Source organism: Lactuca serriola, chromosome 1, assembly GCF_051521515.1.
Source record: "Lactuca serriola cultivar US96UC23 chromosome 1, Lser_US96UC23_V15, whole genome shotgun sequence".
Classification (NCBI taxonomy): domain Eukaryota; kingdom Viridiplantae; phylum Streptophyta; class Magnoliopsida; order Asterales; family Asteraceae; genus Lactuca; species Lactuca serriola.
Window position 1 is genome coordinate 83,440,803 of NC_136408.1, and position 72,089 is coordinate 83,512,891.

At 36.9% G+C, this 72,089-nt stretch overlaps 1 protein-coding gene across 1 annotated transcript; it reads left to right on the forward strand.

Annotated features, from left to right (window-relative positions):
• The first annotated feature begins 24,649 nt into the window (after positions 1 to 24,649).
• On the forward strand, positions 24,650 to 25,514 carry LOC145069733 (agamous-like MADS-box protein AGL29). Its single transcript, XM_079016685.1, has one exon. It carries the CDS (start codon positions 24,703 to 24,705, stop codon positions 25,375 to 25,377), a length of 675 nt encoding a protein of 224 aa, XP_078872811.1. The 5' UTR covers positions 24,650 to 24,702; the 3' UTR covers positions 25,378 to 25,514.
• Positions 25,515 to 72,089: the final 46,575 nt, after the last annotated feature.

Below are 72,089 nucleotides of genomic sequence, written 5' to 3' on the forward strand. Positions count from 1 at the left end.
ATTAAAATGAAGACTCTTCATTTTTTTTATGTAACCTCTTATTCTTTAATAACAGTTTTAAAGAAGTGACTCTTAAACATCTATAACTTGAGGACAAGTTATGGAGTCATAATACTATTTAATGAAAAAGACTCTTCATTTTTTATGTAACCTATGACACTTTTATGAGTTTTAAGATTTATAAATGTGACCTTTTATGTAACTTGAGGATAAGTTACAAAAACACATTTTATGAACTACCTCTAGATTAATTAGGATTGAAAACAACTAAAACACAATTTTTTCATTAATCTAAACTAACTCATAAATCAAGGAAACATAAAACTTTTGGTAATCCATAACTTATGGAGTTAAATGCTTTTTTTATGATGAAACTTTTCATGTTCCATAACTTAAGAATAAGTTATGAAATTCTTTAAAACATTAACACCAAATTTCGTAACTCCATAAAAACTTTGAATCAATTTTTTTTTTAAAACCTTTAAATATCCATAACTTATGGAGGTTTCAAAAAAAACTCTTTAGATCAAACTTTTAAAACTAATAAAATAATCATATCATTTTACCTTTTACTAAATTTGACCTAATTCAACTCATATAGCAAATGATTTAAATTTTACAAATAATTAGTTTTTCACAAAAACAAGTAATTATCTTAAAATTTGACAAACGTCATGTTTTTTTCCCTTTTTTTTCAACGTTGAAAATAAAACATTTGCATCAATATAACATAAAACAACCCATGGCTCTGATACCACTGTTGGGTTTTGAGCATTCTAACACTCCTATGGTGTACATGCAACCCTATAAACCTTGGATCTATGTTTTCTCTATTATACATGCAAATATTAAATATTCCAAGGTTTCATCCTAACTAGCATATTATGAAGCACCTATACTACAAAGTTCTATTTAGATGACATACGTTTTGATGTAGCTTGATGTCTTCAAGCTTCAAGAGCTTAGCCCCAATAGTGTGGAAGCCTCTAGTGGAATCACAAATCACCAAAACACCTTGGAAGAACTTGAGAGAATATGTATGCACACTAAAATTGGCCCACTCTTATGTCCTCACACACTAGTGTCATTTCTTGTGCCAAAGATGTCTTGATATAGTGTGGAGGATTAGGGTTACATTCATGTAAACCCTAATACCCATGACCTTTCATTTCATAGGATCCATGGGTTAAAACTCCATGGACTATCCATGATAGCTTAGCCTAACCTAAATGAACTTGGCCCATTCCATATATATATATATATATATATATATATATATATATATATATATATATATATATATATATAAATAAATATATATATATATATATATATATATATATATATATATATATATATATATATAAGAGTCCATATTTAATTAGTTCCTTTTGATCACTTAATTAACTCTAAATTAATTCTTGATCAATACTAATTATATAATATGATTCCATATTAATATATTAGAACTAATAATATATTAATATAATCATAAATATACTATTCTCAAAAAACTATCCATATAAATTGTGTCGGTGAAGTGCAACCTAAATGGACCATGCCGAGTCGGGTCAAGTACATACCAAATATAGTTGTAGACTTAGATATTAATCCAACAGTTAAGTAGGTTACTTAAAACTCGCATCACTTCTGGTCTCTACTCGACGATTTTGTGGCTCCCAACTCATCGAGTTGCTCTACAGAAATGAATAAATTATAATTTAAATGCATACCAGGAACCAGGCAATACAATTCTCCCCCACTTGTCTTAGACTTCGTCCTCGAAGTCTGCTTCATCGGGCTCCCAAGTCCACTCCGATCCCATACGGTACTGCCACTGCGTCTTCACCAGCTCCACCCTCTTATTCCTCAGCTCCTTCGGTGTAGTTCAGATTGTCGTCAACCTGAATATCCTCTAAAGGCACAATCGTGAACTCATCCACTAAGCACTTCTGCAGCTAGGAGACATGAAAAGTGTTGTGGATCTGGTTGAGCTCTACTAGAAGTTCCAAAAGGTAAGCAACCCGGCCCACCCGAGACAAAACCCTAAACAGACCAATGTACCTGGGGCCCAGCTTGCCCCGCTTCCTGAACAGGATGACACCTTTACAAGGTGACACCTTCAGGAGAACCATGTCACCCACCTGAAACTCCAAGTCTGAACATCGCTTGTCATCATAGCTTTTCTGCCGACTTTGAGTAGTCTGGAGCATGCTCCGGACCTGCTAGATCCTCTCTGTGGTCTTTAGTACTACCTCAATACTCCCCATGACCCTCTGTCCGACCTCTCCCCAACAGATTGGGGTCCTACACTTCTTCCCATAGAGCATCTCAAAGGGAGGTCGGTATATGTTGGCGTGGTAACTGTTGTTATATGAAAATTCCGCTAACGGAAGATACGTATCCCAACTGCCATCGAAATCCAAAACACATGCACGCACCATGTCCTTGAGATTCTGGATCATCCGCCCATCCGTCTGATGGTGGAAAGCGGTGCTAAAGTGGAGTCGAGTACCTATCTCGTCGTTAAACCGCTTCCATAACCTGGAAGTGAAACAAACATCCCGGTCTGACACCACCGAGACAGGCACTCCATGTCGTGCCACTACCTCACGTACGTAGATCTCGGCTAGCTACTCAGCCGATATACTCTCCAGGATTGGGATGAAATGAACACTCTTGGTCAGCCGATCTACAATGACCCGTATCAAATCTACTCCACGAGCGGTCCTGGGAAGCTTCATGATGAAATCCATAGTGATATCTGTTGGATTAGTGTCTAAGTCCATAACTATTTTGGTATGTACTTGACCCGATGGTGCATGGTCCTTTTGGGTTGCCTTCACCAAAACAACTTGATTGGAGAAATAAATAAAGAGAGAGGTTATTATGATTTATTAATATGTTATAAGAATAATATATTAAAGGAGAAATCATATTTGTTTAATTAATATTGGTCAATAATTAATTAAGAGTTAATTTTGTGATCAAATGTAATTAATTAAACTAGAGGGGCTGAATTGTAATTATGTGATAGTTACAAAATATGGTAATGGTTATAATAAATATGGTTTGAACGAATTCAAGGAGATAAGGATCCTTGAAATCGTCCAAAGGATAGAAGATAAGGGTTTTCAAGGCTTATCTTATGGTTGCTTGGTGGGCAAGCAACTAGATAAGGATAAGGACTGAAACCTAATCTCTACACCTATATAAATAACCCTAAGGCCATAAGAATTCGTCGATGCCTTGTCTAGGGTTCCTAGAAATGAATTTTATACCTCTTCCCTCTCTCTCTTGCTTCTCCATTTGCTCTTGGTGTTTGTGAACCATTAGAGGAGTGACACTTGTGACTCTAAGCCTTCCAAAGTCAATACAAGGAGATTTGGGATTGTTATTGCTACATAACAATCAAGGTAATATTATAAACCTATTCTTATGTTAATATGATTACTTATATGCTAGAATTAGGGTTTCTTTATGTGTTCATAATGTTGTGTATCTAATAGTGAAAACATAGATCCAATTCTAGGGTTGCATGCACACATAGGATTGTTTGTACAAATCCCATCAGTGGTATCAGAGCCTTTGGTTAACTTGTTTTCAATTAGTATTATACAATTGTATGAACTTGACATATTAGGGTTTATAGCCAATAAACCCTAGGAGGCTAGAAATTTCGAGATTAGGGTTTCTATACCCTAATTTGCGAAAATTTGAAAGGGTTTCAAATCCTTACTCAAGCCTCAAGATTTCGAATTCTAGGGTTTGAAAAACCCCATGATTTTTGAAATTAGCCACCTCCCCAAGATAAGATCCTAAATTTTAGGGATTTGAATTATCCCATATCTTGTAATTATCCTCTAGTTGTTATATATGGTAATTATAGATTTTGCATTATCCTAACCATAATTTCGAAATCTAGAGAGATAATTAAGGGATTAGGATATCTTAAATGTATAAATGGTAATTATCCTCATGATTTAGATAATCCCTTATGATTTAATAATTAAATTAATAGTCTAATTCAAGATAATTATTAAATCAAGAGTTTTAATATTTAAAATATTAATTTATATGGCATAAATTCAAAAATTTTAAGAGAGATTAAAACTAAATTGTTTTGAAAAGTTTCAAAACTTGCCCTCAAGTTTTGGAATTTAAAAGTTGATTAAAAGTTTAATTAGGATGTTAAATTCTAAAACCCTAGTATTGTTTTGAAAAGGTTCAAATTACACCCTTATGGTTTTATTAATTAATTAAGGTGTATAATTAAAAGAAGTTTAGTAAATCCATAAAAGTTTTGGTTTACAATTAAAAATATAGTTGTTATACTTGACCACCTAGTATTTTAAAGTGTAAAACACACCCTATACTATATATAACATTAAAAGTCTAACATTATATATATGAATGAGTAAAAGTCAGTCTTACTGTTAGTAGGCCTCATTCACGAAGCTGGTCTATAAGGGGTGTTTAAGGAAATTGCCTATAAAATGGCGATTGAATGGGTATCCACTCTTACCCACCGCACCCTTGACTAGTGGAGGGTCGTTAGCCGAATGGGTAGGATAGGACGAAACCTTCCATTATAAGTATAATGAATTATTAAAGTAACTAAATGTTTTCATAAAATTCCCAATCTTAGTTACTTAGGCAAAAGTGAATTTATGCAATTCCATGAAATTACACTTTGTACCCTTGCGAAGACGTTAGTGGAGCGTGTGTGGTTTACCGGCACACTAAATGGTTCTAAGTGAAGGTAGCAAAGGGTGACTCAATGTTTGTCATAGTTCGGTGGAGCGTGTGTGGTTTACTGGCACATAGAATAGATGACTGTAACATGTGAGGGCACCATGTAAGTTTGCATGGTTATTCACACCCGCTTTGTGATCCTCGGCATCCCAGTCACAAACAAGAGGGGCATATCGAGATTTAAACATGCCATTAAAAGTTCAATGAATCTCAAAGGATCTAGGAGTTTTCATAGATTTAAAACTTATATTCTTTTTCGTTTTTCGTGGTGGAAATTAGTGAATCGTCATTCACTTACCTTCACATATTCTGCAATTAGGGTTACGGCATCCCTCTCCCGAGTTGTAGAATATTGTGTTGGGTCCTAGCCTTAGTAACTCATTTGGGTGATTTACTAAGGACTCAATCAATCAACTAACTTGAATTCGTTTTCTCCCGTTTTGTAGATGTCAAAGTTCGACAACTATGGTTTTCCCAAATCCCGTGGAACAAGCATTCCACATGAAGATGATATTCCACGATTCGATCGAGGAATCATGCTTTGCTTCCTCCTCCTCCTCAAATTATTCTCCCTAACCCACAAGTTCGAAGGCCTGAAAAGTTCAAGATCACTCAATCCATTTTGGCAAGTAAACATAAAGAAGGAAAGTCAGTGTGTGCACACGTCATAGGGATGAAGTCACACATTGATAGGTTAAGAATGTTGGGATGCGTTGTCTGTGAGGAAATGGCTGTTGATTGGGTTCTTCAGTCACTTCCTAACTCGTATAGTGAGTTCGTAAGAGAGTACTATATGATGAACCACGACGTGACCCTTATAGATCTCACATATATGCTTATTGCTGCTGAATCAGCAATGGTTTGGCGCAATAGAAAAGCAAAGTTGATTGGTGAATCTGCCTTCAAGACCTCTATGGATATAGATAATGGCAACGAAAGACATGCTATGATCAAAAAGTTTGATCATAAGAGAAAGGCAATGTCAGAAGTAGTTCCATGACATGTTCCAAAAGAGTCAACTTGCTGTTATTGCCAAGAGAAAGGGCATTGGAGACGAAGCTGCCCTATTTACCTAAGAGATCTAAGTGATGGGAGAGTTGAAATGTATGGCTTTGCTTTAGGTAAAATCCATTGACTAACTCTTTTAAGCTTCTATTCTAGATTCTTAATACATAATGTGATAAGATTACAATTGATGTTTTGTAGGATCGAAGAAAAGAAAGGAAGCTTAAGGGAAGAAGTGAGCAAAATCTAACCGTGAAGGAATGGATTTCGATCGCATTTCTCGAAGATTAGATTCTTGAGCTACTACTTAGAGTTAGAATTAGATTGCTTTTCTATGAATTGCATTGTAAGGACAAATTTTTTTCCGCAATAAAATAAATTTTGATTTTATATTATTTATTTATCCTTGCAATGGCGTATATGAAAAATCGATGTTTGGATGTTTCTATTATTAGCAATAATGGATTTGGTTCTTATTATGTTATTTATGGAAAGTCGAGAATTTACCAAGTAGGGAGAGTTTCTCATCGCCCAAGTTTCAATTGGACAGAAACTTGGAATCATGCAACTTGGTTGCACGATGAATGAGAAATTTCACATTTGGAAATTAGACTAATTCATTGACAAAGTGTCAAGTGAAGGACTAGGAGATCGAGCACACAAAGTTGCGTGTTGATCAAGTCCACCATAAGAGTAAATGTGATTATACTTACAAGATTAAGTGTAATTCTAGATTGATTGAAAAAAGGTTTAAATCAATAGTAGAAAGAATAAGAAGAATCAAGTAGGCAGAAAGATAAAAGTTTCTCCATTCTAAGAAGAGCGGAGAGTACCTTTTATGCTTTATGATGGGTCTTAATGATTAAGAACCATATCTCAATTGATCCTCTAGGTGAGTCTTAGTACAATTGTATGTCTAAGAAGAGGAATCAAGAATTGAAGAAATGGTTAAATCAAGAAGTCAATCATACTTCGTTCCAAAAAACAAGTCTTAGAGTTAAGATTGTGAGATTGAGTGATAAGTATTAAGAAGGTTTATAACATTCATCAAATGTGGAAAGTTGTGATGTCTTGGATAAGACAAAGACCAACTAGGACCAATTTATGAAGTGTTTGATAAAAGCTACACTAACTCTTGAATATTTGTTTGTCAAGAAATGGTTGTTGACAAGAGAATCTTATATGTCAAGGAGTCAGTGGGAGTCTTAATGGTCTTGAAAGGTTTCAAGAACAAATAAAATAAACCTTATCGATCATCACTAGCACACGAGTTGAGGTTTACAACCTATCGTGTTGACATTATTTTGTTTCTGTGCCAATCCAATCGAGTTAATTATGCATGTGAATCCTATGAGTTCTCATTTGAATGCATAAAAGGCAAGGACCTTGATCAATGGAAAGTACATTGATAAGAAAAGGTGAGCTGCTTAACGACTTGGAAGACATGGTGGGCAGGTGTGCTACCATAAGGCAAGAAATCGAGATTAAGAAAGTTCGATCCATATGAGTTTGAATTTGTCGTAAACTTTGTTTTTAACAAATTCACATGGATAGGAACAAATACACCGTTTAAATCTAAGTGTCATAAGATTTCCTCCTTCATGAAAATGATTGTAAGGAAATGCTTTCACTAAGAAAGATTTAAGAAGATAGTGATTGTAAAATTGCATTCTCGAATTCGATTATGGTTACGGTATCCCTTTCCATAATTTGAATTGTGAGGTTTGGCAATTAGTCTTAAGTGTTTAGACACACATATGAACTATCGAAGGCAAAGGTGTATAAGTTCAAGAAGCCTTGATAAAAGATTATCAAAGCACTAAGTATGAGAAACATGAACTTAAGAAATTCAATAAGCATTGTTTTTCTGAAAGTTAAGCTGTTTCTGAATACGTGTCGAAGCTAATGGGAGCATAAGTGTTATGTTTATAATAATCATCATGATAGTGGGAGCATAAAAGTTATGATTATATGATTATTAAGGCACCTATTGCAATTTGGCAATATTAATTATAGAAAACAAGAGTTATACCTTGCAAAGTCGTAAGGGTTGTAATGTTGTTTTGCTATAATTAAGGGAGAGAATATTATGCTTCATTTCAAATCTAAAGGATTAGGTTGAGAAATGTTAATAAATTTAGTCAAAGGTAAATAGTGTGTTATTAAATTTTCGATTATGATTACAGCATTCCTCTTCACAATTCGAATTTTGAGAACATAGCAAATAAAACATTATGCGTCGTGTCCCATACGCTTCGAGTATAGGATCGATTGCAAATGCTTTAATGTTTGACCATTCTAAAATTTTCCAAATGTCTAGCGCATTTACAGGGAAAAGGACTAGAATCGGTTTAGACTAAAATAATTAAACAACTATCAAAGGACAATCCAAGTTCGACGAGGATTGGTTGCTTGTGAACAGTTGGAAGTATAGTATTGGAAGATATGGAAATGTTTTCATATTGGATGGACCATATCGACATTATTAGGAATAGATAAGATTCTATTAAGAATGAGTTGTCATATGGAAAATATGGAAATGTATCCACATTGGGAATTGAATATTGATAATCTATGACTAGATTAGAAACTTTTATGCAAAAGGATGTTCAAAGGGATGTACTTTGAGTGAGAGACATCATATCTAAAGAATTGTCTTGTAACAATTTCCGATAAAAGACTTTGTAATATCATTGGCAATAGTCTTTGTGACTTTTATGCAGTGACATCACGAAAGTATATGTTGCATAGAATGTTAGAATCTAGCATATTCTATAAGTAGCAAGAATTTTATATTCTTTCACTTATGAAAAGGATTTGGAGTTGTGAAATGAGAATGATTGGAAATGTGTTCAATGTGATCTATTTCACAAAGTAAGAACCATAGGTAAACATTGTGTGCATGCTAGGAGCATGGGACAAGTGTTGTAATTCAAGTAAGAAGTGGATTACCCGAAACGACAAATATGAGTAATCAATATGGTGATAAATAAAAGGTGTTTTATTTATACTCAAAGGTTTGAGGCCATATGGGATTAGTATTATTCTTGTGTTTCACATTTGCATGTTTTGACTTCCAGAATAATTGAGTTTATTAAGAATAATCGAATTATTCGAACGAGCCACAGTCATTCATATGTTGGAAGTAGATATGAATGAAGACTGTCGTGAATTGGTGTGTGGATTGTCTAAAGAGCATTAGACATAAGCAAATGTTTGCTGCAACGTTCATGAGTGCTTATGAATATGAATTTGAGCATTGGATTAAACCCACGCTCACTTGGATCACTCCATGAATTGTATCACGAGTGATTGGTGAGACGATAACATCTTATATTCTTGAAACCGAGATGTGTGAGTTGTATCTTGCGAATCGGTTGCACATTGATAATATGTAAACGCACTAGTAACTTGGTGTTATAAAACATATTGTTGTGTGTGATTTGGTGAGTGAGTGCAAGCGAGCATTGTATCAAAGTTTATCCGTTCCTTTTATCCAAAGAAGGATAAAAGCGATATCTTTGGGCCCCTCGATGATTTTGTGATGACAAACGTAAATGCTCGGCCGGGCTAGGGCTAATTTGATTTGTTCAATTAGTCAGTCGTCATAAATCGGAAATCGAGATATAGTACAAAGAGAATGATTTGAAATCATATCTCATATGATATCTAGAATGGAGGAATATATGATCCCTTATCTAAGGACACACGTATCTGATAGGATCAGAGTTGACAGCGGCTTTGGAAAGCTACGATTGCAGACCAGGAGCTGAATTCATACGCATAATAGTTATTAGACTTATCCAAGTGGGAAACTGTTGGATTAGTGTCTAAGTCCATAACTATTTTGGTATGTACTTGACCGGATGGTGCATGGTCCTTTTGGGTTGTCTTCACCAAAGCAACTTGATTGGAGAAATAAATAAAGAGAGAGGTTATTATGATTTATTAATATGTTAGAAGAATAATATATTAAAGGAGAAATCATATTTGTGTAATTAATATTGGTCAATAATTAATTAAGAGTTAATTTTGTGATCAAATGTAATTAATTAAACTAGAGGGGCTGAATTGTAATTATGTGATAGTTACAAAATATGGTAATGGTTATAATAAATATGGTTTGAACGAATTCAAGGAGATAAGGATCCTTGAAATCGTCCAAAGGATAAAAGATAAGGGTTTTCAAGGTTTATCTTATGGTTGCTTGGTGGGCAAGCAACTAGATAAGGATAAGGACTGAAACCTAATCTCTACACCTATATAAATAACCCTAAGGCCATAAGAATTCGTCGATGCCTTGTCTAGGGTTCCTAGAAACGAATTTTATACCTCTCCCCTCTCTCTCTTGCTTCTCCATTTGCACTTGGTGTTTGTGAACCATTAGAGGAGTGACACTTGTGACTCTAAGCCTTCCAAAGTCAATACAAGGAGATTTGGGATTGTTATTGCTACATAACAATCAAGGTAATATTATAAACCTATTCTTATGTTAATATGATTACTTATATGCTAGAATTAGGGTTTCTTTATGTGTTCATAATGTTGTGTATCTAATAGTGAAAACATAGACCCAATTCTAGGGTTGCATGCACACATAGGATTGTTTGTACAAATCCCATCAATATCTTCCCATTTCCACACAGGAATGTCTAACAGCTGTCTTTCCGTGTGATCACTGGTGTTCGAACTTGACTTTCCTACAAGTCAAGCACCACTCCACGTACCAAGCTACATCTTGCTTCATACAGAGCCACCAATAATCAGGCCGAAGATCCCAATACATCTTCGTCGCCCCGGGATGAATGGAGAACCTCGACTTGTGGGCCTCATCCATCAAAACCTAACCTTCTCTGCCCTAGTACGGGACCCAGACCCTCCCATGCAGGGTCAGCAATCAACGACTGTCATAATCAAATGAGGCCACCTAGACTATGATCCGCTCACACTTCCCGTGCTCCTCCTTCATACCCTCGACCTGAGCCTCTTGGATCTGCTCTAGCAACGGATTAATCACTGTCATCCTCAGACATATTCTCGAGTCGGAGCCACCACTGCCTTGTGGCTAAGACCATCAACCACCACATTGGCCTTGACAGGGTAGTAAAGGATCTGACTATCGTAATTCTTCACCACATCTAACCACTGATGCTGCCTCATGTTGAGATTTGGCTGATCCATGAGGTACCTTAAACTCTTGTGGTCTGTGTAAATGGTACAATGGACCCCATAAAGGTAATGTTGCCAAATCTTGAGGGCGAAAACTACAGACCCTAGCTCCAAATCATGCGTCGGATAGTTCACCTAGTGAGGCTTCAATTGCCTCGATGCGTACGCTATCACGTGACCCCGCTACATCACTACCGCACCCATGCTCGTGATTGAAACGTCACATTAAACTAAAAATTTGTCGACGTCCTCTGCAAAGTCAGAATCGGTTCCTCGCATAGCCGCTATCTGAGTGTCTCGAAGGCTGCCTGCTGCTCAGGCCCCCAACATAATATCACCGACTTCTTGGTTAGTCGGGTCAAAGGAATAGCAGTCTTGGAGTGTTAGGTCTAAATTTATGGCTTATACTTTGCTTTTCTAGGCATTCCTAGTTTTCGGTATAGGGCCGAAAACAGTCTTGGGTTTTGTTGTAGTTTGGACCGAAATCACATGTGATTTCGGTCTAGCTATTGGATTTTGGTCTTGGGTTTTGTCCATAAATATATATATATATATATATATATATATATATATATATATATATATATATATATATAATGTCAAAAAGGGTGTGTAAAGGAGTGTCTAAGAAGTATAAAACGTGAAAGGGGCTGCCATTGTTATACTTGGTGTTCTAGAGAGAGAAACAAGGAGAGAACATGTGAGTGTGTGTGAATTTTATATACCGGATCATCATTCAATATCATTGTGTGCATTAAGGATTCTTCTTCTTCTTCTTCTTCTTCTTCTTCTCCATTCCATCTTGCATCATCCACTTGATTGGGATTTCGCACCATCAAGTGGATCGGATTGATACATCAAAGCGATTTAGGGACTTACAAGTGGTATCAGAGCTTGGATCGTATCAATTAATTTGGCAATATATAGATCGTTTTTGGACTTTTTCTTGAAGGTTTTGGCTTTTTTGATTTGTTTTGGAAGAAATATTGGATGTTTGTTCTTTGTGTTCTTCGTAAATTTGACTTTTTGATCGAGTTTCGCACTAAAAAGTTGGAAAAATTGTGTTTTTGGTCATAAATTGCGAGACTCCGGTGGCTAATCTCGGCCAGGATTTAGGGTTTCCAAGGAGTTTGTGGCAGAAAATGAGCTTGCAGTCAGCGATTGCGGTCAGCGTTCTCGGTGGAGCGGGGTGCGAAGGTTCTCAGTCTTGCTGATTTTGGTTCCCAGTTCTCGGCCTCAATTTTTGATTTCATTTTCGGTTAGTAGGCTTCTCGGTGCGAGACTTCTCAGTCAGCTTGAGAGGCCTCACGATTTCAGCCTGAAAATCAAAATTTTCGATTTTTAAACCTAGTTTTCAACCTTAATCTTGGTTTTCGATAAAATAACCTCGTTTTCGATATTAAAGCTTCGTATTCAGTCAAAAAGCCACATATTCCGTCAAATACTTTTTGTTTTTTATCTTAAAATTTTCGTTTTCTGCCTAAATTATGACTTTCAGTTTTTGACTTTCAAGCTTGACTTTTGACTTTTAGCTGTGACCTTTGACTTTCGAAGTTGACTTTTGACTTTTTAATTCTAACTTTTTAGTTTGACTTTCAAGTTCAACTTTTTAAGTTTGACTTTTTAAGTTTGACTTTCGAGGTTTCAAGCAAAGGGTATTTTTGGTAAACAATGAGTTCCTCAATCACCAAGGGTAATGAAACTTCATGTTCTCAGTCTTGTGAAGCAACGATTAAACTTCTTCGTGATCAAATTAATATATTATGTAGAGACAATGAGGACCTTAGGTATGAAGTCTATAATCTTAGGAAGGCCCAAAAACCCTTAAAAGAACAACTAGAGGCCAAGACAAAGGACTTTAGATAACTTCAAGAATAATATAGTAAGAAATGTGAAAACTATGACTATGTTAAGAGACAACTTGCCAGCTTGACTGCCGAGCTTGACACATTGAAGAATAAATTTGAAAATGCAGATTTTAACTTTAAAAAGTTTGATGTGTCAAGTAAGAAAGTTGAGACTATGATTGAAAAACAACTATAATTTAAGGATAATCAAAACAAGGGTCTAGGGTATCATAGTGTTTCACCTCCCTTCAAATACCACTATACCCCACCCCTTGAAATCAATGAGGAAGAGACACCTGCTTAGTTTGGTCCGCCCCTGTTCCAGCTTCAGTTAAGACTGAACAATCAGGCCCAACTGAGAATATTGAGGTGAATGATACTAATGATGCTTCTACTTCGTGTGCATGTAAAGTAGTGGAAGATGAGGACAAGTAGAACATAATTAATTCTAGTTCTGTTAATTATACTGATTATTAAACCAATGTCTCCTTTAACTCTGAATCTGTTGCTTCTAATGCAGTTACTTTTAATAAACATGTTGTTGGTAAATACAGGCCACCAAAACAAGCGACATAGACTGCTAGCTGAAAGTGTGCATGTGGGAACAATCAGAAACAAGGCATGGCAATGTCACCAGGGGCAGGCAGAAACAACTCCTACGTGAAGAGACATACATGTTTTCACTGTGGAACACCTGGACACATTGTTAGAAATTATCCGAATCATGCATATGTTCCCTACTATGCACAAGGTTGGCAGAAGGTGCCAAGAGGGAGATCTTTCAAAAGAAACCCTTTGAGGCCACATTTAAACAATGGTGACTAGAATACCAAGAAGGGCAAGAATCAAACTCTCATGGTCAAGAAGGAAGTGCCAGCCAAAAAGCCAAATTCAAGAGATGGTCCAGTTAAACCAAAATCAATTATGTCAAAGTCATCTCGGCATTTGGTTTCGAGTTCTAAAGCAAGTGATAAGGCACCCATCCGGTCAAATAAGAAATGGGTTAAACCCGACTACAAATGGGTACCAAAGGTTCATACTCCTGAATCACCTAATGACTCTAACATTTCTTCATCTTTTGTGTGTGATAAATAGGATATGTCATGGGAGAGAGTATCTTGCATAGATGATAAAGGTCAACCCAGTTTCAAAATGGACTGGGTTGCAATGACCAACTAATCTCGCACTCTGCACTGGAGCAACTATGGAGGAATATCATCAGACTTCAGTTTGTTGATAGTGGGTGTTCCAAGCACATGATAACGGACATCTCTCAACTATAACCATTCAGAAATTCAATTGAGAGTATGTATCCTTTGTGGGAAAGGAAGAAAGAAGAGGATCACAAATGGGGATTATACTTAATGATGTCAAGAATTTTTGGATCTGTTCCGAAATTAAGACACAACTAAGAATGAATGTGTTGTTGCATGTGCGTGTTGTTCTTAGATCATCTGGATGCAACTTCAATTGGTGAATTATGGTTTGTGTTTTCTCAATTCTCTTGAGTTTGTCTTAAAATGATTCGTTTTGAAGACAATTTTTTAAAATTTGTGGTTTAATTTTCTTTCTTCCCCATTCACAAATTTAGGGAGAGAAATCAAAATACAAAATACAAGATAAAATTATTAGACAAAAATACAAAAATATGTCTGTATGGTTTTTCGTTTGTAGGTGATTATTTAGGAAGTGATATTAAGAATGAGTGATAACGGGCGGTTTAAACAAGTGTAAGGTACTAAAGCTTAATTGTCTAGACTTTGTGCTCAATGTGTTAGTAGGCACAAACGATTCAAAAGGACTAGACATATCTGACAGTGAAAGGACTTGATAGTGTGGACTTACATAGTTTCATTCAGACTGAAAATACGACGCTCTGGTAGATTGAGCAGTGAAATAAACATGGGAAACTGCGGGATACATTAAAGTCATACAAATCAAGAACTGTGGCTCAACATTTCCTCGATGTATGGACTCATGTCCTTAATTCCGGTACTGATAGGATGACTGGAGGTTCTGATAAAGTAAGTCTGTACGAAATTATTTTCTTGTTTTTTATCTGTCATTCATACGTTGCCTCCTCTGCATGATTGGAACATATCTGATCTGGAATGCAACATATACAACTCTATCTCTATGCGTCTCCTTTTCTATGCAATTCTTTTTATCTTTTAGCCATATGATGTCCCCTCTGTGTGATCAGAAGATCTGACCTGGGACACAACATATGCACCCTACTATCTCTCTAACCCTCTATGTATGTTAGTCATATGTTGTTCCCTCTGCATGATTAGAGGACATCTGACCTGGGATACAACATATGCATTTCTATATCTATCTTCTCTATAAATGATTGAATACTCACCTAAAGTAAGGAATTCTTTAGAATTAGAAGTTCTTGATTATGGGGGTATGTTGGGAAGTGGGGAACACATTCTAGTACATCTAAAACCGAACCATTTAAAGGTTTTCTGTAGATCTTGTTGTTGAATTTAAGTGGACAACAATATCCTTGGTCGTTGTCATCTAAATGGTCTATTTAGGAATATAGGTACAATGTCTTGTCACTTTTAATCGGTCCAACTTATTAATATCCTTTGTGTTTAAGTGGATCATAATACCGGTGATTGACCAGAGCTAGACATGCAGGTGTGTGCTGATAAACGATATCGAATTGCTTGATAACTTTGATCCCAAAAGTCTTTGTTTTTTTTTAAATTGTTCATAATTTTCCTCTATGCACAAATTTAGGGGGAGAATTAAAAAAATCAAACAAAAATCATAAAATTAAAAAAAATATTTTTTTATTTCTTTTTCAGAAAAAATTTGAAAATTCCAAAAATATTGTTTTTGAGTATTTTACTTTTATTTTTATTTCTTAGTTATTTCTTTTACGTGCTAAGTTTTTTTTTAGTTTTATTTTTATCTTAAAGTTTTGGTTGCCTTAAAATGAGAACTTAAAGGAAGAAGAGACTCAAGGAGAATTCAAAGGAAGAAGAGACTCAAGGAGGCTGTATTTTCACACAGATACTGCAAGAAGTCTCCATCTAAGCCAAGGCTGGGTCCTTGAACAACTATGGTGAGAAGGGCTTTTATAACTTTGTGATCCACATGGACTTTTTAGTCATGATTACTTTTCAAGGCCCAACGGTGATCGCTGAAGAACGTTCATTCAAAGGAACATGAAGTGAAGATTATTCTTTCAACATACAATCTTTCAACCCCAAAAGCAAGGTGAATTTGTACATGAAGATTAAGTGACAAATTGCATTGAAGCCTCCTCAATCAATTTTCTGCTATCTTTGAACTTGCTTAAGTGATTAAGAAGAATCGGTCTCTCTGTTATTCTCTCTGAAGATTTTTAAGCTGAAGGTGTTGATTTTTAAGAATCTTTACAAGAAGCCTCCTCACCCAACGTGCGTTCAGAGTCAAATTTTTGAAGAAAAGCCCAACTGTTCAAGATGAAGTCATTCATATTAAAGATTCATGTGTTCATCTTGAAGTTGTGAAGAAATCGAAGATAAACATTAAAGCCAAGCTCAAACGAATGATTAAAAAGAAAAGCAAGCTACAAACCCAGTGGGAGTTTGTTGGGTTATAAAAAAAGCTATAAACCAAAGGGGATATTGTTAGGTCTAAATTTATGGTTTGTACTTTGCTTTTTTAGGCATTTATAGTTTTCGGTCTAGGGCCGAATACAGTCTTGGGTTTTGTTGTAGTTTGGACCGAAATCACATGTGATTTCGGTCTAGCTATTGGGTTTTGGGTTTGGGTTTTGTCCATACATATATATAGTGTCAAAAAGGGTATGTAAAGGAGTGTACAAGGAGAGTAGAAAACGTGAAAGGGGTTGCCATTATTATACATGGTGTTCTAGAGAGAGAAACAAGGAGAGAACGTGTGAGTGTGTGCGAATATTATGTATCGGATCATCATTCAATATCAATGTGTGTATTGAAGATTCATCACTATCTTCTTTTTCTTCTTCTTCTCCATTCTATCTTGCATCATCCACTTGATTGGGATTCCGCACAATCAAGTGGATCGGATTGATACATCAAAGAGATTTAGGGACTTACAGACTTTAACTCCTTTACCCGCCTCCTTCATCACCCTATCACGTCCAGAGAGAAACCCTAGTGAGCTAGCCCATATTTTGAGTGTGTGAAGCCAAAAGTGTGCATTCCTGGAGGAAGCTTGAAGAGTGAAGAGCTTGGAACAGGAAGGATTCTTTAGATCCAACATTCATATAGTTGTAGCATCTATTTGGAGGTGAAAAGTCCTTACCTTGGCTTTCCATTTCTGAGATCTCTTCTTGTGTGAGATTATGGGTATTTTGGTGCAAAATGAGGGCCATTTTCGGGTTGAGCTTGTCCATGAGGAGTAGTTGCATATCTGGAATCCTCTAAGCCCTCATGTACATAAAGTCTCAAGCTTTATGAAGCTTTGACCCATCTTCATGTCCTAAACCCTTTTTGAGCTTAGTTTTTGGTGTTTTAGCCTTGTGAGGCATTACATGATCGTAAAGTTAGCAACTTTATGTGCTAACTTCATCCTAGGAAGTTGGATCTGGAGTTTAGAGCATTGTAATCGACTGGAATGTGTTTATTATGTAATAGCTGAAGAACTCGACGAGTTGGGCATCCAACTCGACGAGTTGAGTTGAGATTTCCCGTTTTTGGAGTCATAGTAAACTTGACGATTTGGTGGAGCAACTCGACGAGTGCGTAGGGTTTTCCCTGATCTTCTGGACATTGCATGGACTCGATGAATTGGCTAGCAACTCGGCGAGTTTACTTGGGTTTTCGGGATTTATTGAGTACTAAGGAAATCGACGAGTTCATGAGTTGCACTCAACGAGTTGGGTCAACTTTGACAATTGACTTTCGTTGACTTTAGGGTTTTGGTCAAGCTGTGGATTTTGCAAGCCATGAAGGAGTGGATTCTAGACCAGCAGTTCGAGTGTGGGATATATATATTGCTTTACTAGGCGAGGTGAGTCTTCTCACTACACTTACCTGAGTAGTAATACTGTGTGACCGGAGGGTCTTATTTGAGTTATTGAACCAGGGGGGGGGTCCTATGTGTTTATATTGAGTTATGTGATATTATGCATTTTGTCTTTGTGATATTTGTCTATGATTTACTGAGTTAGGAACAGAGGGTCCATCCGAGTTGTGAGACCAGAGGGTCTTCACTGAGATAAAGGACCGGAGGGTCCTAACCGAGTTGTGAGACCGGAGGGTCTTCACTGAGACACATGACCGGAGGGTCCAACCCGAGCTATGCGACCGACGCGTCTTCACTGAGACACATGACTGGAGGGTCCACATCAAGTCGTGAGACTGGAGGGTCCTCACTGAGACGCATGACCGGATGGTCCATGCCGAGCTATAGCCATGTGAGGCTTATTATTTATGTATGTGATATTTTGGGGAACTCACTAAGCTTCGTGCTTACCGTGTTGTGTGGTATGTGTTTCAGGTACTTCTCATGATCGCGGTAAGGTGTCGGCATGATTGTACACACCAGCTTGAGTTATGTTTTGAGGATCCTGGGATATTATAAAACATTTTTTGTTCTTGTGTTTTAAACAACTTATACATTTGTGATTTGAGAAATGTGAGATTGTGTTTTCATGTGGTTTTTAAAAATGAAAATTTTGTTTGAATATTTAGAGCGTTACACCTTTAATGACACGTGGACGATGACACACATTGATTTATGATACACATTTTTTGTGTGTCCTAAAAATAATGTCAGCTTTTCAAAATTTGAAGGATAGAGGACACACATTTGTGCGCTCTCTGTGCGCTCTCTAAAATTAGTGTCCAAAAGAAAAATTACAAACATGGAGGGAACTTTATCTTAAATGTGTGTCCTCTACAAATGTCGCTTTATATTTTTTACTAGACGTGTGTTTCTTATCACAAAATTACAAGGACTATTTCTAGGGATTTTTTGAAGAACAATCAAAACACCTCATCATTCAAGATCATTTTCCATTTCTCCATGGTTTTCTATTTCTCCTAGTTCAAAATACGATTTAGGATTCGAATTAAGGAAAAAGGGTGGACGATTTTAAGGGCCAACTTTTCATCAGTAGACTCACAATATTTGTGTTACGTATGCTCTTATTTTTACATCCGATTCAACATTTTGGCGATTTTAATCATCGCAAAATTCAAATTTACCAGATGAGTTGATTTTGGAGATCTTCCGCAACTTCGATTCGATGTCGATCAGGGATGAGTGTTCTCTCTTCTGTCGGCATTGGTTGATGCTCGATCCCTTCAGCAGCGACACGATATAGATCGGTGTCTCAGGTAGCCCTAATGTACTCATTGACCCTCTATCTCTCTCTTTCACTCTCTCTCTCTCTATCTATCTCTCTATCATTGTTTTCATAATTTCACCAACGTTTACATCTCTCCATATTGATTTCGTGAGTTTTATTTACCCACATCATTCTATAGAACAAAGTAAAAAACAGATCCATGTTATGAAAACAAAGTATTAAACTCGTTTTATTTGATCTGAGTATGATGTAGATCCAATATGGTTCATTAATTGAGTTCGAGAGATACGTCTCAGATCACAATAACAATACAATTTTTCATACCCACCAAGTGTTTGATGTAATTCCTCAACTAAAATTTTATTTTCCTTTTAACAAATGATCACTTGCTTCTCAATCTAATCAACTGAAGTTGCTTTATGAAATGATAAATTGTCATGCTAAATCAACAAGGAAGCATATTATTACCATATTTTAGATTCTTGAACTCTATATCGACATGAGTCATGAGATATCTTCATTAATGATGTTTCTAGGTCAGCATCATTTTTTTCTTATGAATTATGTATAAGCATTTTAACCACCTCTAAAAAAAATTATATAACAAACTCATCAAATATTGTTTTATTTTTTTGTAGTTATTGTCAAATTAAGAATGGTCATTTTACATTATGGCAGATCATGTGTTCTGAAGCAAGTTACTGATGAAAATGGTATCTAGTTATCTATACTAATTTCTCACAAATAATATAAAAGAACATAAGGTTATAGAATATATGGTTTGTAGAGAAGGAAAGCATGACAATTTTTTGATAATTTCTAGAAATTAGTTGAAAAAAGTAAAAAATTATTTTCTTTTTTGTGATTGTCCAGTGAAATTGCAATCTTCCCTAATATATGTTAGAAGTATTGGATGATATGAGGAGCATGAAGGTTCAGAGATATTCTCATCAATTATTCAAGGAAACTAAACCACATATTTGATTTATTTCAATAACTTACATGATGACTCAGTTATGGAGAGCAATCCTCTAGATGGTGTTCTTAAGTTGATGAGGGGCATGAAGTCTCTTTTTCATTTCTCTTTAATGTTCAATATGTTTGATGTTACTTTAGATCCTGAAGACTAAAGCACTTTTTCAGTTATGATCTTTTTAGTATCATTCTTGTCTCATTTTTTTATATAATTATAACAGGTGGTGATATCAACAAAAAGTCCAAAGTATGATAAGAAATATGTTTTGGGAAGGAGAAGAAAATTCTACATTTTTTATTAAAAACAAAACTAGCTATTAATGACTAACTGCAACATTATCCATCATTTGTAGGATGCAATTTTAGCTTTGAATGATGAAGTTATAGATTCTGATCAAGTAGAAAACTGTCTCAAATTCTGTCCCACCAAGGTATCATGTATACATCACATTAGTGGTTATTCAAATGTATGAAATGCATTTATTTTGAGAAGTGGTTCACTTTTCAATATTGAGCAAAATTAGTGGAATTTGTTAACCTTGATCAACAAGGTTTAGGCTTTGTGACAAGTACAAACCAACAGGGGACAAAAATAGGAAGAAAGATAACAGTGAATAAGAATCGGGCTGATGATTATAGCTTGTTCACTAAGGTATATTTAAGATAATCAAACTAAAATCACAGCAAGAATAGGAACATAGCAACAGGTACAAAATGTGATACAGAGGAACAGGGGAAGAACAAAACATGGGAAAAATATCTTATATAAAATTTCCTTAATTATTAAGCTTTTATTAATACATAGAAATACAAACTTCATAAAATACTAATACATAACCACCCTATATATACAAAACAAATTAGACTCCTAAACTAACTAAAAAACTTTTAAAAAGAAAGAATTTTGAAAATACCCTTAAGACTAATTTTATCCCAGATTTCTAGATTATTCCATGAAATACATATGTAATTTTGTTTTTCTTTTCTACCATTGCAGGTTGTTGCAAGTCTGGTGATGTAAGTCTACTGAAAGGAGTTTTCTGTAATGGGTGGTTACTTTACTGATTCAGGTGGGGTATGTAATATGTTACATTTATATAAGTTTGTCATATTCAGTTTTTAGAGTTTTCATATGTATCCCGCTTATATTTCATAGATTAGAACCATATGTTTTTTTATGTATATACAAACACCTGACTTTCAGGTCTTTTTAGAGAGATGAGCAGTTTATTCAAGCAATTTTAGAGCATGTGGCTCCATTAGTAAATAAGGTATCTCATGGTAGTTTGTCTGATTCGGGTGATGTGTTGTCACTATTGGAGTTAATAGCATGTAATATGGTATGTACTTTTTGTTGGATTGGGTGTCGAATCCCATAACTATAATTGATATGTACTTGAATTGATAGCAACACAGTCCTTTTGGGTTGCCCTCAAACCTAGCAATTGGACAAGGAAATTATGAAAGGAGAGAAATTAATTTATTATAAGATTAATAAATTAATATAAATGATTTATTAATGTGTTAGGAAAATGTTATATAAATTAGAAATCACAATATTTAATTAATAGTTAACGAGACGTTAATTGGAGTTAATTTTAGGGTTAATTGTATTAATTATAAAGTATAGGGACTAGTTTGTAATTGTTAAATAGTTGGAAGAAACATTCCAGAACCTCCTTGGTGGAGGTGGACGAAATTCTTAGTGGAAACCCTAATGATTTCGCCCAAGGGCCTTGAATAAGGCTTCTGGATTAGCTTGGGCCTTAAGCAAAGGAACATTATGGCTATTCCTTAAACCCTAGCTACCTCAACTATTTAAGGAGCCTCTTAGCTCCAAAATTTCGACCACCACTCCTTGTTGAATAAACCCTAGGCCGAAATTGCATACTCCTCCTCTTCCTCCTCCTCATCTCTCTCTTTCTCTCTCTCTCTCTCTAATGGAATCACACTCAAGAGCTAGCAAGAAGGAAACTATATATATATATATATATATATATATATATATATATATATATATATAGTTTCCTTCTTGCTAGCTCTTGAGTGTGATTCCATTAGAGGCATTACCATTGTGGTGCTAGGCTTCCAAAAAGATCAAGATCAAAAGGATTATCAATTTTTTACTTTAACAATTGAAAGGTATGTGATTCTAAACCCTAATTTGTTATTTTCGAAAATAGTCTCTTCCATTAGGGTTCTTGTTTTGCAATTCAAAGTTATATGTTCAATAGTCAAAACATAGATCCAAAGTAGGTTGCATGTGAACTTAGTTTTTTCTAGTTTATTTGTTTTACAGAAAACCCATCACTTTTAACTTTTTCCTTTAAATAATTTATCTTAGTTAAATTTATATTAACATTTCTTTATTTGTGACACATACAAGTGGGGTTGGGTTTTATTTCTTTATTGTATTTTTATTTTGGAACTAACTCACACGTAAACATTTCTACAGGTAGTGGAAAAAGTTTTGGTTGGAGCTATAATTAGAGAAATGGCATTAAAAGAGTTCTGCACTAGACAAAGCACTAATATTATGCAGCTTAATTGTATGACAATGTATTACCAGATTATATAGTTAGAGAAATGCCCTTAATATAAATAAATTACATTTATTTAGAGTAGAATGATTATTTATATTTGACATATTATATATTGTTAAATAGGTTGTTTATTTTGTATGATATGTTATTTTATATTATGATACCTTAAGTGTTATTTAATTTGAAAATTAATAAACCTATTAATTTATTTTAAAACACTTAAAATTATGACAAGCAAAAATGTATGTCGTCTTCCTTTATGACAAGGGTTTCTTTGACACGCAATGAGTGTCGTGAGTGCGAGTCGTAAGGTTACGACACACAAATGTATGTCATCTTCCTGTAAAATATTCATATTACAGTGTTATTAAACTTTCAGGATATTTTCTATGTTAAATTTTCATGTTATTCCATGAATATACTCATGGGCTAATTTAGCCAATTTTTATCAACCGATAATTAAGAAAAAAACCTAATAAAATTTTCTATTTTCAATGAATTGATTTGTTTTTGACTTATTTCGACTAATTAGAATATTATTTAATAATATAACAAAGTAACAACTAACAACTTTCCTTTAAAAAAAATCTAGAAAAAATTACTAAATTAACCAGTTTCTGAATGACTTGTCTATTGTTAGCCAAACAATGATTGTTCTTTAAAAGCTCCATTGACAAAGATTTTTTAATCTTCAAAATCCAAAAATGACCACAAATAAAAATTAAAACTTTATATAATAAAAGTTTATAGGCTTAAAACAGTAAACAACCCATGAGACAATAGCCCCTTACCCGAAAATTTAGCCAACACAACATTAACCCGTAGTGAGCCATGCATTGACCGTGGGAATGCTTAATCACCACCTACGGTTTTATAAGCTACTAGTTTATAACCCGTGAGAACCACAGTTACAAAATTAATTAAATTTTCATATTAAAAATTCAAAATTATAAATCAATTATTTAAATAAATTATTAATTAAGAGATATTTTTTAGTTATATAAAATTATAATCATTAATTTAAATAAATGCGTGACCTTGTAATATGTATTAATTTGATTTTAATTTTAATTTTAGTGTTATTAATTTAATGTAATTAGAATTAGGGGTGAAATTTGTATGGTACCAATTCGTTTTTCCTTAAACCGTGTACCGTACCAATTATACTTGGTATAAAAAAATTGCTACCAGTACCATACCAAATATATTTGGTACCAAATATATTTGGTACCAATATATTTGGCTGTCAACAAGTTTAGTTGGTACAAATTGGTAATTGTATATATCGACTTATTTTATTTTTCTATTGTAAGATTTTAAAATAAGCAAATACATCGGGTAATTTTGATATTTAGTAAAGAAATTGGTTATGTAGTTCTTTTAATTTACAAAATAATTCTATTGAAGTAATGTTAAAGTAACATTTTAGTTTTATGTTTTAACGTGTTAATAGCTATCGACTAATGCAACCAACTAACTTATATAACGTTCTTAAAACTCTAAACACTAATACAACTAACAATTGAAAATTTGAAATATACGATTTTGTTTATATATATATATATATATATATATATATATATATATATATATATATATATATATGAATTGGTTGGTACCGAATTACCATGGTATTCAAAATTTTATACCATTATCGTACCAAGATTGTTCAATTGGTACGGTACTACCAACTAAACATGTTGGCTACTAACTTTCTTGGTTCGGTTGGTAGCATGTTGGTTGGTTTTCCGTGGTATAATTTTGACAGCCCTAATTAGAATGAGAAAATTTAAAATTTGAATTTTGAAATGGAGAATCAATAGGTTGACAAATAGTATTATATTAATTAGGATGCCTCATAAAATGACACATGACAAAAGAAAAATAAACCTATACTGAATAAAAATTTTGAAAAAAATACTAGTTCTTGGCTAAAATAGATAAATCATTAAGAAAAGTAGCTATTTTTGGAATTTTCTTAAAAATATATCATAATCTTTTTATCTTGATCTTTATTTGGACATTATTTTGTTATAAATATATGTTTTCCCTAAACTTATTGACCACGAACCATCCCACTGCCTTCCGCCTTCCTCACCACCAGTCCACCATGGATATAACCAATGTCGCCGGCGGTTCTAACATGAACAAGAAAACGACTAAACGTAGAAGAAAGATCGATTCGAAGAAGATAGAAGATATCAAGAGCCGCCAAGTCACCTTCACTAAACGCCGCACCGGACTTTTCAAGAAAGCGGCTGAGATCTGCGTCTTGACCGGAGCCCAAATCTCCATCCTGGTTACTTCCCCCTGTGGTCGGCACTTTACGTTTCGCCACCTCAACTCCGACGTCATGCTTGACAATTATCTGAATAATAACAACACCACCACCGGAGAGGATACGGGAACCACCACGAACTCTCCACCACCGCTGCCCATGAAGGAGTTCAATCAACGTTACATGGAGGTTTCAAGGGAGTTGGACGCTGAGAAGAAGCGGAGGGAGACGATTCCGGTGATCGGTGGCGGATTACGATGGTACGATGAGGCTGTTGATGGGCTGGATGTGGAGGAGTTGCAACGGTATCTTTGTTCATTGGAAGAGTTGAAGAAGAAGGTTTTGACGAGAGCTGTTGAACTGATGATGATCAACAAGTCTTCTGATGCATTATTTGGTTCGAACAACGGCAATGATCAACCGCCGGTGGATATTCCTGCAAGCGCAGTAGTCGACGACGGTGGTTTTAACTTCGAGTACGATGGGGGTTTTGGAATTTTTAGTTAATTACGTAGATGAAGTTCTTAATGTCGTAAATATTCAGCGTAGATTTGAATTAGATTTCTGCATTCTTACATTAGATACTTTACTAAAGTAAATTTTGGTTTAATAGAAACTTTTATTAAGTATCATTTAAGATCTTATTGGGTTTGTTTTTGTGTTTTCAATTTTGTTGAAATATCTCTTTTAATTTAACATTTCATCTTCGTTCTACAAAACTTACTTTTACAACAAAAATGATTTTTAAAGACATCAAAACAAAAACTGAATAAAAATTGTGATTATCATATAACAATATAAATAGTTTTGCTATGAAAAACAATTTTGCAATAGACAAAAAAATAAAAATAAATACCGCAATAGATTATTTTCTCTAGTTATTTATTATTTGTATTAATTTGACCGTACAAAAAGTAATTTTCACAATAAATAATGAAATTTACAGTGAACCTTTACGAAATAAATAGTTATTTTTTATCAAAAATTTTAAAATAACTGATATGTGACAATTATAATTCATAGCTATATAGTTTTTTTTTCCTTCTGTTTTAGAAAATATGCATGTTCAAAGTAAGATAAGAAATACATGAAGCCATTGTATCATCGGGCGTCTATGATTGTAGGATTGTTTTCATGAAATTTGGAATCTATAAATCGATTTTGGAGTTTGAAGGATTTCTATTTTAAAGAATATGAATCTATCATGATCTGTGATATAATTTGTAATGGGATTTCTTTTCATTTTTTTTAAATCTTTTTTGCTTTTTAGATATGTCCAAATGCCCTTCTAGGATCAAATGAATTCACATCCACGGATAAAGAATGATTTTTTTTTTTGAAACGGCAAACTAACTAATTTAGTCTTAAATAACCACTTATCTTTCGACCGAGACTTGAACCCCCGACCTCTTAAATGAGATGGTCACTCCATACTGCTAGGAATTTACTTGACTGATTAGAGACGGAGGAATTTACTTCTGACTTCTTATTTCTATTAATAAGAACAAGTACAATTTATGTTATTTAGAAGGAAAAACTGCAATAAAGTCCTTATATATTGACCTTATAATCGATTTAGCCTATATATATATATATATATATATATATATATATATATATATATATATATATATATATATATATATATATATATATATATATATTTTATTCATTAAGTCCCAAATACCGGTAATTGTATTCAATTTAACCATTTGACCCGGTCAACAGGTCATCAAACTTTCAAAAATTTCATTTTTGGCCCAGATTTCAAAATTTATTACAAATTCGGTCCAAAATTTACACTTTTGGCCCAGATTTTAAATTTTGTTACAAATTTGGTCCAAACTTTACCCTTTTTGCCCAAATTTTAGAATTTTGATATGAATTCATCCTAACGTTAATTTTATTACAACTTTTTTTCTCAAAAAATATTTCTAATATGTTTTTTTCTTTATAAAATTATATTTATTAAAAAAACGTATTTTCACATAAAAATTTTATATTTTCTATATAAAAACTTTTTTAAAAAAGTTTTTGTTTATGAAATATCTAGTAATAAAAATAGGTATTTATTAAGTATATAAAGATATACAAATCCATTTTTATAAAAAATATATACAAAAACATATTTCACAAAAAAAATATACAAACACCTATTTTATCTACATTTTTTTATAAAATTGATTTTGTTTACATTTTTTTTATAAAAACATGTTTGAACAATTTTTTATATAATACATGTTTTTATACATTTTATAAAATATATACAAACACGATTTTCTAAAATATATACAAACATGTATTATATAAAAAATTATTCAGACACGTTTTTATCAAATGTATACAAACACGATTTTATAAAATGTATACAAACACGTATTATATAAAAAATTATTCAAACACGTTTTTATAAAAAAAATATAGATACACACCTATTTGTGCATACACACACACACACACACACACACATATATATATATATATATATATATATATATATATATATATATATATATATAAAGGTGATAGGTGTTTGTATATATATATATATATATTTGTAAAATACGTTTTTGGATACATTTTTTATAAAAACGGATTTGTATATATATATATATATATATATATATATATATATATATATATATATTTACATACTTAATGAATACATATTTTTATAACTAGATATTTCATATACAAAAAACTTTTAAAAAAAAGTTTTTATATAGAAAATATAAGATTTTTATGTGAAAATGTGTTTTTTTTTTTTTATAAATATGATTTTATAAAGAAAAAGCATATTAGAAACAATTTTTTGAGAAAAAAAAGTTGGAAAAAAACTAAAGTTAGGATGAATTCATAATAAAATTCTAAAATTTGGGCAAAAAGGATAGAGTTTTGACCAAATTTGTAACAAAATTTAAAATATGGGCCAAAAGTGTAAATTTTGGACCAAATTTGTAATAAATTTTGAAATTTGGGCCAAAAATGTAATTTTTGAAAGTTGGGTGACCTGTTGACCGGGTCAAAGGGTTAAATTGAATACGATTACCGGTATTTGGGACTTAATAGAATAAAAAAAACTATAGGGACTAAATTGATTATAAGGCTAATATGTAGGGACTTTATTGCAATTTTCCCTATTTAGAATACCAAAAAAAAAAACAAACTAACTAACTAAGCTAAAAACTAGCATATGTATGTGATCTGATAGAGGTGGTCTCTAAGCCAATTTATTCTCCTTCAAACCTAGTCAAACTAAGGACCAAATCATAATTATTCAACAATTTCCCCCTAATCCTAGACTGTGTCCTAAACCCTTTCAATTCCCAAAAGTTTTCTCATCTCAACGAACTTAATTCTGGGGCAATGCTTTTTTAAGGGATCAACTCTTTATTCGTATCCACTGATGTACCTTACTTCAATTTGTTTATTCTCAATGCGTTCACGTATGAAGTGGAATTTCGTGTCATTATGTTTGCTTCTTCCATGGAATACAAGGTTCTGGATGAGGGCTATTGTTGGCTCGTTATCCACATATAGCATCACACTTTCGTCCTTTCAATTGGTCAATTCTCTCAGCAAGCTTCTAGCCATAATGATTAGCACATAATCATAGTTGTTGGCATGAATTCGATCTCACCAGAGGACAACGACATGGTGTGTTGTTTCTGAGATGACCATGTGATCAGCTTACCAAAAAAGTAAAACATTGTCCCTGTTGTGCACTTTCAACCATCTAGGTCCATACCAACTTATTTTAGCCCAAAAAAGGCAGCCCAAAATCAATCGGGGGCCGGGGCGGAGGTAATAAAGGGGATTTGGGGGCGGGGGCGGGGGTAGGAAGGCTGGACATTTCGAGGACAGGGTGGAGATGGGGGGAACGGTGAAATTTTGGGGGTGGGGTGGGGGATGCACTTTCCTTCCTGTTTTCCCCTGTTGACATACCTAACTTAAACCCTAATTGTCGAAAATTAGTAGGGCTTTGGATAAGGATTAAATTTGAATTATATTACTAATTGTTTAATTTAAATAATTGTTTAATATCAAAATGATTTAAATTAATTTAATTAAAAGATAAAGACTAAATCATAATTGATTTAAATGAATTTAATTAATAATTTAACTAAAAGATAAAGAATAAATTATAATTGATTTAAATTAATTTAATTAATAGTTTGATTAAAAGATAAAGACTAAATCATAATTGATTTAAATTAATTTAATTAATAGTTTAATTAAAAGATAAATATTACATAATAATTTGTTTAATATTAATCAATTAAAAGTTTAATCTGGATAATTAATATTTAAACCTTGTATTTTGAAAAGTTTTAAAATACACCTTATATATATATATATATATATATATATATATATATATATATATATATATATATAAGGTGTATTATATAATTTAAATTACTATATGTGTAAGAGAAATCAGTCAAATCAATAATAAGCCTCATTCACGACACTATGCTACAAAGCTGGTATAAGGAAACGACCTATAAAATGATTGTTGAATGAGTTTCCTTTTCACCCACCACTCTCCTGTATGGTGGAGAGTCATTAGCCAAACAGATTTGATAGGACATAACCTCATCCAAAGTATAATTATATAAAGTACTAGAATTTTCTTTAAACCCCACTCTAATTACTTTAGGTAAAAATATGAAATTGTATCCTAATCCATGAAAACGCACATCATTTTTTATATGTCATTAGTGGAGCGTGCGTGGTAATCAACACACTAATTTGGGACTATAAAGTTGAATGATGGTGTAAATCGTAAATTATTATTGTTAATAGAGAGTGTGTGGTTAACCAACACATCAATTAGAGAGGATAAAAGACATCAATATTGTCAAGTGGGTTTGCATGGTTATTCACATTTCGTTTGTGATCCTCGGCATCATAGTTACAAAAGTGAGAGCATAATCTGAGATTAAATATGTCATTGATAAGATTCAATAAATCATAAAAAATTTAGGAGTTCCATAAGATTGAAATTGGTAAAAGGCTTACCTACCCAAAATAGATTCGAATTTTATTACAACATCACACTTAAAAGTTCAAATCGAAAATATGGATCCTACCCTTAATTTAAATTTTGGGTTAATAATTAAGGATTAAAATCAACTAACTTGAATTCTCTCTTTTTCCATTTACAGATGTCTTGTGAAGATAGAAATCGTCTTCCTCAATCTTATGAAAATGGTTTTCCACAATCTTCTAAAGTTGGTCTTTCATAATATGATCAAGGTGAAAAAGTCTTCTCTTCTTCAAGAAATGGTGGAACTAGACATCATGCTTCTTCAACTCTTCATCTTCCTCCTCTTGTGACTCTCCCAAAGTCAACTTTTCCCTAAGTTGATAAATATGAGACTACTCAAGCCTTATTTACAAGTAGACATCAAAGTGGAAATTATGTATGTGCACATGTTCTGAAAATGAAGCCGTACATTGACAAGTTAGACATAATGGGTGTTATTTGTTGGATTTGGTGTCTAAGCCCATGACTATAACTGTGATGTACTTGAATCGATAGTAGCATGGTGCTTTTGGGTTGCCTTCACCATTGCAATTTGATAGGATGGACTTTTTAGAATAAGGTTATTTATGATTTATCAATATATTAAAAGTATAATATATTAATATATGAAATCATATTATTTAATTAATATTGATCAAGAATTAATTTGGAATTAATTTTGTGGTCAAAAGAACTAATTAAATATATGAGGATTGATTATGTAAATCAATGATTCTTATAGTGTGGGCTAATGATCCATGATTATGTAGATGGGCTAAACCAATGAAATAATCCATGGATAGTCCATGGAGGTTAAACCCATGGAGCATAAGAATGTGAAAAGTCATGGAGCATTAGGGTTTACAAAGTGTAACCCTAGCATTTGCCACACTATAAATAGAACCCTCATTAGCCAAAATCGGTTACACCATTTTTTTGAGATAAGTAACTTATTCTCTTAAGCCTCCTATTGAATATTGGTGTTTGTGAACCATTAGAGGCATCACACTTGAGGTGCTCAAGCTTTCAAAGGTCAAGAACTCTACCCTACTCAAGAGGTAAGCATCCAAAGTAAGTTTTTATTATATAGCTTCAATTGTATGCTAGCTAGGGTGAATGCTTTGGAAAAACAAAATGTATGTATAATTAGAGAAAAAATAGATCCAAAGCATTTAGGGTTGCATGTACACTATAGGAGTGTTATAGTGCTCAAAACCCAACAGTGGTATCAGAGCCAGGTTTGTTTTCTATTATATTTGATGCTTACTAGTTTTTCAAAGCTGAAAAAGTCAAAATTTTAGCCTCTGACTGGCGAACTCGTTGAGTCCTTGAACAGACTTGATGAGTCCACTCAGTAACAGAGCAACTCGCCGAGTCCAGTTCATGCACTCTATGAGTTGAAGGCTCTGTTTGCAGAATTTCGAGTTTCTTGGCCTGGTTTGGATTGGGAACACTAACACAAACTGTTTTGGATCATTGGAAATGTTTTTTATGATTTGGTAGTTCTTGTACTCATCCAACCACAAGATAATTGTCAAAATTTTAAAATAATTCTTGTTTTTATATGATAAATAAAATTGCTTTGAAATTGTTGACTTGAAATTATCTTGATTATGAGCTTAGTTAGATCATAGACTATGTGATAATTTTAGTTGTTAGAAAAATGATCTAGATGAATTTTAATGACCTCCATAACTTGTCCTCAAGTTATGGAAAATGAAAGGTCGCATACATTAAAATCCAATTGAACTCATAATTTATGAATGTGAAGAGTTTTGACAAGTTTCAAAGCTTGCCCTCAAGTTTTGGAATTCGTAAAGTCTCATCAATGAAACTTTAATTCCAAACTCTAGAGTTTTAAAAGTTAAAATTCAACCCTTATACTTTATAATAATATAAGTTTAATAATATATATATATATATATATATATATATATATATATATATATATATATATATATGTAAGACTAGTCAATCTTACCGTTAGTAGGCCTCATTCACGAAGCCGATCTATAAGGGGGGTATAAGGTAACTGCCTATAAAATGGTTGTTTAATGGGTGTCCACTCTCACCCACCGCTTCCTTTACCGGTGGAGGGTCGTTAGCCGAACGGGTAGGATAGGACATTAATTCTCCCTTATTAAAAATATAATGATACATATAAAGTAACTAAATTTTATTAAATTCACAATCTTAGTTACTTTAGGAAAATGTGAAAATGGTGCTAATCCATGAAATTACACTTTTCACCTTGTTAAGTCGTTAGTAGAGCATGTGTGGTTAACCGGCACACTAATTTGGGACTGGAAATGTGTGGCAAAGGGTAACTTGATCTTAATCATAGATAAATGGAGTGTGTATGGTTAACCGACACATTGATTAGGTGATATGTAACATTGGGTGTACCAAGTTCATTTGCATGGTTATTCACTCCTTTTTTGTGATCCTCGACATCCCAGTCACAAACTTGAAAAGCACAATCGATATTTAAACATGCCATTGAAAAGTTCAATGAATCTCAAAGATCTAGGAATTTCAAACCAATTAAAACTTAATAATGTATTTCGTTTTTCATGTTGGAAATTGGTAAATCGTCATTTACCTACCTTCAAATATTTTACAATTGGATTACGGCATCTGTGACATCCCCAAAATCACGGCCAGAAAAGACCGGTTTGTTTATGCTTTATAAAAATCAGAGTACTTCATTTTATAAAAATGTTGCGGAATTTGTTCCCAGAAAAACATGGTAAATACGTTATTAAAACATTTTCGAAGAAACGTATTTATTTCATTTTAAAACGTTTGGGATGTCATCGTTAATACAGAAACATAAGCATAAACAGAACTTACAATTATTTACACTAGTGATCTACATCTCTTTAAATCTCTCTGTGTAATGTGACTTCATATCAACACCTGTGATATAAATAAACTGAGTGGGTCAGGTTGGGAAACCTGGTGAGTACATAGAGTTTTCAACCCACAATAATATAATTATTATGTTCAATCATCAAACAGTTAACCCAATTACCCATCCCCATTATCTTCTTTATTCTTTAAGGGTCTCCCCTAAGAATCAACTATTTCTCGTTCATTCATTCCTAAGGATCATCCTAAGGAAACAACATGAAGTCCATTGTTGCCAATGACACTTTGGTCAAGCGCAGCTGCTAATCTTGTCACTTAGGCGCAGCTGCCAGAATTGTGACATTTTCTATGAGGTGCTTCTGCCGGTATTGACCTTTAAACGCTACTGTCATGGTCATAAGGCTCCCCATTAGGCGCAGCTGCCGATACTATCCTTAGAGCGCAGCTGCTAGGACGTTTACCGTAGATCTAAAACATCTACGGGTTGTGGCGCAGCTGCCAGTGCTCATCTATAGGGTACTAGGTCCACTGCTGCCAATGTATACCTATAGGGTAGTAGGTCCATGCTACTAATGTTCCTCTATTTCAGCTTTTATCCCTCATCATTCATCTACCCATGTTTTACCCAACATATTATGTAGATATAAAATACTTTACATAGTTTACATCATTTAAAACATGTATAAAAATCTTTCACCAGCATAGACAGCAAGTATTCAGACAATATGCGCACATAGCACGTAATTAATAATAAAATACTTCATATCTATGTGTAAGATGAAAGGGACCATGCACTCACCTGAGTAGGTGGTGACTCAGCACTCGGACAGCGCTTCGATACTCTCAAAACGATATTCCTTCGATAAAACCTAGTACCGATACCACTAGGGTTTAGTTTAACGATAACCGCGACAATTTAATTAGTCTGACTATTATTAAGCGTTAATAACGCTCAATATAACTCATAATAATAGCCCAAATAATTATTTTAAGGACCTAATAACATTCCTATAATTATTTGAAAGCTATATAAAAAAATTGCGTAAGCGTAGCACACTTACAGCGAATTTTATCGAAAACCGGAACTTAATTGGAGCAGCGTTTCGAAACCGAAAAACTCCTTTTTCTCGGGACTCCGGGAGCCTCGGGGCTTCCCCAGGGTGCTAGGGGTTTAACTAGGGCTTAGGGGGGTTAAAACCCTTTAGAGAGAGAAAGAATTTTAGAGAGAGAAAGAAATTGGTTTGAAAAAGTGTGAAAAATCCGGAGACCCTCGCCCCCTTTTTATAGCTGCGAGGCCTCGGACTACGCAGGGCGTAATCCTCGGCTACGCGGCGCGTTCTCTCGGATAAGGATGCCAGCTTCGCACCAGCTGGCTCGCACCCATTCTCGGACCCGGACCAGATCAATTACGCTGCGCGTACCCAGCTTCGGACGCGGGGCATACTCCGGACGCTAGGCGTCTCTTCGCTACGCTGGGCGTAACCCTCGCACCAGGTGTCATCATCAGAAGCGGTTTCATCCGACGGCTGGGAGTTCGGCCACGTCATCACTTCATGCATCAGTTTCGCAAGTTCCCTTTCCAACTTTAAAAATTCATAACTTTTGCGTACGACCTCCGTTTTCGACGTTCTTTATATCCACGCGAAGGTGGGAACGTACTCTACAACTTTCGTTTAGACTCCGTCGGCTAATTTTGGCTCCATTTTAAATTTTATATTATTAACGGGCCGGGACACGATTGGTCCGTTAAATCCTCATAACTTCTTCATCTGACATCCGTTTTCACCCATATTTTTCTCATTACGCTACTCTCAACGAGACCTTCGATTCTCGTTTAGGTTGTGTCAGCTAAAAACCGCTCGATCTAATATTCGAATTTCGGGTTGTACACTGCTAGTCCGAAACTTCGAAAAATCATAACTTCTTCATACGAAGTCAGATTTGGGCGTTCTTTTTATCGATGTTCTTAGTTTAACATATTCTACGACTTTCGTTTAGATCGCTAAAGCTAAATCTCACTCTATCGTAAATTCACTATTTACGCTTTCCGGTATCGTGCTGGTTCCGTCGCGAAACTTCAACGGGTCATAACTTCTTCGTTATAACTCGGATTTCGGCGTTCCTTATATGTACGGAAACCTTGTGACATACTATACAACTTGATTAAGATTATTTATTCTAAATAATCTTTTGTCGAAAAGTCATTTTCGACCCCTATTGCCTCTAAATTGACTAGCCCGGATTCGCGGGCGTTACAGCATCCCTCTTCACAATTGTAGAATATTGTGTTGGGGTCCTAGCCTTAATATTTCATATTGGGTGTAATATTAAGGATTATCATCTAACCTAAACTTTGTTCTTCTTCTTTTCATATGTCTATCCCAAACAATGCTTCCACACCAATTCCTTCAGGCTCTTTCTCCCTCATGAACCTATGTGGGAGGGTCATTTTCGATGGCTCGAAATTTAATGATTGGATTCATAACATCAGAATGGTTATTCGCTATGAGGAGAATATGTCCTGGATAAAGAGCTTAAAGAGATTGATGTAACCACTGCCATTCCTGAACAAATCGATGAACACACTACTCATGAGAGGGATACGACAAAGGTGTCGTGTCTAATGATTGCTACCATGATTGTTGAGCTATAGAACTCCTATGAGGACTAATATCCCTATGTAATGTATCAAGATTTGATGGAAAGATACCATTAAAGTTCTCAGATGGAGAGGTATGAGATCATTGCCTCCATGATCACAACCAAAATGAAGGATGGAGAACCCATCACGGCCCACTTGAAAAAGATGCAGATTCGTGGACCGCTTTTTTAAATTGAATATCAATTTTAATGAAGAGTTGGCCATAGATATTATTCTACACTCTGCACTCTTTACCTTCTTGTTATGATCAGTTTTGTATGACTTATCATATGAATAAGCAAGAGATCACTCTTAGCAAGCTTCAAGGCCTTTTAAGGACTGTAGAAAGCAACCTGAAAGGCAAATCGGTTGTGTCTACTCCTACTACTACTACTTCTACCCCTGTTTTGGCAGTCGGTCGCGCAAAGGGAAAGAAAAGGAAGGCTCCCTCCAAGAGCCACAAGGGAAAGTCTCTTAATGGATCATCTTCTAGTGGGATCAAAGCTGGTTCTGCTTCCTCTTCCAATTCGAAGGATATTGATTGCTTCCATTATCATGAAAAGGGCACTGGAAACGAAGTTTCCCCAAGTACTTGCAGGATATAAACGATGTCAAGATCAAGCCCTCATTTGCAGCTATTTACACTATTCAATCTAATAACTCATCGCATGCTAATTATTAAGTCCTTGATACAGGTTGTGGATTTCACATTTGTTCAGATTTGCAGGGACTAAAAAGAAGTATGGATGTGGAGCACGGAAAGATAAACTTAATCATGAGAAATAAAAAACTGTCATTTGTAACCATGATTGGAGTTTATTCTTTATTGCTTAGTAATGGTTTAGATTTAGTTTTGAATAATTGTTGTTACTCGGAGGATATGGTGAGAAATATTAATTCCTTTCACAGTTTGTATAAACAAGGTTTTACCTTTTCTTTTAATAATGAAATTGGTGGTATTAATGCTTATTATAATGGTGTATTTTATTTTAAAGCATTACCATGCAATGGTATATATGAAACTGTGATGGTTGTAGATAACTTAGGAAATAATGTGTTACACATTGATTCTTCAAATGATTTGGATAAGGCATGCTTGTGGCATTGTCGTCTTGGACATGTCAACAAGAAGTGCATAGCCCAACTCCAAAAGGGTGGAGTCTTGGAGTCATTCGACTTAAAGTTGGATGACACTTGCGAATCTTGTTTACTTGGAAAGATGACCAAGTCACCCTTCACTGGTACTTGTGAAAGGGGTGAAGGTCTGTTGGATCTCATACACACTGATGTGTGTGGACCATTCAGAACCACCACAAGGGATGCTAACCGCTTCTATGTGACTTTTACTGATGATTACACTAGATATGGCTATGTCTACTTAATCAAGCACAAGTCAGAAACGTTTGAAAAGTTCAAAGAGTTCAAGCAAGAAGTTAAGAGTCAATTGGGCTGGAAGATAAAGATGTTGTGATCCGATCGAGGAGGAGAGTATCTTAGTATCGAGTTCCTTGACTATTTTATGGAATGCGGAATTGTTTCACAATTGACGCCACCTAGAACACCACAACTTAATAGTGTGGCTGAGAGGCACAATAGAACTTTTCTAGACATGGTTCATTCCATGATGATTTGAGCTTCGTTACCCATCTCATTATGGGGGTATGCCTTAGAGACTGCTGCCCATATCCTTAATCTAGTTCCTACCAAAAAGGTTTCCAAAAACCTCACAATATGTGGACAGGGAAGGTTCCCTCATTAGACCACATCAAAGTTTGGGGTTGCGAGGCTTTCGTGAGAGGCGAGACTCATGACAAGCCCCAACCTCAGAGTGAGCGATGTATTTTCATCGGCTTCCCACAGAAGTCCTTTTGATATCTCATCTATAGACCGAGTGACAATGTTGTCTTCGTTGTGAGGATAGGAGTCTTTCGTGAGAGAGAACTCATATGCTAAGGGGACAGTCGGAGGCAAATTGACCTTGAAGAGCTTCAAGAGTCAAGTGGTGAAGGAACCTCAAACACTAGCAATAAACCTGAGGAGGAAACTCCGGTTGAGCCAATTGATGAGCCCGTACCTGTAACAACCGGATTTCCAGGTATCATATTTTAATTGTTTAAATTGATTTTTGAGGAGGGACTCGGCGGGTTGACGCTTAGACTCGCCGAGTAGGATCGCGATTGCTCACTGGATTAATGAACGGACTCGACGAGTCTATGGGGGGACTCGACGAGTCCACGCTGATGTCAGAAACCCTAAATCTCTGAGCCTGTGCCCTATTTAAGGGACCTTATAGCCCTCATTTGAGGCTACCAGTCCAGAGAAAGAGCCCCTAGAGAGCTTGAGCGAGTTGTGTGTGAGAGAGAAAGAGAGCTATTTTGATCCCCTTTTGTTGTGGTTTTGAAAAGAAGAAGGTGTCTCCAGCAAGAGAAGGTCAAGGGGATTGTGATTTTGTGGTTTTCTATCTTGGGTCTTCATTATTGAGTTATAAAACCGATCCTTTCTTCTGTTTTGTGCAAATCCTTGAATCTAGGGTTTTCTATACCCCCTTTATTGGCTTGTATTGATTCATATGTTGTCCCTCTTAGTGTTAGACTTTGGATCTGGACCTTTAGAGGTCTAGAGAGCATTATCTATCCAACTTTATGTTGTTCCATGGAGGAAATGAACCTAGGATGCCATTTTAGAAGCCATTTCACCAAAAGAAGCTTTGTATGTGTTGCATGAGTGTCAAGATTTGACCTTTACGTGATTATTGGACATGAGGAAGTCAGATCTATAGGTTAGAGAAGCAGATCTGAACTTAGAAGGTCGATTTGGTGATTGTCATGGAAGAAACTCGCCGATTCCATAAGGGGACTCGACGAGTCAAGTCGGGTTACCCTGTGACTTGTGACCGGTTGTAGCCTGTCGAGTGGAAGGTTCACTCGACGAGTCGAGTGAAGATTAGAAAGATCCAGAGTACACGCTTGGACTCACCGAGTCACCTATGTGCACTCGACGAGTCTGGTTAAAGTTTGACCGTTGACTTTTGTTGACTTTTAGGGTTAGGTCAACACTTGGAGTTTTGGACGAAGGGTAAAATGGTCTTTTAGCCTTATGAGAGAGCATTGGAACAAACTAGTCTAGCCTGGAGAGCCGTTATTTATTTGAGATGATTGCTTATATGTTTAGGTGGGGCTAGGTCATTGTTACGAGGTTCAGGGATACCAAGCACGTGAGTAGCTAGACAACATACGAGGTGAGTCTTCTCACTATACTTTATCCAGAGTGGTAACTATGTGTGACCAGAAGGTATTATATGTTATGTGGAGTATGTGATATGTGTTGCTATGTGATATGTATGTGCTATGTTATGTTATGAGTACCATGATATGGACCGGAAGGTCAACAGAGTAGGGACCGGAAGGTCAAGATGATGAGGACCGGAAGGTCTACCAGAGTTGGGATGGAAGTCCCCTGAGACACATGGATCAAAAGATCCCTTAGATTTATGGCCATGAGTGGCGTATGTGTTTTATGTGGTATTTTGGGGAACTTACTATGCATTATGCTTATAGTGTTATGTGTTTTAGGTACTAGTGATGACCGCGATAAAGCGCCGACATGATCCGTACACACTGACAGGAGATTTGTTTTATGATCTTGGGATATGTTTTTATCGTGATGACTATTGTTAAACTTGAGAAATTGAGAATATTGAATGGTTTTTATGTAAATTGAAAAAAAATGAAAAAAATTGTCATGAAAATTCGCGTTGTTACAGTACCTCTCAGGCGTTTTAGTAGAGTTAGTGTTCCACCTGTGTTATATGGTTTTCATTTAACAGTTGAAGGTGGTACATTTATCAGTAATAGCACACTGGTAAATTTGGATGAACCTAATAACTATAGGGAAGCCATGGCAGGCCCCGAGTCTGCAAAATGGAAAGAGGCTATGGACAGCAAGATTTAGTCCATGTATGACAATCAAGTTTGGAACTTGGTTGACAATGTACCGGGTCGTATGATATTCGGGTGCAAATTGATCTTCAAGAAGAAGAACAACATGGATGGGAAAGTACACACATATAAGGCGCGACTGGTTGCGAAGGGATTTACTCAAACTCTAGGAGTTGACTATGATGAGACTTTCTCACTAGTAGCGAAGGTTAAATATATAAGGGTTATGCTAGCCATAGCTGCATTTCATTACTATGAAATATGGGAAATGGATGTTAAACTCGCTTTCCTCAATGGAAAGTTGGTTGAAGATGTTTACATGAGTCAACCAGAGGGCTTTGTCAATGCAAAGTACCCTAATAGAGTGTGTAAGCTTGAGAAATCCATTTATGGATTAAAATAAGCATCTCACAGATCAAATCATTGTTTTGATGAGAAAGTCAAAGAGTTTGCATTTTCGAGAAACGAGGATGACTCCTGCATATATGTCAAAGCTAGTGGGGGTATAGTGAGATTTTTGGTATTGTATGTAGATGACATACTGCTCATAGGAAATGACATCTCAACCTTGCAGGAGGTTAAGTCCTTGCTTGGGAAGTGTTTCGCTATGAAGGACCTCAGAGAAGCTGCATACATCCTAGGGATAAGGATATTGAGAGACAGGAGTAAAAGACTAATAGGACATAGTCAAATTACCTACTTGGACAAGGTGTTGAAACATTTCAGTATGGAGAACTCCAATAAAGGTGACTTACCTATCTAAGGCAATACCAAACTAAGTATGACTCAGAGTCCGAGTATAGAGGCTGAGATAGCAGAGATGAGTCGAATTCTATATGCTTCTGTTGTTTGCTCGATCATGTATGTTATGAATTGTACTCCCCCTGATGTCAGCAGATATCAAAGGAATCCTGGTAAAGCTCATTGGACTGCAGTTAAGATCATTCTTAAGTACCTATGGAGAACTAAGGACTGGGTCCAACCGACAGAGAAAATTTCCGATCTCAGTCGGGCTGGGTGTTTACCCTCAATCGAGAAGCAGTAACATGGAAAAGTTCCAAGCAAGACATTGTAGCTGATTCAACGTACGAATCAGAGTACAATGCAGCAAGCGAAGCATCAAAGGAGGCGATATGGTTGAAAAACTTCATCGGAGACCTTGGAGTCATTCCATCCATAAAGGAGCCTATGGATATTTTATGTGATAATGAAGGGACGGTTTCCTTAACCAAGGAACCGACAGATCATCGTAGATCGAGGCATATCGACAGAAAGTATCACTTCATAAGACATCAAGTAGAAGAAGGGAACCTCGTGGTAAAGAGGATATCATCAGAGGACAACCCATTAGATCCCCTTACAAATGGACCGGCCAGGGTTAAGCACTTGCATCATGCAATGGGCATTGGGGTAATGGACAATATTAGTTTTAGTGGTTAGATAAACTGAAACATGTAACAACTAAATTGTAATTGAAATTTAATGATTGCATAAAAGGAGTTTTATTTATAAGTAAAGTTACTGTCTTGTGTCAATTGTTTACTATTGTTTCACTTTGCATGTTTTCACTTCCAGAATAATATGAGTTTTTCAAACTATCCACAGTCGATCATACGTTGGAAGTAAGTACGAAAGAAGACTGTCATGAGTTGGCTTGTAGATTGTCTAAGGCGTTAGGCATAGCAACAGTTTACTACACCATTCATGAGTACTTCTAAAATAAGATTTGAGTATAGGATCAACCCGCGCTAACTTGAATCACTTCATGGAATTTATCATGAGTGATCGTGAGATGATAATATCACATAAATCTGCAAACCTAGATATATGAGTTGTTGACTTTGAATTAGTTGTGCATTGATGATAAGAAAACACATTAGTAACTTGATGTTATAAACCGTATCGTTGTGCATGATTTAATGAGTAGTTAGTACAAGAATATAATGTCGAAGTTTATCTATTCCCTTTTATCCTAAGAGGATTAAAAGCGATATCTTGGGCCCCTCGATGACTATGTTTTGACTTATGTTGTAACATCCGTCTATCGAGGTATTAGTTAAATTATGTAAATTTATATTGGCTTTGGTCTAGCATTTGGGCAATTGACCCTTTGGAGTGGACCTTAGAAATTTAGGCCAAGAAGTTGTGCTGCCCATAAGCTATACACTAGGCGTAATCTGGCGTACACGGGGCATAGGGGCCACATTGGATTCAAGGGACTTGAGGGCGTACGTGCAGCGTACCAAGAGGTATGCCCAGCGTACGCGAGAAGATGCCAAACCCTAATTTTTAGGGTTTAAGACCTATAAATACCCCATTATAGCCTCCCATTTGGCCTCCTCACCTGTCCCTCACCTCCAGAGAAACCCTAGTTCGTTTCATACTCCTTTCTTGTGCATGTTTGACATAGTTGGGCTTATTTTAGTGAAGAAAGGATTGGAAGAAGAAAGGAGAGGTTGGAGAAGAAGCACTTAAGTATCTTGAGCTCAAGGATCTGGAGAAAGCTCATCATTTGGCACCCAAAGGAGGTATAAAGCCCATACCTTTCCTTCTAGAATCATAGATCTAGGGTTTTGTAGATTTTGACCTTTTAGGTCCAAAGTTTGGATCTTGACCATGCAATGTCGTTCTTGAGCTTAGGGTTGCCACCCTTGAAGCTCAATGTGTTCCTTTAGCTGTAAAGTTGCAAGCTTTGAGGATTTTATGAAGCCATGCAAGAGATCTAGCCATTTACATGAAAGTTCATTATCATTTTTAGCGTTGGGCTCACTTAGTGGGTTGCAAGCCACCAAGTGATTGACTTTACGGGTTAGGACGTAGTATGGGACTCAGATCTGTAGTTTGGACGTAGTGTCTTAAGGGATTAAGAAGTTTTGGAGAATAGAGCTTAACATGAGAATAGGTTGGGCGTACACGCAAGTACACGCAGCGTAGAAGCCATTTCAGCAGTACGCGGAGCGTACAAACAGGTATGCTCAGCGTACCCTCAGTCAATGGGTTTTCTTATTTGGCTTTATTTTGGGCCAAGTCTTGGACATAGCAATAGTAGGCCATGATGGCCTTCAGAAGTCAGTTAAGGGCCCAAGGACTAGTTGGGCTTAAAAGGAAAGCCCAATTGAAGAGTTGGGCCCAATTTAGAAAATTAGGCCATTTGGGGACTTAATGGGCTTTAGTGAGGACTAGAAGGATTGGGCTTAGGTCATGGCCCAAATTAGATCAAATCGGGTAAAATAGTCGTTTTACCCATAGAAGAACCTTCAGTTTTTGACTAAGTATTTATTTGGTTATCATAGTCGGGGAGTAGTTGGAGTAGCAGAAAGTGTCACCTTTGCACGAGTTTCAACAACCAGATTGAGAGATGAGTTTTTACTTCAGTAAGAACAGGTCTAAGGCACCAATGTCAGCCCGTTTATGTAGTTGTAGTATGCCAGGGCGATCCCGAGAAGTAGTTATGTATGCTTGATATCTTTGTAATTCATGCATGTTTACGTTATGTGTTATATGTTCCGGACTTCGGTCCGATGCCGGGCGAGGCCCAAGTTATGTCGGACCTCGGTCCGATGTTGGGCAGGGGCCCAATGTCGGATTCGTCCGATGTCGGGTGGGGCCTAATATGTGTTTTATATGTTATTGTATGGTATGTAGTAGTTTGGGGAGCTCACTAAGTTTCATGCTTACAGTTTTCAGTTTTGGTTTCAGGTACTTCCACTAGTAAAGGGAAGGGCTCGGGATGATCATATGACACACAGACACACCACAGCTCTCAGCCTGGGATTGATTGAGACTCTGAAATTTTAATTATATGTTTTGTTACAATATTGGATATGAGATTTCGAGATACATGACACTTGGTTCTCTTTATGTTTATGTGTGATTATGGTTTTTAAATTAACTTTCAAAACGAATTTTTGGCTTGTATTTTTGGGATGTTTCATATATACCGGGCCCGGTCAAAACTAAATTGATGTTTTCAGTTATGTTCTATGTCAGACGAATCGTAAATCGGGAAACAAACTGTTGGACAATAAGTATGACATTGTTCCATGTATTTGTCCAGCTGATATCTTGAAAACAGGGGATTATATGATCCCTTATCTAAAGGATACATCACTGACTGGGTCAGAGTTGGCAGCGACTTTTAAAAGCTTATGATTGTTATGTCGGATCTAAAGTTAGATTGGCAGCTATAGTTAATAAGACATATCCAAGTGGGAGACTATTGGATTTGGTGTCTCAGCCCATAACTATAACTGGGATGTACTTGACCCGATAGTAGCATGGTCCTTTTGGGTTACCTTCACCAGTGCAATTTGATAGGATGAAATTTTGAGAATAAGGTTATTTATAATTTATTAATAAATTATAACTATAATATATTAATATATGAAATTATATTATTTAATTAGTATTGATCAAAAAATAATTTGGAATTAATTTTGTGGTCAAAAGAGACTAATTAAATATATGGGGATTGATTATGTAAATCAGTGGTTCTTATAGTGTGAGCTAATGATCCATGATTATGTAGATGAGCTAAACCAATGAAATAATCCATGGATAGTCCATGGAGGTTAAATCCATGGAGCATAAGAATGTGAAAAGACATGGAGCATTAGGGTTTACAAAGTGTAACCCTAGCATTTGCCAAAGTATAAATGGAATCCTCATGAGCCAAAATCGGTTACACCATCTTTTTAAGATAAGTAACTTATTCTATTAAGCCTCCTCTTGCATATTGGTGTTTGTGAACAATTAGAGGCATCACACTTGAGGTGCTCAAGCTTTCAATGGTCAAGAACTCTACCTACTCAAGAGGTAAGCATCCAAACTAAGTTTTTATTATATAACTTCAATTGTATGCTAGCTAGGGTGAATGCTTTGGAAAAAAAAATGCATGTATAATTAGAGAAAACATAGATCCAAAGAATTTAGGGTTGCATGTGCACTATAGGAGTGTTATAGTGCTCAGAACCCAACATTGTTTTCCTAAGGGAGCAAGCCATTGATTTGGTTCTTCTCTTGTTTCCAAATTCATATGATCAGTTCATTGAGAACTTTTATATTAGGAACCTCAATGTGACCCTATTGATCTGACCCAAATGTTGGTGGTTGCAGGAGCAGAAATGCTTAAGAACACATCTGAAATAGAGATGCTTATATGTTCTGATTCCAAGGTTTACATGGACATTAGAAATGGTGACATTGGTGGTCTAGAAAATATTTCTCTTCCCAATGGAAAGGGGTCATCCAAGATCAAACCGTTTGATCGTATGGTAAAGAGAAAAGCTTTTTCTGGGATCATTCCATGTGTTAACCCCAAAGAGTCCATCTATTTCTACTACCAATTGAATGGACATTGGTTGTGAAGCTGCCCAAAGTACCTGAAGGATCTCAAACATGGTAAAGTCAACTCGTATGACTCTACTTCATGTGCATCTATTATCTAACTCAACCGGTTCATAAGTTCCTATTCATAGACTCGTAATACATGATGTAATGATCACATTTTACAGATATTGCAGGATCTAATAGAAAGAAGGATGCTTAAGTAGAGTGAGCTAAATCTGATCATGAGAGATGGACTTCTTTCACATGGTTTGATGGTCAGAATATGAAGCTACTGTTAAGGAGTTAGGATAAGTTAATAGATTGCTATTGCTTTTCAAATGTGTCTAGAAACATAGTTTTCTCTTTATGCATTGTAAGGAAAAGTTCCAATTTTCTTTTTCAATAAAATGAAGTGTTGGTTCATATGGTTGCCTTAACTTATATTTCCTTTCAATGGCATAAATGAATATGTTGATCATGTTTCTAATAGTGGCAATGTTAATTGCGGATTTGATTCTTATGATATCATTTGTGTTACTGTCATAATCAACCAAGTGAAAATGAATCTCATCACTAAAGTTTTGATTGGACGGAAACATGGAGTCATATAATTTGAATTGTGTGATGCATGAGAGTCTTGTTCATTGGAAACTTATGACTAATTCATTTCTCACATGTTTATGAAAAGCAAGTGAAGGAATAATGGATCTAGTACATGTTGATATGAACTATTCAGATCCACCACAAAGGATGATAACTCTATTCGTCATGATTTATTGATGCTTCAGTCAATATGGTTTTGTTTATAAGATTAAGCATAATTCTAATACTTTGAAAACATATAAAGAGTAGCATAATGAATAGAAGAATCTATTAGGCAGAAAGATAAAAGTTTCTCCAATCTTAAAGGAAAGTAGAGTACTTTATTATCATGTTTTATGATCATCTTAGTGATCATGGAATTATATCACAATTGATACTCGAAGAACATCTTAGTGCAATTGTATGACTAAGAAGAGGAATCATATATTGCTGGAAATGGTTTGATTAAGAGATGAGTCGTACTTCATTCCCAATCAAGTTTAGAGCAATACTAAAGTAACTGTTAATCGTATCTTGAAACTCATTTCAAACTAAGAAGGTTGATAACACCTCACAATATGTGGAGTGATAATGTTTTCTTACTCTAGCACATTTGGAATTGGAGTTGTGACGTTTTCATTAATCAAGAAAAAAAAAAGATAAACTGAGACCAATTCTATGAAGTGTTTTCTTGTCGGGAATCTACACGAACTTTTGAATATTTGTTTTAGGTCATTAATCTTCCTTGAAAGAAAACAAGTGGGTCAAGAATTCAGTAGGAGTCACATTGATCTTGAGAGTTGCAAGAGTCAACCGACAATAAACCTTTTAGTTATCACTAACAAGCGACCTGAGGTTGATAACCTATCGTGTTTGATTGGCACATTATTATTTATGTGCACTTCAATTTTAGTTGGCAATGCTTATGAGTTCTATGTTTTTCATTTAACTACAAAAGCAAAGTGCACTGGTCAGTGAAAGTACATTGATCATTATGGGTGAGTTACTGACAACATGTAAAGACTAGTAAGCCTTGTACTGCTAAAAGGCAATAAATTTTGAATAACAAAGTTTAGTCCATGAAGGAAAGCGAAATTTGAATTTGGTTTCGTCCTAAACCTTATCTTATGATTGTAGGCTGAAAATGATAGAGTCACATGGATGGGAGCGTATGCACTATAAAATATAGGTGGCAAAGGTTTCACTCTAATTCATGAGAATGATTATGAGTAAATACTTTCGCTGATAGATTTTAAAGATCAATATGGATATTGGTTGTGTTAATTGCATTCACAAATTCACAATATTATCACAACATCCCTCTTCATATTTCGAAATGTGAGGAAGGTCATGGAATTGTTTCAACTTTCGATAGATATATCTTTCAGTCTTGAAGGGTTAAAACACACACATATGCTATCTAATTATGGTGTATAAGCTTGAAAAGTCTAATCGGAGACTTATCAAAGCATTGCTTAACAAAAATATGTAATTCTCCAAGAAAGTCAATGAGTATTGATTTCTAGAAGTCTAGTTGATTTCTGGGTACAAGTCAATGCTAGTGGGAGCATAATTGTTATGTTGGTATTTCATGTCGACAATACTATACATAGGAAACAATGCTTCCAATTTGCAAAGTGCAAAGTTTGGGAATTGTTTCACTATAATAGACTTAAGGGAGAGGGAACTCATACTTTAATTCGGATCTAAAGGTTTAGATCATATAGTTTAATATGACTTAGTCAATACATATATGAATATCATGTTGAAATGTTTTGACATAGGAAATTCGATATATGGAAATATTATAGCAAGAAATTGAACATATATCAAATCCTTATGTGAGACATAATGAATCGATTCACATATGCTTCGGACACAGGATCGATCATATATTCTATAATATTCACTTATTCTAAATTTTCAAATTCCCTGAGCATTTTCATGCAACTAAAGTTGTTAAACAATTGTCAAGAACATTCTGATTCTGAGGTTTTACTAAAGACTAGTTCCTTGTGGACAGTAAGAAGTATGATATTATATAGGAGGGACATAGTGACGCGTTTCTGGATTGAGATGATTCTTGGTAGGAATTGATTGTCATATGGAAATATGAAAATGATTCCATAATGTGAGATGCTTGTAAAATTTACACGTGAGTTGGAAAATTTAATGCAAGAAAGGTGTTCAAGGAGTGTACCTTGAATTTGAAAGTAATGTTCATTACCATGGAATTGTTTCTAGCAAGAAAGTTCCAGCAGAATGTTCTATAATATCAAAGACTCAGTCTTTGAGACTTTGGAATCTCGATAGCACAAAAGATAAATGCATGTAAAGTTGTAATTCCACCCTATCTTGGATAGTGATAAGAATTTGGAACTGTGAAATGAGCATCATTGGAGTAATGTCCAGTTGATCTTTTCACAAATGAAGGACCATAGAGAGGCATAGTATGCATTTTCATAACATGGCATGACTGGTGTTATTTAATTCAAGTGGTTAGTTGATTACTTGAAACATTATACAATAAATAAATTTGTAATTATTATGGTGATTAAATAACAAGAATTTATTTATATTCCATAAATATGATACCATAGTCAATTGTTTTATTATTGTGTTTCACTTTACATGTTTTACTTCCTAAATGATTTGATTATTCGAAATTCTACGTTCGCTCTCACTTTTGGGATTAATTATTGAATTAAGACTGTCATGAATAGATTGTAGACTGTCCATAGGGACTGGATAAACCCTCGCTCAGATAATTACTTCATCGATTCTATCACAATAAAATTTGAGATGATAATATCTTTTATTCTTCAAACGGAGATATATAAGTTATAATTTAAAAGTCAGTTATGCATTGGTATTGCGAAAACGCATTAGTAACATGATGTCATAAAACGTTGTATCATGTATGATTTAGTGAGTAAAAGATACAAATATATAAGTCAAAGTTTATTTGTTCCTTTTTCCTTAACAAGAAAAGTGCTATCTTTTGGCCCCTCGATGATTTGTTGTGGACATCTAAAGTGCTTGGCCGAGTCTGGATTAAATTGATGTGTTCAATGAGTAGTCTGAATTCAGTCTTCATAAATCGGGAAATCAAGAAACAAAATCTTGGACTATGAGATTAATTTTGATCTATGTCTCATGTCAATATGATATCTTGAGGAACAAAGGGATATTCGATCACTTATATTAGGGCCAATGTCTGATTGGACCAGAGTTCGGTAGTGACTTTGGAAAACACTCTTTTCTTTTTTGTTATACTTGCAATTGTAGTTATAGACTTATCCAAGTGGGATACTGTTGGATTAAGGTGTCTAAGATCATAACTAAATTGATATAAAGTTGCAAATGGAAGTAAAATCCTTTTTGGTTTTCCCTTAGAACTAGTAATTATGTAGAATGATTTTTGGTGAGAGAGGTTGATTTATCGGTCTATTATATGACTAATAAATAGCAATAAATGATTTGTTAATATATTATGAGATTAATATATTAATTAAAAATATTATTGTTTAATTAATAATTAATCAAAAATTAATTGGAATTAATTTTGGCATTAATTGGATTAATTAAAAGTGCAAGGACTTAAGTTGTAATTATTCAAATGTTGAACAAGAGAAATATTCTAGATCCTTCCTAGGGTGGCCGAATTTTTCGCCTGCCTTTAGGGTTTCTAGAATGATCCATGTGGATAATAAGAAAACTACATAAATACCATATTTGAAATAATATTAATTTATTTCAAATTAGGGTTGCTAGGGTTTTCCTTGATAGGTTTTCTTGGTTATAAAAAAATTCATGTGGCGGAAAAACTCTTAAACCTTAAGTTCACATGCAACCTACAAAGGATATATGTTTTCTCTATTGGTAGCAACTAGCTAAGAATATAAAGAAACCCTAGGAACCCTAGTATAATCAAAAATCAAAAAGAGATTTAGGGTTACATATCTTTTGATTAATGTATCAATTAATTAAGTAAAACCTCCTTTGTCTTCCTTCGAAAGCAAGCACCAAATGCTTGGGTGCCTCTAATGGTTTGTACCCAAAACCCTAGCAACTAGAAGATTTTGAGAGAGGGGAGAGTAGAGAAAACTTGTGGCTCTTGTGTGTGTAAAGGGATAGATGAAATTAAGGAGCCCTTAAGGGGTTTATATAGGTGAGTAAGGAGGCTTAGATAATGCAGGTATCGTTAGATAACCCTTATCCCTTTTCTTGCTCCATAAGGCTCCTAGAAACTCTAGGAAGCCTCCAAACCTGTCCCCACTTTGTGGGAAGGTTCTGTAATTCTTCAATACTCAACTTTTGAACATTTTCACCTTCAGTCCATTTATTTTCAATTAATCAAATTAATCACAAAATTAATTCTAATTAATTTTAGATTAATTCTTAATTAATAAATATATGTTTTAATTAATATATTAATCATATAATATATTAATAAATCATTTATTTTGATTTCTATTTAACTTATTAGTCATATAATAAATTAATAAATCATCATCTCTCTCTCCAAAAGTTATTATATTCAGTTACTAGTTATGAGGGCAATCCAAAAACGACTTTGCTCTTAATTCAAGAATATACCAATTTAGTTATTGGATTAGACACCCTAATCCAACGTTCCTATCAGCTATAAATAGGACCCTTAGGAGTCCTCATTTTCGTCTATATCTTCTACAAAGAGAATAGCTAAAATTATCCTCCTCTCTCCTCTCACCTCTAATCTTCTTTTTACTAGGCTTTAAGTACAAACCATTAGAGGAATTAGATTTCTGGTGCTTGCTTTCCAAGACTTTTGAAGAAGAATTTAAATTGTTTGTTTTATATAATAATCAAAAGATATGTAAATCCTAAATCTATGTTTATTTCGATTATTATAGAGTTCCTTTAGTGTTCGTGATGTTCATGGTTTATTGCTATCAATAGAGAAAACATAGTTCCAAATAATTGTATGTGAACTTAAGATTTAAGTATTTTTCCGCCCCATGGATAGATTAATAACCTATAAAATCCATCATCATGATCATCTGCTACCTCTTCAAATGTTATTGGTTCTTCACTTGCAAATATCAGTACATCTGGTTTATCTACCAAGGATTGAGTTTTGTTGTATACATCTAGTATTGTTTGAAACCCTCGAACAGGTATGTGGTTAAATGTGGAATTGTCTATACTTGGAGTTACTTCTAATGATGGGGTCATTTTAATCCCTTTTGTATAGAGGAGTACTTGATGGCACACTCATGTTGGTGATCGACGATGGAGAAAATTTTCCATCTGATTATGGTGTAGGACTCTAGTTCTCACCTTGTACTAGTTCATTAATCTCTACACCATCTAGCATTGTTTCCTCACTTGGGAACCTTAAATACTCATTGCTAAGTATTATGCCTTATTGGGTCCTAACCTAATTCCACATGGGTTTTTCTTCAAACACCACATCCCGAGCTACACATATTCAATTTTGTTTAGGGTAAATGCAATGCTTTACCGCCTCAGTCATTTACCAAGTAGACAAGTTCCACGCTTCTATAACTCAGCTTTATGAGTTGATTTGTTGGCAATTTTTCATGTGTAACACGTCCAAAAACCCTAAAGTGATCCAACACCGACTTCTTTCTATTTATACTTTCATATGGGGTCATATTTTTACTCCTTTTGTTTAAACATAGTTGAGAATTTGTATTGCGTGGCAGAAAACTCCCCCATAATGTTTTGGGACATCCATGGTTTCCAAAAAAGGTTCTGGTGACTCCAAGAATTATCCGGTTTCAGTGTTTTACTACCCCATTTTGTTGTGGGGTAGGGTGTTATTAACTGCCTTTGATATCCCCTTTGCTATAATATTCATTGGGTTCTTTACATGTGAATTCACATCACTGATCTGTACGTGGCATTTTTAGTTTGTATTGGCCTTCATTTTTAACTTGTATCTTGAACTTCTTGAAGGTTGTGAAAGCTTCACTCTTACTTTTAATCATAGACACCCACATGTACCTATTGTAATCATTGACAATTAGAAGGATGTATGTAACATCACGATTTCCGGTATGTTTTAATTTCTGAGTTTATTTAATTGTTTTTGGACTATAAAAATGAATGAGACAATTATATTAAATAGTAAAGAGTCTTTTATGCCAAATTAGAAAACTATTTTTGATAACCTTTCTATCAAATGGGTCATGTTTGGTTGCCATGGGATCTAGAGGGTCTAGAATTGGAAAGTATGATATTTTAAGCCTATATCATCATTTTGAAGGGGGCTTTCAGTCGGTTCTTTGCAGTCCATTCTACCTTTCTTAAGCCTACATTGAGTCTTTAATACAACATTAATTGAAAATTTAAGCATGTGTGCTAGTATGGCCGGCCAAAATTAACAAAATATAGGTAGAGATGAGTCCGAGAAAAGAGAGAATCTGTGAGAAGGAAAAGAAGGAGGAAATCGATGGGAATAAAGAAAGAAGGAAAAGAAATAAGGAAAAGGAAGAGGAAAAAGGAAGAGAGAGAGAAGGAAGTACGAATTGTTTTTCTTGTCTAGGTAAGTCTACATTACCTTGTGTCCTCTTCTTTTTCTTTACAATGATCGAACCACCTCCACCATGGTCGAATCATCGCCATCTTTGTGGTAACGGTTGTGTGTGGGTGTGTGCATTAGTGATATCCTCTTCTACTCCATGTTTTGACAGGTACTAAGGCACATAGGATTGATATCTTACAGATCTGGAAGGTCTTAATCGGATTTAGGACTTACGGGTTAAGTGGATTGAATCCTAACCCTAGTTTTGATTTTCTGCAAAATCCATTGTTCAGTCCTGTTTTTGTAAGAATCATAAGTAACTCTAGAGAAGTCATATTTGGCTGGTTCCAATGCCCAAAGTTTAGAAATTACATCCATTTTATTTTGTGATGTTGAAGCATGGAATTGGCTCTAGCTTCGGTGAAATTTTCAATCTTTACAGACTGGTCCGGTTTGAGCTGCTATGACATGCTATCTTCAAATTTTCATAATAAATAGTAGGGAAATCATATATACTTGTGTAATATGTCCTTGGAAAGGAAAAGTTTAAAATATAATGTTATGGAATGACAATGGAGAATTGATGGTTTTGAAAAAGGATAAAGTGGTCTTGATCAGACTGCTATTTTGGGTCTTAATTCGGTAATTTGACAGAATAATAATACAAGTGTAATAAGTGTTAAGGACTAGCCATTAACACTTTAAAATGATATTATAGGTGTGTAAGGGATGTGACTTGGTCTTTGTTAGATTCTCGGTTTGCTTTAGGGAGTCAAATCTACAGTTTAAGGTGAGTTTCTCACTATATTGTGTTGATATTGTACATCCTTTGCTTTAGCTCGTGTGTGCTTATCGGATGTACATGAGTAGTACTAGGTTGTACAAGGGATGAGCATGGGACATAAACGGTACCGACCGACACCGTTCCTAATTTCCCGAATACCGAATTTGATTGAAAATCAATCCTGAGTACTGTACCAAATTAACGTTACCGGTATCGGTACCGGGAATGATAACAGTTTTCAGTACTAGTACCGGTACCGACAATAGCGAATCCCAAATTTCATGATTTTGGAGTACCGATGTAATAACGTAAATTTTCAAACCAAATTTTTCATTTTTAAAACACACAAAAACTCATAATATATTTCAAAAACATAATTTTCTCATATGTTAACACAATCCACATATAAATGTCAATATTCCAGAATCATCCACATAATCTCATATCAGTGTGTACAATCAATCTGGTGCCTTCCTGTGATCCTGAGAGGTACCTGAAACATATAACACATAACACGGTAAGCACAAAGCTTAGTGATTTCCCCAAAATACCACACATATCTCATTACCCTCTCATGGCTATGCTCAAATAAGACCCTCCGGTCAATGTGTCTCGGTGGGACCCTCCAGTTCCACACCTCGGATGGACCCTCTGGTCCTAACTCGATAAGCTCAGAATAATACACAACACAAATCACAAAGGCATAGTGCAAGATATCACAATACTCAATATAACACATAAGACCCTCCGGTCACACAAAGATTACCGCTCTTGGTAAAGTATAGTGAGAAGACTCACCTCGTAAGCAAGCAAGTAATAATCTCGTACACGAATCTCGAACTAGCCTTCGCCTTCCAACAGAAGCTCAAAGTGAATGAATACTGGATCTCACATCGTTTTCTCCTTCCTTGCTTGAATCTCATTTCTTCTCTTCCAATGATTCACCAAAACACTCAAATATTAGCTCTATCACTCTCTCTTAGCTCAAATGGTCGATTTTGGTTTCACATAGGGGAGTTGGGTAGATGTTGAGGAAGAAATGAGGACATAAGTTCCTTTAAATATTTCCCAACCCCGGAGATTTAGGGTTTCCTCTCACAGCGTCAACTCGGTGAGTCGACTCTGACTCGTCGAGTCTGTCTTTAAACCCACGTGCTCAATCCAACTCTACTCGATGAGTCAGACACTCAACTCGTCGAGTCACTTATTAAATAAATAAATAAATGAAGTACCTAGGAGTCGAGATGTTACAATTCTCCCCCACTAGAATCAGACTTCGCCCTCGAAGTCATGCTCCAGAAATAACTTTGGATACTACTCTCGCATCTTGGACTCTGGCTCCCAAGTCCACTTGGACCCCTTCTGATGTTACCACTGGACCTAAACCAGGGGCACCTCTTTGTTCCTCAGAACCTTCACTTTCTGATCCAAGATCACAATCGGCATCTCAATATAATTCAAGCTCGCATCCACCTGAATGTCCTCTAATGGTACCACATTTGTCTCATCGGCTATACACTTCCTCAACGGAGACACGTGGAAGGTGTTATGAATCTGACTCAACGCTGCAGGTAGCTCTAACTAGTAAACTAACTTACGTACTCTGGCGATTACTCTGAAAGGACCAATGTATCAGGGCCCAGCTTGCCCGTTTCCTGAATTGGATCACCCCTTTCCATGGGGATACCTTTAGGAGGCAAAATCTCCAACCTGGAACTCTAGCTCGGATGGTCGCCAATCTGCATAACTCTTTTGGCAAGTCTGGGCTATCAGTAACCTCTGTCTAGCCTGCTGAATCTGCTCGGTCGTCTCCAGCACTATCTCAGTGCCACCCATAACTCGTTGCCCTACCTCTCCCCAACAGATAGGAGTTCCACACCTCCTCCTAAATAAGAGCTCGAAGGGAGGCAAGCCAACAATGGAATGGTGGCTGTTGTTGTAAGAAAACTCAGCCAATGGCAAATAGGTGTCCCAACTTCCTCCGAAGTCCATAATATATGCACGTAGCATGTCCTCGAGTGTTAGAATCGTCTGCTTGTTCTGCCTGTCTGTCTGCGGGTGGTATGCGGTACTAAAATACAATTGGGTACCCAACTCCTCATGAAATTTCTTCCAGAATCTGGAAGTAAAATGCACATCTCGATCTATCACTATCAATGTTTGCACTCCATGTCATGCTACCACCTCTCTCACATAAATCTCGGCCAGTTTCTCTGTAGAAGAGCTCACTGACAATCACCCATATCGCATCAACCACACGCGCGGTCTGTGATAGTTTGGTGATAAAATCCATCGAAATCTGATCCCACTTCTACTGGGGAATCTCTAGAGGCTATAACAGACCATGTGGATACTGGTGCTCCGCTTTAAACCAGGGACATGTCAAGCACCTCTCTACAACCCATGCCACGTCCCTCTTCATACAGGGCCACGAGTAGCCTCTCTTCATGTCCAAATACATCATAGTGGCCCTTAGGTGGATCGAGAATCTTAATCTATGTGCCTCCTCCATCAATACACGACGAGTTCCACCTATATAGGGCACCCAAATTCGCCCTTGGAAAGTCATAAGCCCACGACTGTTCGTCTCAAACTCGGGAACCGGCCCAATAACCTGCTCCCTCTTGCAGTTCTCCAGTCTCATAGCCTCCACCTGGGCCTCTTGAATGGTATCTAAGACTGGATTCATCACTATCATCCTCATGCACACATCTCAGATCGGAGCACTCGCTGCTCTACGGATCAGGGCATCAACTACTACATTAGCCTTGCCCGGATGATATAAGATCTAACAGTCATAATACTTCACTACTTCCAACCACCTCCTTTGCCTCATATTCAGGTTGGGCTGGTCCATGAGGTACTTTAGGTTCTTGTGGTCCGTATATATGGTACACCGGACTTCATACAGTTAGTGGCGCTAGATCTTGAGGGTGAACACCACTGCCCCCAGCTCCAGGTCGTGGGTGGGATACCTCGTCTCATGAGGCTTCAGCTGCCTTGATGCATATGCTATCACGTTCCCCCTCTGCATCAACATCGCGCCCATCCCGGATATAGAAACATCACAATAAACCACAAAGTCCTCCACTCCCTCGGGAAGGGCTAACACCGGGGCTTCGCACAATCTCTGGTGAAGGGTCTCAAATGAGGCCTACTGCTCGGGATTCCAAGTAAAAGTAACACCCTTCCAAGTCAACCTGGTGAGAGGAACGACAATCTTGGAGAAATCTTGGCTAAATCTCCGATAGTAGCCAACTAAACCCAGAAAACTCCTGATCTCGGTCAGGGATCTCGGCACCTCCCATCTCATAACTGCCTCGATCTTGGCCGGGTCGACCAATATCCCATTATGATTATCGACATGTCCCAGGAACTGGACCTCTCGTAACCAGAAATCACACTTGGAGAATTTGGCATAAAGCCTCTCCGTCCTCAAAACTCCAAGAACCTCTCTAAGATGCTCCTCGTGCTGCTCTATGGATCTCGAATACACCAGGATATCTTGATGAACATGATCACTGATCGATCCAACATAGGCCTGCAAACCCGGTTCATGAGTTCCATGAACGCTTTCGGTGCGTTGGTGCGCCCGGAAGGCATCACCACAAACTCGTAGTGCCCATAACTAGTCCTAAAGGCCATCTTCTGGATATCCTCCTCGCAGACTCTCATCTAGTGATATCCAGATCTCAAATCAATCTTGGAAAACCAAGACACTCCCTGCAACTAATCGAACAGATCGTCAATCCTCGGTAGTGGGTAACGGTTCTTGACCGTCAGCTTGTTCAACTCCTGGTAATCAATACACATACGGTGTGAACCATCCTTTTTCTTCACAAAAAGGATCGACACTCCCCACGGTGAGCTACTTGGTCTGATAAAACCTTTCCCCAGCAGCTCATGGAGCTGTGAGGATAACTCCTGCATATCTGGTGGCACAAGGCGATAAGGTGCCTTGGCAATAGGCGCCGCTCCCAGAACCAAATCAATGCAGAACTCCACCTGCCTCTCAGAAGGCACACCTGACAACTCCTTGGGGAAAACATCCAGAAACTCGCACACTATCGGAACCTTAGCGATAGAACTCGGCCTCTCTATAGCAAGCCACGTATCCATCACGTACACCAACAAGCCCATACAACCCTTTTGTAGACTCTGTCTCGCTAGAGTAGCAGATCAGAAAGTTGATCCAGATCTAGTACCCTCGCCATACACCGTGAGCACTCCCCCACTAGGGTCTCGTATGGTCACCATCTGATGCTCACAGTCGATCACAGCTCCAAACCGACTCAACCAGTCTATCCCTAGTATGAAACAAACATCGCCCATCGTGATCGGTACCAGGTCTATCGGGAACTCAACACCAAAAATCTCTAATACACACCCCAGATCACATCAGTAGCAAAAATCGCATGCTCATTGGCTATTGAAACCCTCAAAGGTCGACTCAACGCCTCACATCGGATATTGATATGACAACTAAAAGCTAAAGACACAAAGGATCGCCTCGCACCCGAGTCAAATAACACCAAAGCAGGTACATAAATCATAAGAAAAGTACCTATACACAACACAATATAAGCACAATATATCTCGAAATAACATAAATAATGAAATACGTACCGGCCCCGATGTCATGTGCTATGCGGACGTCCTTTGCTATCAGCTGAAAGGCTCTCCCATGAACCCTTAGTGTCTCGACCATCGTTGGCCGACTCTTAGTAGCACGTAATGCAGCAGGTGCAGATCCCTGTACTGATCAATGAAGAAGCTGGGGGCACTCGGCCTTCCGATGGCCGGTCTAGTTGTGATGGAAGCAAACTACAAACCCCTTGGGGCAATCCTTCGCCATATACCCCTCTTTGCCACATTTGTAGCAAATCCCCGCTTGGCACGATCCCTCGTGACTCTTGAGGTACTTACCACAAGTTCGGCCCTTCTGACCCCCAATCCTGATATCAGTGGGCTTAGCCTGCTTCGTTGCCGGCTGCGATTGCACTGGTCTCCGATCCCTACCTCGAGACTCCTCCTCTTCCCTAGTCTGTAACTCTAGCTCGATCTCCTTCCGTTTGACATTGGTCTGAAGCTCAGCGAATATCCTGTATGATGAGTTCGCCACGAACTATCGTATATCCCTCGTCAATATGACCAGATACCGGCTCACATGTGCCTGCTCAGTGGACACATGTTCAGGGCAAAACAACGCCCTCTCGTGAAACATCCTCGTAATCTTCATCACTGACTCTATCTTCTGCTTGAGAGACAGAAACTCCTGGGCCAAACGTTCCCTTTCCACCGGGGTAACATACTCATCTCGGAACAACTGGGTGAACCTCTCCCACATCACTACAGCATGGTCTGCAGGAGTAAAATTGGTAGTCACATACTTCCACCAGTCCTTTGTCCCCACGTGAAGCTGGTTCAGCGCAAACCGAACCCTCAAATGATCAGGACATGAAAACGTATAGAAACACCACTCGATATCAGAGATTCATCTCGTAGTAGTAATCGGATCCTGTATCCCTTCACACTATGGTGGCTTCGTGTTGCTGAACTCCTGAAACAACAATGAGGCACCTCCCTGTGGCCTGGCAGCGGCAACAGCTGCAACAGTAGCCACCTTAGTAACAACAACGTACTGCTCATCAAATGTCTCAATCAGTGTGGTCTTAATAGACCCAAACATCGAATGAATCGCCTTTCGAATGGCTATGGCCACCTCCTCGTGAATCATCCTGTGAATCTCATCATCACTAGTCCCACTGCTCTCGGGGTTGTGACGTGTACCCACCATGATGTTTGTGAAACACAACACAAAAATCATCAGAGACTCGCTCGAGCATACTCACACTCGATCACTCATCCCTACTTGTTCCTTAGCATCCTAAGGATGCTTACTTGGGTTGCATACAGATCCGATGCTTTCAGAAGTAGGGCCCAATACTACCTTCCACACCAACGTGTAGTCATCCCAAGTCCTCCTCCTAGGATCACAGTTCAAATGTACTCTGTCTCTCATGAATAACAGACTACCTAATCATTAGATCTATCATATACTCATCTAGGTATCTGTCCTAGATTATCTCTCGACTCAGAACTCTCTCCCCCTCTCTCTCTCTCTCTCTCTTTAAGTGATTCCTGCTAGATACTCTTACTCGACACATACTCAAGACATATAACAGATAGCAACGACTCCTAGACTAAGGCATCAGAAATCAGGTAACTCTAGCCCTAAATATGAATTACTTAGCCTATCCTCTAGCATGCATCACGAATATCTCATAACACAAATAAGTAAGGGTATTTTTGGAAATCACCATTCGGGCTCTTGCTGATTGTACACACTGCTCCAACTCGTTTTCTCTTAAAACTCTTTCTCATTTTAGAAAATCATTTCTTTGAAATTTTTTCTCAAATCCTCAGTTTCAGTTCAGACATACCCGAAGGTACACCCGAATCCCTCAAACCAAAGCTCTAATACCAACTTGTAACAACGTAAATTTTCAAACCAAAATTTTCATTTTAAAAACACACAAAAACTCATAATATATCTCAAAAACATAATTTTCTCATGTGTTAACAGAATCCACATATAAATGTCAATATTCCAGAATCATCCACATAATCTCGTATCGGTGTGTACAATCAATCTGGTGCCTTCCTGTGATCCTGAGAGGTACCTGAAACACATAACACATAACACGGTAAGCACGAAGCTTAGTGAGTTCTCAAAATAGCACACATATCTCATTAGCCTCTCATGGATATGCTGAAATAAGACCCTTCGGTCAATGTGTCTCAGTGGGACCCTCCATTCCCACAACTTAGAAGGACCCTCTGGACCTAACTCGGTAAGCTCAGAATAATACACAACACAAATCACAAAGACATAATGCAGGATATCACAATACTCAATATAACACATAAGACCCTCTGGTCACACAAATATTACCACTCTAGGTAAAGTATAATAAGAAGACTCACCTCGTAAGCAAGAAAGTAATAATCTCGTACACGAATCTCGAACTAGCCTCCGCCTTCCAACAGAAGCTCCAGGTGAATGAATACTAGATATCACATCCTTTTCTCGTTCCTTGCTTGAATCTCACTTCTTCTCTTCCAATGATTCACCAAAACACTCAAATATTAGCTTTATCACTCTCTCTTAGCTCAAATGGTCGATTAGGGTTTCACACAGGGGAGTAGGGTAGTTGGTGAGACGGAAATGAGGACATAAGTTCCTTTAAATAGGTCCCAACTCCAAAGATTTAGGGTTTCCTCTCACAGCGCCAACTTGGCGAGTCGGCTCTCTGACTCGTCGAGTCGGTCTTTAACCCCACATGCTCAATCCAACTCTACTCGACGAGTCGGACACTCAACTCGTCGAGCCACTCATTAAATAAATAAATAAAGTACCTGGGAGTCGGGATGTTACAACCGAGTATCGTCCTATATTTTTAAATTCGGTACATTTCAGTATCGATTGCAGTATGGTACCGGTACGGGATCGGGATTTGGTAGAAACTGCTCATCCCTAGGTTGTACTAGTTTCTAGTAGGTGTGTAATATTTACTCGTTGTACTAGGAATTTGTATATGACATTATCTCGACATACTGAGGGATTTAGAAGGGCTCGATGTACGAAGTAAGGGGGTTGACATTTGCTGACGTGTCCCGAGTTTTGGTATGCTTGTTTATTGATTTGTTCTTAGACTTACATATGTAGTGATTGTTTGGTTGTATCCTTGACGATACACACTAACATGATTCGGATGTTGGATGACATTTTCTTTGCATTTTGTTTCCGCTGAATTGGATTTATGATTATGAGTTGTTTAAGAATAATGGTTTTGGTATTTGTTTAACAATAATGATTTTGACAAATTTTGGTATATGTTTAGGTATAATGGGTTTGATATAAAATGTAACTTTTAATTAAAGTAAAAATGTTATTAAAAATTAAATTTACCATAATTTTTGGGACATTACAAAGTATCAATTACTTGTTGGGGTTTGGGGTTTTATGGAACCACATCGATCCGCATGTACCAATTGTAGTGGATTACTAGTTCTTCATTGTGCTTCTTTTGGAAATGGTTGTCGGGTTTTCTTGGCAACTAAGCATTCCTCACAAACCTATGTTGGATGATGTATTATTGGCACTCCTGGCACCATTCTTTTTTCTACAATTGATTCAGTCACATGCAAGTTCATGTGCCTTAGTCTTGCGTGCCATAACCATGCAGTATAATCTATACTAGCACCAAGACTCATAGGTTGTGTAGTGTGGAGAACAATCTTGTACAAGCGATTTTTTGATTGATATACCTTCATTATTAGCTTCTACCCCTCATCATGAATTCACAAGAATTCATTCAACATCTCAACCTTGTACCCCCACCTCAGTAATAGGCCCTAGACGGAGTATGTTACTAATCACGATGGGAATGTAGTATTGTGCACTTGTTTTTTCATCCATGGAGTATGTTTCTTCTATCACGATTTGTTCCTTGTTTTTTCATTCCAGTAGAATTGTGCACTTGTTTTGAATCTAAACTTTGGAACCATTACCAAATCGTACCTAACTGGTTATTCTTTCTTTGTGTTCCCACCCCCGATAGTGATTAATTACCTTATCATCCATGTACCAAGTGTTCTCCTTGTACCCTTTTCAGACCAAAAAGAATTCGTCTTCATTAAGAAACACCCAAGCATCTGTTTCCTCTCCCCATAAAACAATAGTAGAGTCGGTTCTTCCTCGTGTGGTTGAGTGAAATTGGCATCGGCCTCCTTCCGCTTAGGGTTGGGACGCCTTAATGTAAAGTGTGAAAAACGTTTCAAATAATGAAACACTTTATGTGTCTTTTATCTCTTATATTTCCTCGATTCTTTCTAGTGTCTCATGGTGGTTGGTGGTTGTCGCGACCGCCTATACCTCATGAACTTCATCTCTTCTCTCTTCTCTTTCTCTCTCTCTCTCACTGTACTTTGACATCTTATCTTACTGTGATAAGAGCCACGTCCTCTGCAAGCTATGACGGAACTCAACCCATCATACTTTTAACCTATTTCTCTTTTGATCGAGTAAGTAATAGAACCACTTTTTCATTTGTGTTCTCACCATGAAGTCATCACTGATCCTCATAGGCATTAACTATACTGATTTCCTCTTCAGGTGACATAGTATCCACGTATGAGCACTATTTGTTTAATGCCACAAGTTTTATGCATTTGTCTGGGACAAAATCTAAGAACTTTCTTACCAAAGTGTTGTTTTTAGTTCTCACTCCAAGGCTATTGTACTTTGATTTCAACCTACTCAATTGTCCTGTAAACTCATCTATAGATTCTCCTTTTTTCATTCGAAGAGCATCAAATTCACTTTTAAGGGTGTGCAATCTTCCCTTTTTCACTCAATCAACACCAAGATACTTAGTCCTTAGTGACTCCCACACTTCTTTCGCCATTTTCTTTTTAGTAACTTGTGGGAGAATGTGTTCTGGTATTGCCTATAAAATATAAGCTCGCCTTGTCTTTTTCTTCTTTTCATTTACAACCACTCCGACTGGTCTAATAGCAAATGTTGGAGGCGGCGTGAGCAAGGCTAATAGAAATGACAACAAGGTTGAGTGAAGGCGACTGTTACACCATGTAACACCTTGTTCCAAATTGTTTTTTATTTCAGGGTGGTGACTAAAGATCAGGAATTATCAAGCTTAGGGCCATTGAGGAAATAAGATTTGGACCTTTTTGGACATGGGTGATGTAAATTTAGATGATTCAGGGGTTCGGCTTGTGTTTTGGAACCAAGAGGTATTTTGGTAAGTGTCAGCTCGAACTTTGATGGAAATTGGATTTTATTCGGTAAATTTTTAAGGAGATTATGAGATGATTAAAGCATAGAGCTTCTCGTTACCTTTTCATGGATATAAGGATCATCGGAATCAGATTTAAAATGAATAAGTTATGGCCTTCGGAAGAATTTAGGGTTTTGGGGAAACCCTAGTACGCGGGACGTACATGGGGGAGTACCCAGGGCGTACTCGTGTGAGGACATGTACGCGAGGCATACCTTTGTGTACATTGAGCGTAGTCAGTAGTTGGTTGTAAAGCTTCGGCCTCATACGCTGGGCGTACGAGCGATTCAAGAAACCCTAATTTAAGGGTGTTAAACTTTATTTAAGCACCTTATGTCTTTAGGGCTAGCCTCTTTACCAGCCCCCAAACCTCCCAAAACCCTAAATCGTCCCTTAAGCTTCCTTGGTGGTATTCTTGAGCCCTTGAAAGGATTTTAATGGTTGTTCTTATTGTGAAGGAAGCTTTAAAGATTGAAGGTGCTTTGCTTGGAAGGAAAGTCATAGATCCAGAATCATCTTTATTGTTGCAATCTCTTTGAGGTATCAAGTTCATACCTTGACTTGTATATTTTTAGATCTCCTCATATTTTGTTTTGTTATGCTTTTGGTCCCATTTTGGGTTGATTGAAGAGTTAAGATGTTTTAAGGTCTTGTTCTTTTAGATTTGGGCTTGTGGTAGACTCCTATGGCATAAATGTGCAAGCTTTATGGGTTTTTGGTCACATGCATGCATTAAGTCACTTGTAAAGTCCTATTTAAGCTTAAGAGCTTCATTTAGCCATGAATGAACGTAAAGTTGGCAACTTTACATGATAATTTAGCTAAAGGAGAGCATATCTACGTTTTGGAGCAATGTGTTAAGGGATTAAGGGCTGAATGTGAAAGGTGGCTAAACATGAGGAGTACGTTGGGCGTACAAGCTAATGCGCGCAGAGTACAAGCCCTAAAGCGTGTACGCTTAGCGTACAACTGACTACGTCCCACGTACTCTGCAGAATGGGCCTCATATCTTTTGGTCTTTGGTTTAAGCCAAGTTTTGGGCATAGATGTTTGGGACTTTGCTAGGCCATCTGATTTCTGGTGTTTTGGGATGAGCATATTATTGGAGCTTGGGTTAAGGCCCATGGAAGGGATTTGAGCCCAATTTGGAAAACTAGGCCATGCTTGGGCCTTGGGTGTTTGTTTGGAATTTGGGCTTTCAGATTTGGCCTTGGCTTTCGGCCAAATTATAAAGAGGGAAAAAAGGTCTTTTACCTTAGTTTGGACATTTAGGTGCTATTTATTTTTTCTGAGGCAAAATGTCTGCAGTCTGCGGACCACATCTGTAGACCTCTGTAATAGAAGAGGTGGACCAAACGTCTGCAGTCTGAAAAAAGAAGACTGCTTGTTTTTCTAACATCTGTGGGCTACTAAAATAAACTGAAATATAAATAAACTGATTTTTTTAACTTCAAAGTGATTTTTTAATATCTTTATGACTTTGTTATAAATAATTAACGAATCTAGATCAACTTTTATATATTATTGTATAAAAAATAAAAATAAAAATTGTATGAATTAACATATATATTTGATAAAAGCCAACAACTTTGGTTGCACTGTTATAACTAAACATTATAATTAGTGATTAAAGAATTTGATACATAAATGGATGGAAATAAACTTCGATTTTTTTAATTAAATCCATTAAAAACGTACCAGAAATATTTTCCCGAGAAATTGACGATATTGTATTAAATAATGTTTTACAAAATTTGACAAAAAAAAATATAAGAATATATTATGATTTTTTTTTCATATTTATATAAACAAATTCAACGACTATTATTGTAATAAATCTTTATTTATAAATTTGTCAAATATATCATGTTTGTATTGTCGAACGTTTTTTTTAAGTTTTGTATTTTTTTTTCAAATTGTTTATCATTAATAAAGTTGGAAAAAAAATATAAATTTAAAAAAAAAACTTAAAAATAATAAAGATATATATGTTTTTTCAGGCTAAAAGATATCTGAAGATGTTAGAAGACTCTGGTCAACATCTGTGCCAAGAAGAGGGCATGCAGACATATTTAGGTCTATAATCTTCAAAAAAAACAGAAGAGGTCACGCAGATCCGCAGACAAAAAACAAACACTACCTTAGTTTGGGTCGGATTCAATTATTGATGGATGATTAACTTGTGATTGATAGCACAGGGATTCTTGCGGGCCAATAGTCATGGATTCTTTCTATGAGATTCGGCAGTGCGAGGTGAGTTTTCCTCACTGTACTTACAGGTCGAAGGCACCAAAGCCAGCCCTTTGGATTGTTATCCTGGTTTATCGTATGATTTTGTGCTGTAGTGATATGTTATATCTTTATTTTGGTACATAGGATGATGTTATGCTTAGTGATCTTTAAGATTTGTCTGTTTGTTTATTGGTTGGCTATTTGTATGCTTGTCTGTTATATATGTGTGTCGACATGGTGTATGTGTGGTTGGGTTGAGGCGGTCCTGCTTTGTGCTGAAGGCCAACTGACCCAGGGCATCCCCAATAGACTGAAGGCTAGTGGGGCGTTCCAGTCAGGCCGAAGGTCTGGAGAACGGTCCAAATAGTCTGAAGGCCTGGTGTGGTGTACTAGTCATGCTGAAGATTCTATGAGCGTACCAGATAGACTCAGTTAGACTGAAGTCTCTGTATGCATGTTGTTTGTTGTTATTATTATGATTATGTGTTGTCTTGGTACTTTGGGGGAATTCACTAAGCTTTAGGATTACAGTTTTGGATTATGTTTCAGGTATCCTAGATGATCGCGGAAAGGCAAAGCCATGATTGTACGCCTCCTCGTATTTTGATTTATGATTTTGGGAAAACTCATATGTTAAACATGTTTTGAAAACTAAATTATAAACAATGATGATTTGTGGATTGGTTTTAAAAGTTTAAATTTTTCATGAATTTTATGGATGTTACAAGTTGGTATCAGAGTCTTGGTTCTAGTGAATTGGAGGAACACTCCTATGAATCCAGTCTGAAACTAAGGGAAAAGATTTTAAAACAATTTTCAAATGGTTTTCAAAATAATTAAGGAGGATGCGATGTGTACGATCAGTCGGAGCCTGTAAGTGGACCCCAAATTACCACACCATTATTTGAGATTTTGTTATGATATGTTAGAACCACATTCTAGTAATAGGTTAGGGATCTTTAGGGACTCTATGATAGAATTTCCTGATATATGACGCCTTATCTCCTATAGAGTACTTGATTGATTGTTGTATGACTCTTTCGTATGTGAACTTACTATTGAGTGAATATGCTAAGTCACATGCTACATGGGTTAAATGATCTTTGGGTAAAGGATTTGGTCCTGCTGCACAGCTCTCGTCTGAGTCTAAATGTTGTAGGATTGAATCTTTTAGTCTAAGATTGTTTAAGCTGTGCGGCTTGTGATTGTATTCATGCGATAGCTATCTATAACCAATGGAGGGTCGTGTGGCATTGGTGGTAGGATGAGTTAAATAGGGTCAGTTGGCCAGTTGCATTATGTTTAGTGTTCCTCAAGGAAGTGAGGATGGAGAGCATGAGTTGTGGTATGTGAGAAGGGATGTTTTTGGTTATTCTATGGATTGGAATGTTACTACACAAATGTTGATTGCTTTGTGATTTATGGGAATCTTAAGTGATGTGAGTTAGCTACTGAGTGAATATGTTACGTAACATGTGACAAGTGTTGAATAATCTCTGAGTAACGGATTTGACCCTATTTTGTAGCTCTCATCTGAGTCTAACCTTTGTAGGGATGAGTCTATTACTCGAAGGATTATCCAAGCTTTGTTTCATGTGATTGTATTCATGATATAGTTAATTGACATTACTGGTATTTCTTCAGTAGCTGATGACAGCATGAGGTCGGGAACCTAGGAAAGCCTAGGAAATGCTTCAGTGGGTTTTGTTGTGTTGTTTAGCGAGTACTTGGAGTATTAGTTTATGAAAGTAACTTGCAGGATTCGTGATGATTCTTGAGGAAAGTATGGATATGTCTGGAAGGTAGTATTGAACCCGTACTATGTAAAGCATAGGATCCATACTCGAATCGGGGAGAGTCATGGAGAATCTAGGAAGCCTGTAAGATGAGGATTCTTGGGTATGTTCTGATCTTTTGCATGTGGTCTTTTCATTAAGGTGTTGAGCACCCAGGAAGGGGATTTAGGTTTCGGTTCCGGCTTAGGTACAAGTTCTGAGCAAATCGATGAGCGGATGCGGGGTTTCATCTCATCGTAGATTAACCGTGGTATTTTGGAATTAACTCCGGTGACCTTTGGTTCAGTCAAGGAATGGATTTTGGAGCTCTTGGATGGCCGTCCTAGGGCCTTTCGAGCCGAGATTTTAGCAGGGCAGTTGGGGGCTCATCTAGAGCCCAAAGCTTGTGGATCCCTATAATCCCTTAGGAAATAGGATCATATCGCTAGTTCTAGTCATTCTCATGATTGAATCCCCGTGGAGGTTTTGCTAGCCTTACACGAAGAGTTACCCAACATCATTGGGCATGAAACTGATAGATTGGTCGCCAGGTCTGAGGGTCGGACCTCGGCTATTCAGGTGGTTGACGGGATGGACAGGGTAAGCCAGGAGCACGAGGTTGGTTCAGATAGGAAATTGGAGAAGAAGAGACAAACTCATGGTCTAGCTCAGTAATCAGATCAGTTGGACATTGGTATAGTGAGTGTTAGAGACCCGAGGGGCTGTGGTGGTTGCACGAAGGATGTATGGATACATTAGGATGTGTGCAACAGGTCTAAGTGCGGCAGGTGTGGGTGGAAGGGTCATTTCCGCCAAGAATGCACCCTGGAGGTAGAATTTCGTTGTCATCAGCCAGGTCATACCAGGGCAAATTACGCACGCTTAGTGGTCAGGGCAACTCATGTTCCATCGCGAGTACATCGGCAGGAAGAGGGGGTCAGGATTCCAGTGTATGCTTGTGCGGGTATGTTATCTTATGTTTCCTTCTTGTTTATTTTCAGAATTTATATTGTTTGGGAATTTTTTTTATTGGTTCGGGGTAAGCATTATCTTTGGGTTTGGTATTCTACTTTTGTCTGGGTCATATCATTAAAGATTGTTACATGCCATTTTTGCATGCCATGAATCATTAGTGGGTCGTATCTTGCTGAGCGGGTTTTGCTGTGTTCTGTGGTTATTCTGGGTCCTTGACGAGATCAATTCAGGGGTAATGTTTGAAGAGTCTATGATCAGGAGTAGTGGGTTAGTTCTCCAGGGAAGTTAGGTTTTGGGTGTTTTATATGTTGATCTGGTGGGATCGGGGTCGTTTAAGAGTTGTTGGTCACCAGAAGTACCAGGGGAATCTTATTATAGCAAGGATTGTAGATGGTTATAATTCGGAGATTCATTTGAGGATGGGGAAGTTAGGGTGAAGACTCGCCAGTTCGGAGCAAGGGTTATGGTCTTTATTCGGCAGCACAAAGGACTTCAGGGTTTAGTGTTGCATCATAGGGATAGTTGGGATTATCGGACCTGCTAAGATTTCAGGGATTATTCTTCTCGATTCCAATAGTTGGGTGGTCTTCAAGATCAGCTAGTATTGGAACGTTGATATTGGTAAGTAGGTCATGGTCGGTTCCTACTATATGTAGATTAGTGGGTGGGAAATCCATCGAATCCTTGGGGATGGGAGAGTTTTCACAAATTCAAGTGGGGGAAAATCAATCAGAATCTCTGGGAATGGTTTGGATGTGGAACTAGGGAAAGTTTCACACCCCGGTTACAAGGAGAGACGACCTGTGTGACTTTCTGGTTTGAAGTCATGTAAGTTAGGAGCTTAGTGAGTGTGTGGTCAAGGTATTGGATCTGGAGTTGTGGGATTGAATGTGTGTCAGCGAGTGGCGCAGAGGGATGCTTAAGCCAGGAAATTCTCGTCTTTGAGCTCTTGAGAACCTAGTGGTTGGACCGGGTGCGAGACTGGTATTCTCAGCGATGGTATGGGAACCTTTATATCTCAGTTTAGTGAGGGATTGTTGTGAATCATAAGGTTTTCGGTATATTGCAAGAGTAGAACCTTGGATATCGGGTTATGAGTTAGTTATCAAGTTCGTTCTTGGTGGGACTCGCGTTGGGAATCGCGGGTGTGTATGTGCAAAGTCTTCATTTCGGTAGGGTATGAATTAATGAATATGTATGTCAAGGGTAGCAGTTAAAGGGTTCAGGGTTAAAAGTTGGGTTCAGTTTTGATGGAAGATAAGATTCTTGAGATTGTGGATTGTTTGGTTCTATGTAACATCCCAACTCCCAGGTATAACATTTATTTATTTATTTATGAGTTGATTGAGCAACTCTACAAGTACAGTTTTGGAAGAGAAGAGAAGAGTATCAAAGCAAGGAACAAGAATGGACTGTTGGATCCGGTGTTATTTCATCTATAGCTTCTATTGAAGGTAAAAAGTTTCCACCTTTCTCAATAGTTTGATTAGAACTCATTTTATGGAGTTTTAGGGCTTATTCCATCTTTCATTGAGGCTTTGAGTGTGTTGAGCTTATCAAGACCTTGAGACTTCATATCTGGACCTTGTGAGGTCCCTAGAGTCCAAAGCTCCCAACTTTATCCTGCTAATAGAAGAGCTTTTAAGATTAAGACCCTAAATGGAAGTTGTTTTGGAATTTCAAGCCCTAAGTGCCAAGCATGGAAGTAAAGCTTGCAGCTTTACGTGGTATCTCAGCCTTAGGAGGCTAGATCTAGAGTTTGGGTTTGTAGATCTGCCTTAAAACATATGAATGAGAAAAGGCTCTGAAGGGACTTGACGAGTTGATGAGCTGAATCGACGAGTCGGCTAGGGTTTTCCTCGACGAGTCTGGACATGAGTAACTCGACGAGTTAATGATACAACTCGACGAGTTAAGTCCGCTTATCGCGATATTTCTGATGGAATCAGGGAACTAGACGAGTTACATAGTTGCACTCGACAAGTCGGGTCAATATTGACTGTTGACTCGAGTGTTGACTTCTGTTGACTTTAGTGTTTGGTCAAGACAAGGATTATGGAGACCATGGAGGGGTAGCATAGTCTTTTACCCATTCCAAGAGATAAGAGAGAGAAAATAACTTGGTTTATTTGGAGTTTTGATTTAAGTATTAATTAGAGATAATTTTCGTATGTGTTTGGCGGAGGCTAAATCGGTGATTCGTGTACGAGTTTTATTTGCTTACTTACTAGGTGAGTCTTCTAACTATACTTACCGTGAGTGGTAATTTTGTGTGACCGGAGTGGCTGGTGTATATTGACTATTATGATATCCTGTATTACATCTTTGTGATTTATGATGTGTATTATGCTGAGCTTTACCGACTTAGGACCGGAGGGTCCACCCGAGTTGTGGGACCGAAGGGTTCCACTGAGACACATCGACTAGAGGGTCTTATTTGAGATATATCCATGAGAGGCTAATGAGATATGTATGGTATTTTGGGGAACTCACTAAGCTTTGTGCTTACCGTGTTATATGTTATGTGTTTCAGGTACTTATCAGGATCACGGGAAGGTGCCAACTTGATTGTACACACGAGACGGAGTGATGTTTTGAGGATCATGGATTGTGTTTAAACAATTTATGAACATGTGTTTTTGATAAATTGTCATTTTTGGAGAATTGTGAATCGTGTTTATGACAATTATGTGATTTTTAGATTGAAAACTTTGTTTGAAAATTTATGGTATTACAAGTTGCTATCAGAGCCTTGATTTGAGGGATTCAGATGTACCTTCAGGTGTGTCTGGACTCAAACTGAGGATTTGAGAAAGATTTTCAAAAGAAATGATTTTTCTAAAATGAGAAAGAGTTTAAAGAGAAAAACGATTTGGAGCAGTGTGTACAATCAGCCAGAGCCTGAACGGTGATTTCCCAAACTACCCTTACTTATTTGTGTTATGAGATATTCATGAGATATTTGGGAAGCATGCTAGAGGATAGGCTATGTATTTCATATTTTAGGGCTAGAGTTTCCCGATTTGGGATGCCTTAGCCTAGGAATTGTTGTTATCTGTTATTTTCCTTGAGTATATGATGAGTAGGAGTAACTAGAGGGAATTACTTAGAAAGAGTTCTAAGTCGAGCGATAATCTAGGAGAGATACCTAGATGAGCATATGTGGGGTCTACTGAGAGATTAGTCTGTTATTCGTGAGAGATAGAGTACGTGTGAATTGGGATCCTAGGAGGAGGACTTGGGGTGACTACAGGTTGGTGTGGAAGGTAGTATTGGTCCCATACTACTGAAAACATCGGATCTGTATGCAACCGAAGTAAGAATCGTTAGGGTCCTACGGATCATGTAGGGGCGGGAAGTCGAGTATGAGTATGCTCGAACGAGTCTCTGATGATTTGTGTGTTGTGTTTCAGAGACGTCATGGTGGGTACACGCCACAAACCCGAGGGCGGTAGTGCCAACGACGAGGAGATCCGCCAGATCATTCATGAGGAGGTGGCCGCAGCTATTCGTGAGGCGATATCAGAGATGTTTGGGTCTATTAAGACCACATTGATCGAGACATTTGATGGGCGCTATGCTACTGTTACTAAGGCTATTGCCGTTGTAGCCACCACAGCCGTGGCTGCTGCTAGGCCATAGGAAGGTGAGTCGTTGTTGTTCCTAGAGTTCAGCAACACGAAGCCACCAGAGTTTGATGGGACACATGATTCAATTGCTGCCATGAGATGGATTTCTGATATTGAGGGATGCTTTTATACGTGTTCATGCCCAAAGCACTTGAGAGTTCGGTTTGAGCTGAACCAGCTTCGCTGGGGAGCAAAGGACTGGTAGAAGTTTGTGACAGCTAGTTTTACTCCTGCAGACCATGCTGCAATGATGTGGGATAGGTTCACATAGTTGTTCCGAGACGAGTATGTTCCCCAGGTGGAGAGGGAACAGTTGGACCATGAGTTTCTGTCTCTCAAGTAGAAGACAGAAACAATGACTGTTATTTCGAGGATGTTCCATGAGAGGGCATTGTTTTTCCCTAAACGCATGTCTACTGAGCAGGCACGTGTGAGTCAATATCTGAGCATAATGAGGAGGGATATACGCGAGTTTGTGGCGAACTCGTCATATCGAACATTGGCTGAGCTTCGGAACAATGCCAGGAGGAAGGAGATTAAGCTTGAGTTTCAGACCAAAGAGGAGGCGGAGTCACGGGGTAGTGACAAGAGACCAATACAGTCGCAGTCGGCGACGAAGCGGGAAAAGCCCGCTGATGTGAGAGCTGGGGGACAGAAGGGCCGCACTTGTGTCAAGTGCGGCAAGAGTCATGAGGGATCATGTCAGGCAGGGATTTGCTACAAATGTGGCAAAGAGTGGCACATGACGAAGGATTGCCCCAAGGGGTTTGCAGTTTGCTTCCACTGCAACCAGGCCGTCCATCGGAAGGCCGAGTGCCTTCAGCTCATTCAGGGATCAGCCTAGGGTTCCACCCCTACTGCTTTACGTGCTACTGATAGTCGGCCGATGAAGGCCGAGGCTCATAGGGCTCATCATAGAGCTTTTCATCTAACAGTGGAGGAGGTCTGTGCAGCACCTGATGTCGTGGCTGGTACGTATTTCCTTATTTATATTATTTTTAGATTTGTTGTGCTTATTATGTGCTGTATATAGGTACTTT

Bases quoted from the DNA above. Each gene is read 5' to 3' on its own strand.
- LOC145069733 (XM_079016685.1), top strand. From the start codon at position 24,703: ATGGATATAACCAATGTCGCCGGCGGTTCTAACATGAACAAGAAAACG.